At 50.6% G+C, this 70,360-nt stretch overlaps 2 protein-coding genes across 2 annotated transcripts; one reads left to right on the top strand and one right to left on the bottom strand.

Moving 5' to 3' along the window:
- The first annotated feature begins 23,527 nt into the window (after positions 1 to 23,527).
- Positions 23,528 to 55,455, top strand: IL17RA (interleukin 17 receptor A). The gene is made up of 13 exons (XM_066234732.1): positions 23,528 to 24,006; positions 33,927 to 33,951; positions 35,657 to 35,803; positions 36,656 to 36,768; positions 37,974 to 38,100; positions 39,688 to 39,735; positions 39,824 to 39,990; positions 40,669 to 40,752; positions 41,082 to 41,166; positions 41,890 to 41,901; positions 49,855 to 49,956; positions 51,910 to 51,951; positions 52,510 to 55,455. The coding sequence occupies exons 1-13, from the start codon at positions 23,869 to 23,871 to the stop codon at positions 54,033 to 54,035; spliced, it is 2,616 nt and encodes an 871-aa protein (XP_066090829.1). The 5' UTR covers positions 23,528 to 23,868; the 3' UTR covers positions 54,036 to 55,455.
- Positions 55,456 to 60,743: 5,288 nt separating this feature from the next.
- On the bottom strand, positions 60,744 to 63,648 carry TMEM121B (transmembrane protein 121B). The gene has a single exon (XM_066235392.1). The coding sequence runs from the start codon at positions 63,470 to 63,472 to the stop codon at positions 61,748 to 61,750; it is 1,725 nt and encodes a 574-aa protein (XP_066091489.1). The 5' UTR covers positions 63,473 to 63,648; the 3' UTR covers positions 60,744 to 61,747.
- Between the last annotated feature and the right edge of the window lie 6,712 nt (positions 63,649 to 70,360).

The following is a 70,360-nucleotide window of genomic DNA, read 5'->3' on the forward strand; positions in this document are numbered from 1 at the left end:
AAAACAGTCCTAAGAGGGAAATTCATAGCATTACAGGCATACCTCAAGAAAAAGCTCAAATAACTTGACCCTGTATCTAAAATAACTAGAAAAGGAACAGCAAGTAAAGCCCAGAGCTAGTAAAAGGAAGGAAATAATAAAGATCAGAGCAGAAATAAATGACATAGAGGTTAAAGAAACAATACAGAGGATCAGTGCAACCAGGAGCTGGTTCTTTGAAAAGGTAAACAAGATCAATGAACCTTTAACCAGACTCACCAAGAAAAAAAGAGAGTACTCAAGTAAAATTAGAAATGAGAGTGGAGAAATAACAACTAACACAACAGAAATACAAAATATTGTAAGAAAATACTATAAAGAACTGTACGCCAAAAAACTAGACAACCTAGATGAAATGGACAAATTCCTTGAAACATAATCTTCCAAAAATTAAGAATCAGAAAACCTAAACAGACCAATTACAACAAATGAGATTGAAACAGTTATCAAAAAACTCCCAAAAAAGAAAAATCCTGGGCCTGATGGCTTCACAAGTGAATTCTACCAAATATTGAAAGAACTAATTCCTATCCTTTTCAAGCTATTTCAAAAAACTCAAGAGGAAGGAAGACTTCCAAGCTCCTTTTATGAGGCAAGTATAATTCTGATTCCAAAACCAGGCACAGACAACACAAAGAAAGAAAATTATAGGCCAATATCCCTGGTGAACTTAGATGCTAAGATCCTCAACAAAATATTAGCAAACCAGATCCAGCAATATATGAAAAAAGTCATACACCATGATCAAGTGGGATTTATTCTTGGGAGGCAAGGCTGGTACAATATTTGCAAATCAATCAATGTGATTCATCACATAAACAAAAAGAAGGAGAAAATCCACATGATCATTTCAATAGATGCAGAAAAAGCATTTGATAAAATCCAGCACCCATTCATGATCAAAACTCTCAGCAAAGTGGGTATACAGGGAACATACCTCAACATGATAAAGGCCATCTATGACAAACCCACAGCCAACATCATACTCAATGGGCAAAAATTAAAAGCAATCCCCTTAAGATCAGAAACAAAGCAGGGGTGCCCCCTTTCAACACTCGTATTCAACATAGTTCCAGAAGTCCTAGCCACAGCAATCGGACAAGAAAAAGAAATAAAAGGCATCCAAATTGGAAAAGAAGAAGTAAGACTATCATTATTTGCAAATGATATGATATTGTATATAGAAAACCCTAAAGTCTCACTCAGAAAACTACTAGACCTGATAAATGAATTCAGCAAGGTGGCAGGATATAAAATTAATACTCAGAAATAGGAGGCATTTTTATACACTAACAATGAACTGTCAGAAAGAGAAATTAAGGAAGCAATCCCCTTTACCATTGCAACCAAAAAAATAAAGTACCTAGGAATAAATTTAACCAGGGAGATTAAAGACTTGTACTCGGAAAATTATAAAACATTGATAAAAGAAATCAGGGAAGATACAAATAAGTGGAAGCGTATACCGTGCTCATGTTTACAAAGAATAAACATCATTAAAATGTCTATATTACCCAAAGCAATTTATAAATTCAATGCAATACTGATTAAAATACCAATGACTTCCTTCAAAGGTATAGAACACATATTCCAAAAATTTATATGTAACCAAAAGAGAACATGAATAGCCTCAGCAATCTTGAAAAGGAAGAATAAAGTGGAAGGTATCACACTTCCGGATATCAAGTTATACTATAAGGCCATTGTACTCAAAACAGTCTGGTACTGGCATAAGAACAGGCATATAGATCAATGGAACAGAACTGAGAACCCAGAAATAAACCCACACTTTTATGGACAACTGACATTTGACAAAGGAGGTAAGAGCATACTTTGGAGTAAAGACAGCCTCTTCTACAAATGGTGTTGGGAAAATTGGACAGCTACCTGCAAAAAAATGAAACTAGACCACCAACTTACACCATTCACAAAAATAAACTCAAAATGGATAAAAGACTTAAATGTAAGCCATAAAACCATAAGCATCTTAGAAGAAAACATAGACAGTAAGCTTTCTGACATCTCTCGCAGCAATATATTTGCCGATTTATCTCCACAGGCAAGTGAAATAAAAGACAGGATAAACAAATGGGACTATATCAAACTAAAAAGCTTCTGCACAGCTAAAGACAATAAGAACAGAATAAAAAGACAAACTACACAGTGGGAGAATATATTTGACAATACGTCTGATAAGGGGTTAATAACCAAAATTTATAAAGAACTTGTAAAACTCAATACCAGGAAGACAAACAATCCAATCCAAAAATGAGCAAAAGAAATGAATAGACACTTCTCCAAAGAGGACATACAGATGGCCAATAGGCATATGAAAAAATGCTCAACATCACTAATCATTAGAGAAATGCAAATTAAAACCACAATGAGATATCACCTCACACCAGTCAGAATGGCGCTCATCAACAAAACAACAGAGAATAAGTGCGGGCAAGGATGTGGAGAAAAGGGAACCCTCCTGCACTGCTGGTGGGAATGCAGACTGGTGCAGCCACTGTAGAAATCTGGAGATCCTCAAAAAATTAAAAATCGAACTGCCTTTTGACCCAGCTATACCACTTTTAGGAATTATACCCCAAGAGCACCATAGCACTGTTTGAAAAGAAGAAATGCACCCCCCCATGTTTATGGCAGCATTGTTCACAATAGCGAAGATCTGGAAACAGCTCAAGTGTCTGTCAGTGGATGAGTGGATTAAAAAGCTTTGGTGCAGATATACTAAGGAATACTACTCAGCCATAAGAAATGATGACATCGGATCATTTACAAAAACATGGATGGAGCTTGATAACATTATACTGAGCGTAATAAGTAAATCAGAAAAAGGCCCTGGCCGGTTGGCTCAGCGGTAGAGCGTCGGCCTAGCGTGCGGAGGACCTGGGTTCGATTCCCGGCCAGGGCACGCAGGAGAAGCGCCCATGTGCTTCTCCACCCCTCCGCCGTGCCTTCCTCTCTGTCTCTCTCTTCCCCTCCCGCAGCCAAGGCTCCATTGGAGCAGAGATGGCCCGGGCGCTGGGGATGGCTTTGTGGCCTCTGCCTCAGGCGCTAGAGTGGCTCTGGTCGCAACATGGCAACGCCCAGGATGGGCAGAGCATCGCCCCCTGGTGGGCAGAGCATCGCCCCATGGTGGGCGTGCTGGGTGGATCCCGGTTGGGCGCATGTGGGAGTCTGTCTGACTGTCTCTCCCTGTTTCCAGCTTCAGAAAAATGCAAGTAAATAAATAAATAAATCAGAAAAAACTAAGAACTATATGATTCCATACATAGGTGGAACATAAAAATGAGACTCAGAGACATGGACAAGAGTGTGGGGGTTACGGGGTGGGGGGGAAAAGAGGGAGGGGTTTGGGGGAGGGGAGGGGCACAAAGAAAACCAGTTAGAAGGTGACAAAAGACGATTGGACTTTGGGTGATGGGAATGCAGCATAATCAAATGTCAAAATAACCTAGAGATGTTTTCTCTGAACATATGTACCCTGATTTATCAATGTCACCCCATTAAAATTAATAAAAAAAAAAGCTCAGGGTCTTCAGAATTCTATGGACAATGTCATTATTGCATTTACTACGGTAGATACAAAGAAGTGTTCCAGGAAAAGGAAGTGACTCGAGTAGGTTCACACAGTGACTCAAGGCAAATATAATATTTCCCATAATATTACATTTCCCTACACAGAACAGAAAACCCAGAATGATACAGGCACAAAGTCGGTAATTCTGTCATTGTCATAAAGGAGAGCTATGGATATGGACAATCCATAGTTAGGGTGGACGTAACTGCCCTCCTTAACAGGAGGCCATCATCTGTCTTTCCGCCCTATGTCTTATTGGAATCCATCCTCAAGACTTTGTCTTAGTGTCAGAGACTGCTGGATGAGCAGCGCTGAATCATGTCCACATTTCAGGTTATGCGGCATCACCACCTAACTGCCATAATTTTAGCAGTACATTACTTACTACATATGATTGAAAGTATTACTGGGAGGATGCTTACTTGGAGAGACTACACTTTTTCACATGCTAATTCAGGAAACCAGAGTTCTTCCACAATATGCCTTCTCCATCCCTAGGACACCAATGCCTTCTGCATCTGTCAGCAGAAGTGGATAGGCCTTGGAGAAATGTATGAGGGAGAATAGGATTTCACAGGCTGGGTCCTCAGTGGTACATACCAGTCTACTTCCTCTTGCATTGATAACTTAGGACACGATTGTGTGGCCGCAAGGGAGGCTGGGAGAGGCAGGGCAGTTGTGGGCCTTGAGAGATAAAATGTTCTCTACCTCAGTGAGTAACTCATTCAGATTCATCGTGATTTTCAAATGAATAATGAGTAATGGAGAGCTGAAGTGTGATTTGACTGAGGATAGTTGTCCTTCCTAGAAGGAAATCCACAAAATAAAGATGATGAGGCATGGTGTGGTGTGCCTGGCATCCTGGGAGAAAATGCAGAAGGGCTTTGGAAGTTCAATGAACAATTCTAGATTTGAAGGCTGCATGCAGATCACTGCAGGTGAAGCCCACATTCAAAGGGGGGGGGGAGGAAGATGACAGCAAGAATGATAGAAACAGATCACTCATGTGCAAGGTTTTAGAACACATACTATGTGGCAATGAAACATATTCTGGAGAGCTTATTAGGAATAGGATAATTGCTTACATAAAGTGAAAAATTGATGGAGAATTAGGATGGTTCCATTATTAAAACACTCAGCCCTGGCCAGATGCTTGATTGATTAGAGCAGGAGTAGTCAACCTTTTTATAGCTACCGCCCACTTTTGCATCTCTGTTAGTAGTAAAATTTTCTAACCACCCACTGGTTCCACAGTAATGGTGATTTATAAAGTAAGGAAGTAACTTTACTTTATAAAATTTATAAAGCAGAGTTATAGCAAATTAAAGCATATAATAATAATTACTTACCAAGTACTTTATGTTGGATTTTCACTGTTTGGCAGAATAAATCTTTATAAAACAACTTACTATAGTTAACTCTGTCTTTTTATTTATACTTTGGTTGCTCCACTACCATCCACCATGAAAGCTGGAATGCTCACTAGTGGGCAGTAGGGACCAAATTGCCTACCACTGGGTTAGAGCATCATCCCGATGTGCAGAGGTTGCTGGTTTGGTCCCCATTCAGGGCATATACAGGCACAGATTGATGTTCTTGTCTTTCTCTATCTCTAAAGTCAAATATTTTTTTTAATTTTTATGAATTTAGATGGCTTTATACAGATATATTGAGTTGTAATAATCAAATTAAAAAATATTTTGATACAGTCAGGAGATTTCATAAAGATTCTTTGGTTGTTTTGCCTGACTAGGCAGTGGTGCAGTGGATAGAACGTCAGACTGGGATGCGGAAGACCCAGGTTCAATACCCCAAGGTCACCAGCTTGAGCGCGGGCCCATCTGGTTTGAGTAAAGCTCACCAGCTCAGACCCAAGGTCGCTGGCTCGAGCAAGGGATTACTCGGTCTGCGGTAGCCCTACAGTCAAGGTATATATGAGAAAGCAATCAATGAACACCTAAGGTGTCACAATGATTGATGCTTCTCATCTCTGTTCCCGTCCGTCTCTGTCCCTATCTATCCCTCTCTCTGACTCTCTCTCTGTCTCTGTAAAAAAAAAAAAAAAAAAAGATTCTTTGGTTGTTTTAATATGATTCTTAAAGCAAGTACACAGATCTGTGATGTAAACAAGTTATTTCCAACACTTTTCCTCTATTTGCTGAGCTGTGACGCTGGGCTTTTACACAGGTGCCCAATATCTATTCCCTGAAATATTGCATTTGCGAACTGGCCTATGTTTTTCACAATGAGAAATGCCAAGACAGTGATTTGTATGGAATGCACCCCATAAACATTGATTCTCACAGAATGTCACTCAGTCTCCAGCAAGCCTGGGAAGATGTCTCAGTTCTGTAATGGCTTCCATAGCTGACACAACCTGAGCCCTACAGGGTTTATGCCATTTATCAGTTGGCCCCAAGGGGGCAGTGCTTGTCTGTATGGGACAGTGACTCTGCCTTCAAGGTTTCTTTTGAATTTTTTATTGAATTTATTAGGGTGCTGTTGGTTAATAAAATCTTGCAGGTTCAGGTGCACAATTCTACAGCATATCTCTGTACACCATATTTGGTGTTCATTACCCCAAATCCATCACCATTCATCCCCCTATACCCTCCTCCACCTCCCCCCAGCAATCACCACCATTGTCTATGTCCATGAGGGTTTTTTCCTTTTTCTTTTTTTTTTTTTTTTTTTGCTCAGTCCTTCCACCCCGTTTCTCAGACCCCATACCTGACAGCTGTTAACAAATTGTTTTTCAAAATCTTCCTTTCTGGCTTTAATAATTCAAAGGTAACTGCAATTAGAGGTCTGAAGTTAAAAAAAATATCAGAGGCAAGTGGTTACAATGTTAAATAATAACATTCCAATACACTAAGATTTTACTGGATTAAATGATAAATAAAGCCAATGAGTGAAAAAAAAACACATCACAACTAGCTCTGGCTGGTAGCTCCATCAGGTAGAGTGTCATCCCGATATGCCCACGTTGCAGGTTTGATCCCCAGTCGGGTCACATACAAGAATCAACCAATAAATGCATAAGTCAATGTCTTGCTCTCTCTTCCTCTCTCTAAAATCAATAAATGAAAATTTAAAAGAAGAAATACCATGTCTGCCAAAAACAAAAATTCTACTAAATATGTCAACCAAACACGCTACTTTTTGAAATGAGCAAATGCAGCTTCAATTTTCAGTTGAGCAATTATTAGGAAACGTAGAAGGTGGCACATATCCTCTTACATACAGACATCACTGTCAGAGGTGAAGACACTGTCAAGGTTCTGATTTCTTTCATTATAAAATTAGGGAACTGGGACTAATTTTACTTAAAGTTCCAATGAAATTATTTCATTTTATCCAAGGCTGAAAAGAAGTCTTTGCCTACATGCAAGCACGTAAGCATAATTCTTACAGCAATGAGATGAACCAGGTTGCATTTCGTCTTTAACTTAAAAATCGGGGGAAATTACTTGACCCGTGGGCTCAGTTTTCTCACCTATAAAATTGGATAACAATGGTAGTTATCATGGTTACCACGAAGCTGCTGTGATGAAGTAACTGTTTAAACAAGTGCATGAAAGTTAGTATGCTGTTGTGGACCGTTAATGGCAGGAAGCCATTATAGATTGGAGGCTTAGCAAAAGGCTAAATTCTCCCCCCTCCATCTCCATATTTGGCTTTGATGCTGAGTATTTGCACCCACTCCACTTGCTTCCTTGGGTTGCTCGAAGCAATATCCATGCCCTTCCTCTGACTCTTTGTTTGTTTTAGATGTTTGTAAATTTCACTAATGTATCCTGTTTTTGCCTTGGGAGAGTTCCTGTCTTAGCCTTTGATGTGCAACTTTGTATCAGGGTCCTTGATTTGCATAGGTCTATATAATAAAGCGAACTGGGGCTATGACTCACTCAGATACTGCCAGGCAGTTTGAAGAGGCCTCCCGGTCCCATTGGTTTTGTTTTGACAAAGTGTGTTTACTTAATTCCGCACCGTTATTTGGAGCAGAGCGCGCTCTGTAGCAGTATGCAAGCTACACACCAGTCTCTTTGAGAATCATTGAATGGTAGACTGTTGTACGTGGCCATAAATATTACCCAGTTGAACTCTTTCTTTACATTATAGGAGAGAAGCCTACAGAATGGAGTCTCTTGCCTCCTACCTATGTCTCTGCTCTTTCCACTACACTGAATCTTCAAAAATTAGACTGCTTTGTTTAACATTTGAAAAATTGTAGGAGCAGGAGCTTTGGGCACAGGGTAGTCACTCAACTTACTTCTGGGGGTGACATGCCCACACAACCATACCTTCTCTGTAACATCCTCATTCTGACCCCCCATCTTTGCCTCTACCACATGTGATGAAGCCTTATCTAGACAAACTGCCTTGTGCTGACAGCAAGACTGTGCAAGGACTGCAAAGCAAGGTCAGTGACCAACATGGGGGCCTGAGCTGGGCTCCTATGTATCTCAAAACAGGTCATCTGGGAGTGAGACACTGTTCTGGGCACAGTCAGATGCAGTTCACTGCCTCCACTGAACCCCACTCCCACCCTGGGCACACACAGCGTCTCCCTGGTAGGGCTCATTCAGATTTCTTCAGTCCTTACTGGAGACTCAAGCGAGATGGCAAGACTGGGCCACATCCAGTGGCTGGGAAGCCTGTCCTGCAAGTCCCACTGAGGGTTCTCCTCTGGAGAAGGGTTCCTTCTATTATAACTAATGCTGACTAAGGAGGCAGCACACAAGGCAGTTGGTCCCCTTTGACTTATTTTTTTAGAAAGAGCAAGAGGAAGTGAGAGAGATGAGAAGCATCAACTCATAGTGGGTCACTTTAGTTGTTCATTGATTGCTTCTCATTTGTGCCTTGACAGGGGTGAAGGGGGCGCTCAAGCCGAATGAGCCCTTGTTCAAGCTGGTGACCTTGAGGTTTCAAACTGGGGATCTCAGTGTCCAGGTTGATGCTCTATCCAATGCACCACCACCGGTCAGGCATCCTCTGAATCTTTACAGCTCATTGTCAGAAGACACTTGTAAGTAACTGATTTGAAGATACTGGGAGAAAGATGTAGCAGCGTCAATGTCACAGGCTTCTTGTGAGGAACAAATTGGATGGCACATGTGAAACAACAAGGAAATGTTATCAAGTGCATCCTGTCCACCGCACAGGACAACCTGAGCCTAGCTGTCGAGGGAGAAAACAAGAATAGCACATGTTTATTTTATGAAGGAGGAAAGGAGAGAAGGTTAGCAGGAGGAAGCCCCTTCCCCCAAACCCAGTATTTAGAGGAACACAACTTCAAGTGTGAAGGATGGAAGACACTCGGTAAGAACTACCAAATAGTGGTCAAGCCAAAACTTCGCACCTGCACATCCCTTCAACAGGAAATGATGGATACTGTGCAGGAAGAAACCCGAGCAGAAGAGGATGGTCATGAAGGACATGGCGATGAGGGTGTAGGTGGACATGCGCTTCTTCGTGGTCTCAGGATCAGGCAGAGGTGGGGTCCAGGGCAGCTATCAGTTCTGCAGTGGATAATGGCTTGGCTCACCCGTGGCAGGTACTGGTACATGAGAAGGGACAGATACACAGTGTGCCAGCCCGCGGAAGGAAGCAAAGGAGGTAGAAAAACAAAAGCACCTTCTGGTGGAAGTTCAGGATGGACTTCTTCGAAGAGGGGACATGCTCCTGGATTCCCCCCACAGAACCCTCCATGTCCATGTCACCTGCCACTGACTTGGCCTTGATCTGCTTAAGCTAGATTGAGCCATGAAGAATTCCACTAGGAAGATGAAGAGAAATACCAAGTTTCCTCCCTGCTAAAACTTTTCTCAGAACAATCAAGCAGGGGTAGGTATGTTGCCATGGCACTAGAAATCTTTGTGGATGGGGGACCAGAGCGTGTGGATCACCGACACCACCACTGTGTACACGACAATGAAACCAAACCCCAGCTGCCTCCCGGTGTAGTAGCCAGATGTGTTACCGGCCACAGAGCGTAACTCAGGGATCAGTCCCACCACTGCTGCTGCCATCATCTGCTCAGCTCCTCACGGGACGATGGAATTCCAGACAGGAAAACTCGGGCCTCTCCTCAGGAGAGAGTGCAGGGTTGGAACGTGAGAGCAGGTACCAGGAATCTAAGCTCATCTGAAAAGTGTGCTCGAGTCTTAGATTCGCCACCAGCACTCCGTTTCACATCTTTTTTTTTTTTTTTTTTTAATTCATTTTAGAGAGGAGAGAGAAAGGGAGAGAGAGAGACAGAGAGAAGGTGGGGAGGAGGTGGAAGCATCAACTCCCATATGTGCCTTGACCAGGCAAGCCCAGGGTTTCGAACCGGCGACCTCAGCATTTCCAGGTTGATGCTTTATCCACTGCGCCACCACAGGTCAGGCCCGTTTCACATCTTTACGCATGTGCAGCATTTGTACACCCAGGTGGTGGTTCCTTTCTCCACATCTGGACATACCCACGGCATTATAATGTGTGTATCTCATCTCTCCTACTCTAGATTACAAGCCTCTGGAGGTCAGGCACCAAACTTGACTCACAATTACAGCCCCCGTATCATCCAGCACAGACCTTGTGTGTAATAAGGACCTAATTAGACTTGATACATGAATGAAGAAAAGAAGGAACAAGTACAAATATTGATTGACTTACAACCTATGCAACTTACGACCATTTGACTTTACGACCACAATCGTTAGCCACTACTGCTCCGTGTCTGGCAGCGCAAGTGTTGCCCAGCTGGGTGTATAACAGTGCAGACCAGCTTCCGGCAGCACTACCATCTCCGCGTGCACCGTTTCAACTATTATCCCAGACTCGGTACAGCAATTTGTGTTTTGTGTCTTGGATATTTTTCATCAAACCCCTCCCAAGATGTCTACCAAGAGGAAATTGTCTTTGCAAATATTAAACCAGTTGTACTGGTATTGCAGTGTTTTACTTAAACCTGATGAATGTAAAAATAAGAAACAAAACGGTGTAGAGATGATATAAATGGCATAAAATGAACAAAGAAAATTATGATATATAACAATAATGAAAGAAAATTATGATAAAATATGACTTAAAGATTTTTATAACATCATTTCACGGTACTGTACATACAGCCTACTCAACTTACAACCAAATCATGTTACGACCAGTCTGTCGGAACCAATCATGGTCGTAAGTTGAGCACTAGCTGTAAGTGAATTTAATAATTCTGGTTGTGTCTGGCTGCTTTAGAAGCCCTATGGCAATCTCTATACTTTGTATCTTTGCTAGGAAATTTCCTAAGACTACAGAGAAAAGGGGTAAAACATTTCCTTTTCTTTCTTGCATGACTTCTCATCCAACCACAACTCTTCAGAGGGTGCTTATCACAAACTTTATTAATCATAATAAAAATACTGACCACCTGCCAACTCTCTGGCAGGTGAAATAGCAGGTGGCTAGGCCCGAAACTAACTGCTTGCTTTACTTCTTTAATGACAGCTTTGTGACCAAGTCCTAGTTAGCTCAAATTAAAGAGCCAGAGGTCCGATAATGTGTGTGGAATGGTGACTAGATGCCCAGGTTCTCTCTGAAGCCCATGTTTTCTCTCCTCTCCTTACCACCTCTGCATCAGGAATCCTCCCTTTCTCATCAGCTACTCCAACTCCTTAGAATCTTCCCACTCGCTGCCCCCTTGGCTGTGCTACCTGTCTGTCTGCACACTGTCTACGAACCATCATGACCCTTGGAAAAGCAGGTTTCCAGATCAGTCAGGTCCCCTGTGGTTTAGGAGGGAGGGTTTATGGCATCAGGAGCCTGCTCTGAAGACTGAGCCAGGGCCCTGGTGACTTCCTGTTAGTATCTATCTTTTTCCTTTTGTCTGTTCTTGGATTCAGATGCCCCAATAGTCAGAATCTGGAACCAAGCACCAGAAGATTCAACAGCAAGTATCTGGTACCTTTTCCTTGCTTTTCAAGCCTCCAACCCCTCTCTCTCTTACCCTCTCATCTCATCTAAACTGGGGAGGAGGGGGTCACCAGCCAAGAAACTTTCTCATTTTCCATGAGTCCCAGATCCCACCCTATATCTTCTCAGGGACCCTGCCCCTCTCTCCCTGAATCCTCAATTTCTCTCTTTGCAGCATTATCACCATTAGCACCCTGTTGCCCCTGCCTAGCCTCTCCACCATCCCTCAGCCATGCTCCTTGAAAGAGTTAGCTGTCTGTGTAGGCTGTCTCCCCACTCTGGCCCACTTTGATCTCTGCCCACTGAGGAGGTCAGACTCTCTCTCCATTTCCACTGGAAGAATGGTGTATGTGCTTTAAATAAGAATAACTAATAGTTTCCTTTTTGCTTGCCTGACATCTCAGAGCTACATGTTCAATTATATCTAGTAATTCTATTAGACCAGGTTAGGTTTATGGTGTATTTATTTTTCTCCCTTGATATTTTTTAGCTGTAATTTCATTTTTATTACCTGATACCATTTGTCATACCTATAAACTACCATAAAAATTCTTTAGAGGTAAAACTTATAGATAGACAAGAAAAGAAACACTTAGATCAATTTATGTGCAATTCAAAGAGCAATTTCAACAGAATCATTATATAAATGTGGTAAAAAATACAAGTCCTTTATATCTAAATCCTCCATGCCAAGCATAAAGTAGAGCTCAATAAATGCTTGTATAATGTGTGAGTGAAAGACAAAGCCAAGAGAAGAGGAAATGCAAAATTTTATGTACTTAGTAAACACAACATTGCTTTTCCCTGTGTGTTTGGTATTGACTACTAGAAAGTGTGCAGAAAAGTGAAAACAGATGAAGCATTTGAATGCTGGGCTTGTATTGAATCTATTTCTTTTTTTACTTATTTTACTATTGTCACAGTGAATAAAAACTGGAGTGGAGGATGTGCTGGATCTCTCTGTCATATACTCCAGTGCTCAATTGGGTAGATGTTGTCATTTGTGTCATCTATTGCTGTGAGTCAAACCATTTTGAAACTTGATGACTTAAAACAGCATTGGCATTTATTTCTAGTGATATAGTGGGTCAGAACTCTGAGCAGGGCCTAGTCAGCCAGTTCTTCTGTTGCAGCTGGGGTGTCTCATGAAGTTGCAGCCAGTGGCAACTAGGCTGAGCTGAAGGCTTCACTGGTATGTCCCACACTCAGCCCCTAGCATGCCCTCTGTCGCTGCATGTGTTGCTGCATTTACCTCGAGCTCCTTCATAAAAGCAGAAACTACCCCTGCCTCTTAGAGGCTAGCCTCAGAAGCCACATGATTTCACTTCTGCCATCTCAGTCCCACGGAGAGGGAAATGGACCCCACGTCCTAATGAGAGAAAAGGCAATTTCTCACTGCAAAAATCATGCCAGATTGGAGGTAGAGCTGTTGTCTTTGGAAAAGTCTGCCCGAGTGCTTAAACAATATTTCATTCCCAAAGTTGCAAAGAGACCTGTTAAGGTTCTCCTGCCCAGCGGGTGGGTAGGCTGGTGTAATAGATAGTGGTCCATAAGACCCTGAGCGTTCTTTCCAATGGTCTCAATTGCAATGAACAAAGAAATGAGCAGCAGCAGTCAGTCTTGAGCAGATGTGAGGCTGCCCGGAGGCATGTCCAAATGCGCTGAGCCTGGCCACAGTAGGACCTCACCAAGATCTTCCCACTATGGGCTCCTGAATCTTGACCACAGTTCCCAGAAAGGGGCCTGTTAGAAAGTGTGGGTTTATCCTAAAGATAATAAGAAATCATTGAAACATATCAAGTCAGGAGGTGGCGTGATCTGTTTTACATGTTACATGACCAGCCTGTCTGTGGTGTGAGAGTAGACCACACTGAGTGGAGGCAACAGACCAGAGAGGAAGCTACTGTTAGTACCTGAGCCATAAAGGGTGCAAGCTGGAACTAATAGGAAGTGGGAAGTGCACATAAGGGGCATCTGGTGGCTGACTGTAGGATGTGAGGGACAAGGTGGCATTGAGAGAAGAGAACCCTGAGTAGTTATTAAACAGCTAATTTAAGCACAAAGAGGAGTGTAGCAAAGTATTGGTAATGTAGAGTTGGGGTGTGTGGCACTGGCTTTTAGTACTTTTCCAGGATCTGGGGGATATCTTTGTCTGTCTGTTCTGATCTTTTCTTTCTTCTTCTTCTTTTTTTTTTTTTTTTTTTGGTATTTTTCTGAAGTTGGAAACGGGGAGGCAGTCAGACAGACTCCTGCATGCGCCCGACTGGGATCCACTGGGCATGCCCACCAGGGGGCGATGCTCTGCCCATCTGGGGCATTGCTCTGTTGCAACCAGAGCCATTCTAGAGCCTGAGGCAGAGGCCACAGAGCCATCCTCAGCACCTGGGCCAACTTTGCTCCAATGGAGCCTTGGCTGCAGGAAGGGAAGAGAGAGAGAAGAAGGAGAGGAGGGGGGTGGAGAAGCAGATGGGTGCTTCTCCTGTGTGCCCTGGCCAGGAATCGAACCCAGGACTCCTGCACGCCAGGCCGACGCTTTACCACTGAGCAAACCGGCCAGGGCTAATCTTCCTTTTTTTATGGCTGGATTCTTTGTTATCTGCTTGACCTTGCTATGGCCTTCATCCAAAAACCTATCATATTTAGAGCATAATCTACATTCTGCAGCTCTCAAAATAGTCTGTTATGGACTGAATGGTACCCACCAACCAACTTTATCTGATGAGATCCTGACCACCAACATGACTGTTCGTTCGTAACAGGGTAATCAAAGGTCAATGAGGTCGTAAGGGTGGGTCTTTGTCAGAGAGGCCTGGTGTCCTTAGAAGAAGAGGAAGAAACATGGGAGCTCCTGCCCTCTTCGTGCACCCACAGATGTGAGGCCAGGTGAGTGTGTGGTGAGGAGGCAGCTGTCTGCAAGCCTCCCAGAAACCAAACCTGCCAACACCTTGATCTTGAATTCTGGCCCCCAGAACTCCTAAGAAAATGAATTTCTACATGACCTGTGGTGGCGCAGTGGATAAAGCATCGACCTGGAATACTGAGGTCGCCAGTTCTAAACCCTAGGCTTGCCTGGTCAAGGCACTTATGGGAGTTGATGCTTCCTGCTCCTCCCCCCTTCTCTCTCTCTTTCTGTCCCTCTCTTCTCTAAAATGAATAGTCTTAAAAAATATTTTTTAAAAATAAAGTAGTAAAAAAACCCCAAATTAATTTCTGTTGTTTAAACACTCCCTAGTGGTATTCATGAAGGCGTCTGTGGTCCTTCGTCATCGCAGTTCAGACTAACAGTTTGAACAGTAAATACTGAGTCCCCATTTATAGAGGAGGGTGAAGCTCAGAGTCGGACTTGACTAAGGTCCCACAGGTGCCAGCAGCTCAGCCGCTGCACTCCAGCGGGGCCTTCCTTGAGTAAGCCTTTTGTTTCCACAGAGAATTGTCCTGGCTCTCTCAGGAAGTGCACATCTCTACCAGCTCTGTTTCTAAGGCCTGGCTGCTTCATCTCCCTCTCCACCTGCTGTGCAGACCCATAGAATGATGGAACTTCTAGGGCTACTCTGAAGAACTAGCCAGACTGGCTCCCAGTCTCAGGACTGAGCCCGGCTGCCCCACACTGTTCTTCCGCTGTAGCAAGGGGATGGTTAAGTCATTTATAGATGTCACTGCAGGAAAAGAGCCACTCCAGGCTGCATATGATTTCACACGAGACTCAAGCACCTCACCACTTTATGGAACTCCAGTGTTGCTAGTTTTAAAGAGGAGCCTTTCTGGTTTAATTATTTCTAGTCACCTTTGTATAAGCTATCTATGCTTCTAATACCCTTATTTTATATATATACACACACATATATGGTATACTTGCAAAAGGGCCCTATTAAAGCAACTTCTGATGTTTCAGTGTGAACCAGATGAAACTGCTGTTTTTTTGGTCACTAATGATCAAACATCAGCCATTTCATAACTCAGTTGGCCCTCATCCCTCCCTCTTCTCTCTCATTTGGTACCTTCTGGGTATCTGAGGCTCCTGCTGCCCTCTGTGGCACTGGGTCCCTCACTGCTTCCCACTACCCAGCTGGACAACGCCCAGGTCTGCACAGACACAGAGCCCACGGGCGGTCTGACCTGGTGGGTCTTCCCTCCTTGAGGCTACCATGACCACGGAATTTCTGGAGTGCCTCCAAGAGGGGCAAGGAAGGCACTGGGCACCTGAGCACCCTCACCACTGCTGTCCTGGCCTCTGCACAGCCAGGTGCAGGGCTGACAGTATAATGAAGGGAAAACAACATGTCATAATTCTCAACAAAGCCACCCAGCCTCCGTGGCTGGCAGGTCCCGTTTGGTAGATGTTGGCAGGATTTTGTCAGGAAGACCTTGTGGTTCAATACAAGAGCAAGAAAAGTTCAAGGTGAGCAAAAGCCTGCCACACCCTGTCACAGAGATGGCCTGACTAGGCCCTCAGCTGTGTAGGTCCAGTGGTATGTCCCAACTGGGCCAAACTGTCCCCCAGGGTGTAGATGAGCTGAGGTTGAAGGAGCAGGGAGGGACTGTGGTTCAAGTCAGCCTTACCACCAGTGCTGCTGGCTCATCGGAACAGACTGCCAGGGCAGGGTGCTCAGCTCAGATACCCTTTGCATTGTGAGTAGAGCTTTTCATGAGTCGGTCATGTGATCAGCATGCCTGGCCTGGGAGAACTCAATGCTAAAGATACTCAGGGTGTCTGGACAACTAACAAGCCCAGGGCTGGACACAAAAATGCAGTGTATGACCTACTTATTTAAAAGAGGTATTCCCTGAGGACTTCCAGCCCTCTCTCAATCCAGTCTTAAGCTGAACTCCACCTTTCTAGCGGTGGCTGATCTGAGGACAACTATGGAAGGAAGGGCAGGGGAGCTCACGGGGAGCTTGAGGAGGGAAATGCAAGGAATGGAGTCTCCAGCTCAGCTCCAATAGGGAAGTTCCCAAAGGGGAAATTGATCATGAGTAGGGGGAAATGGAGAGGGTGGGTCAAACCCAACACCCGCAGCCAAGGCGCCAACATTTTGCTGTGAAAACGATAAAGAGGAAGAAGGCATCTGCATCCCTGGGGTCCTCAGCAAAGACTACAAAAGCACAAGGACAGGCATTGGCACGGAGGCCCTGACCTCAGCACCAGCAGTGGCTGGAAGCCCCCTTGAGGAATTCACAAAGTGGGCTGAGGCAGGCGAGCAATGTCCTATGGGGTCTGGGGTGAGAACTTGGGTGTTCCAGGTGACCTCCATCATTTCAAGACCAATTTTTGATGAGACCAGGTGTTTCAAGGATGTTTCCTCACTCCCTCACTCCACAGAGTCAGACAGGAGCCTGAGGGGGCAGCTGCCATGGAAGCAGAGTGGCCTGGCCTGAAAGCAGCAGAGGTGGGGCAGCTGGCACAGGTGCTGCCAGTCTTCAGTGTCAGAGTGAAGGCTGCACCGTGGGGTGAGAAAGGCATCCTGGAAACCCTCAAGGTGCCCCACCCAAGTGGTCAGCACCCATCACTACCACTTTGTCACAGACACAAAAGAGCAGGGGTTTGTACCACCCATTCCCTTTAGGACTGTTTGGTCCCTGAGCATCCCAGTGCCTAAAGGAGCTGAATAAGAAAGTAGGTAAATAACAACCCACGTGGGCCAAGAAAGGTGTTTAAAATGATACATTTCACCGTACCCTGCTTGAATTAAATAAAGTCATGCCCCACAGCGCTCCAGGAATAAGCCAGGTCACCAAGACCCAGGACTTGTGACAGAAGGTGTCCTCTCACAAAGGGGACCCAGAGAGTACGTCAGGGTTTTCCAAAGCAGTAGTGAAGAGGACACCATAACCCAAGGATCTGCAGAAATTCCCAGCCCATTACCGTGGGGGTTGGGGGGGATGTCTAGGGCCCAGAAGACCCAGATGTGTATCATCAGGGGGAATTTCTTGTGGGGTACGTGCTGTGGTGCAACTCAAGAGCTAACCAATACCCCAAATTTAAGAGCCAGTCAGCACTCACCTAATAAGGACACCTTCTGAGTCACTGAAATGTTCCGAGGATCATCTTACTTTCAGTTTATAAGGAGTCAGGACATTAAGACTATGTCACCACATTGCTATGGGCATGAGATCATGTCCCAGCATCAAAAGGCAAAGTAATGACAGTGCTAAGACACATCCTGGGTGTCATCCCACCTGTCTAATACATCACACGACCAGAACCCAACGTGGCCTTTATCTGACCAATGGTAATGTTGTAGGCCGCACAGCTGCACCAGGACCGCAAGGCAATATGCAAACAGTAGGCCAGGACTGGGAAGACCATTTTCATGGCACCCCTGTCTTGTTTGAATGGATAGTGCTGCCCTAACTGTGGTGTCCTTACCAGACCAAGGGTTGGCATGTGGGAAAACTGCTCTATTTCTCGGATGGAGGAACTCATGTCCCCATCCCTGATGTGTAGGACTGGCCCTTCCTCAGGACACAGCCTGGGTTCTCTCCCCGTAATACCATCTGTAGAAGGCAGCAAAAGCAAATAAGAGACAGAACAGATGTCCAGAGAAGCCAATATACACCACCACTTCCGATCTAAGCTAGAGGCCATGCTGTCTACCAGAGCAGGAAGAGCTTCTAGGAGCCATCAACAGGAAAAGGGGGCAGCCTCAGTTCGACTTTTCCTTGGTGCTGCCCAACATGGAGGAATGAACATGGGGTTGGATGTGAGCATTACTCCATAGAGTACTTCTTTTTTAATTTCAGCAGCAGTGACTACGAGGTCCATGAGGCTGGGTCATGCTGTGTCTGAGGAAATGTGGACTCTGGACAGACCACAGTACCCTGTTACTTCAAAGTTTCCTTCCCTCGAAAATGGCTTAAGCAAACCTTGAACTCCAGTCCCACTGGGGAAGGACAGGGGGAAGAGATATATGCAGAGCATTGGGAAGAAGAGGAAGGATTGTTTCACACACACAAAGCCATGACCTATGATGTTTCTGAAAGTGCAGCCCGTAGCAGACACTGCTGTCCTGCCCTTTTCCCACAGGACGAGAACTACCGTCCAGGTGCCAAGGTGACCTGAATAAAGCCACCTTTCCCAGCCCTTCTTGTAGCCTGAACTCTTCCTGCCATGGGGATGTGAACAGAAGCTCACCAGTTTGAGCTCCCGTGAAGGCACATATGAGAAATCAATCAGTGAACAACTAAGGAACTACAACGAAGAATTGATGTTTCTCATCTCCCTCCCTTCTTGTCTGTCTGTCCCTATCTGTCTCTCTCTCTCTCTCTCTCTGCCAAAAAAAAAAAGTTTTATCTTAGCTGCTAGCAGAATTCTTTCAAAGGTATTTAACATCTATTTTTTAGAAAAATATATTAATAAGCTTGGTTGCTTGGGTTCCCTGGCATCTCAAACTATAGCTGTGAAAACAATATTCTTACTTTTTCAAGCTCATTAAACTGCTAATAAAGACAGACTTACCATACATTTCTTTCCAACAAAACCACTCCAAGCACTTATATTTCTTTCCTAGATCTTAAGGTTTTTTGTTTTGTTTTGTTTTGTTTTGTTTTGTTTACATAGAAGAAATAGCGTGTTTTTGTTATTTTATTTTATTATTATTATTTTTTACAGAGACAGAGAAAGAGTCAGAGAGAGGGATAGATAGGGATAGACAGACAGGAATGGAGAGAGATGAGAAGCATCAATCATCAGCTTTTATTATTATTATTTTTTACAGAGACAGAGAAAGAGTCAGAGAAAGGGATAGATAGGGATAGACAGACAGGAATGGAGAGAGATGAGAAGCATCAATCATCAGCTTTTCGTTGCAACACCTTAGTTGTTCATTGATTGCTTTTTCATATGTGCCTTGACCGTGGGCCTTCAGCAGACCGAGAAACCCTTTGCTCAAGTCAGCGACCTTGGGTCCAATCTGGTGAGCTTTTGCTCAAACCAGACAAGCCTGCGCTCAAGCTGGTGACCTTGGAGTCTTGAACCTGGGTCCTCCGCATCCCAGTCCGATGCTCTATCCACTGCGCCACCACCTGGTCAGGCTAGATCTTAAGTTTTAATTTAAACATTCCATAGATCAGTTTACTTTAAAAATCTTAACACTGGCCTGACCTGTGGTGGCGCAGTGGGATAGAGCGTCGACCTGGAACACTGAGGTTGCCGGTTCGAGGCCCTGCACTTGCCTGGTCAAGGCACATATGGGAGTTGATGCTTCCTGCTCCTCCCCCTTCTCTCTCTCTCTCTCTATAAAAATCAATAAATAAAATTTAAAAAAAATCTGAACACTGATCGCAAAAGTAATCAGATTCTTGAACACATTTCAAATGATTCAAAAATGTATTATCATTCAATCTTTTATATACTTCAAAATAGATTACAAGACTAATATCAAATCCTCTTGTGTTCTAAGTTAATACCAATAGTATAACATGTCAGGCTCTCTAATACAACATTCTCCTGAAAACTTCAAAAGCCTTAGAAGCAATACATGCCAATTACCATGAAGATTTCAAACTTTCTTTCTAACTCTAACACAAAGTAGTAGTGTGGATTTGCCATTCTTCTTCCCTCTGTGCCTGTTTCTACACCTCCAAAGCAAGGTGCCTATACCCACCACACAGAGCAGATGAGAACTACCATCTCTCTTTGGCTGGGACTCCTGAGTTCCAAATTTGGGACTAAAATGGAGGACAGTCTCCAGTGATAGAGATTCTGGATTATAACTGAACAGATGGAGCTCCTTCCAGGGTTCTCCTCCTTGAGCCCCATAAAAATAAGGTGAGGCTCTTCTTACAATAATGGAACATTTTAAGTCCATGCCCTTTCCTTGCAAATAATTTTTCTTTGCCACCATAAATTAGATTTAGCCTTCCATGTATCTGTCCAAGTTTATAAATTTAAATGATAAAGTATGTGCTCTTTGGTGTAAAAGTTCTTTCACCAGCATAGCATGTTTTAGATTTATTCATTCTATTGTGTCTAACAATAGTTTGAACCATTTTATAACTACACCACATTTTATTCATTCTCCTATTGATGTATGCCTGAACTGTTTCTCACTTGAGGCTATTATAAATAAAAGCTTCTCTGAACATTTTTACACAAGTCTTTTTGTAAACACGTTTTTTTATGTCTCTTGGGTAAACATCTAAGATGGAATAGCTATATTCCAAGGTAGATAGATGTATGCTTAGTTTTCTAAGAAACTGCTAGTCCTTTTTCCAAAGTAACTGTATAACTTTACATTTCCACCAACAATGTATGGAAGCTCTGGTTGTTCTGAATCCTTGTCAACACTTAGTATTGGCAGAGTTCTCAATTTTAGCCATTCTAGATATGTAGTGGTTTTTCATTGTGGTTTTAATTGACATTTTCCTAATGAATAATGATGTTATTAAGCATTTTTTCATGCACTTATCATCTATTTATATATATTAGTTTGTGAAGTGGCTATAGAAATATTTTGTGTATTTTTAAAATTGAGTTGTCTTTTTTTGAGAGAGAGAGAGACAGAGAAAAGGACAGACAGGAAGAGAGACAGATGAGAAACATCAACTCAGCTGCGACACCTTAGTTGTTCATTGATTGCTTTCTCATATGTGCCTTGATGGGGGGAGTAGAGGGGAGTTGGGGGGCCTCCAGGCCAGCCAGTGACTCTTTGCTTAACCCAGCAACCTTGGGCTCAAGCCAGCGACCTGGCACTCAAGCATGTGTGTTATAAAGTACTGTATTTTCTTTTCTTTTCTTTTCTTTTTTATTCATTTTTAGAGAGGAGAGAGAGAGAGAGAGGGAGAGAGAGAGAGAGAGAGAGAGAGAGAGAAGGGGGGAGGAGCTGGAAGCATCAACTCCCATATGTGCCTTGACCAGGCAAGCCCAGGGTTTCGAACCAGCGACCTCAGCATTTCCAGGTCGACGCTTTATCCACTGCGTCACCACAGGTCAGGCCAAAAGTACTGTATTTTAATCCGCGGGTTACATAGAGACACCAAGGCAGGATACAGAAGAAATTTTAGGGAGAGATTTATTAATAAGCCGGCTACATATGACTTACACAAGGTATAGCTAACCCAAATCGTGCAGCCCAGAATATAGCTCTGAGGCTAGTTATATAGACTTGATCACATACAAGTTGGGAGGAAAAGGAGGGGGAGCATGATACAAAAGTCATTTACTGATAATCTTACAACATTTATCTATTCTATAGGATCTATTAAAAGGAAAAACATTCCTATGCATCCAACATAGTAGCGTAAATGTTTTACATCTCAACTCAGTAGCTGTAAATGTCGTTTTACATATCAAAAACATTCCCAAATCTTCCAGGGTTTACACTTATCCTTGTTGCCACAACAGTGGGAAATGAAAAGTTTTAGCTTAGGATAAGGAGAGAAGCTAAATGATATTACCTTTGCTGAAAGTATTGAGGCTAGCTTATTAGGAAACCTTAGTTTACAAGTTTTATACATATAAAGAATTTCAAAAGGGATGATTATTAGAAAGCATATAAAATGTTACAGAACGCAGGTTTTTCAAGCAAAGGGAGTGGGCTCTTGATCCCTTTGTCGAGGTATAGTCACTCTTATGACTCCAGGAGGGGAGGAAGAGTTATAGGAATTTTTAATTAAGATATGTAAACATTGTCTCCTAAAGGCTCTTAAGGAAGAGGAAGATAAGTTCTACCTTCTTTGCTCTGTCTAGCAAGTAGTGGCCTCAGTCCTTCCAGAGAACTATAGTTAAATTATGATTAACTACTAACTAACTTTTGCCTCTTTAATCTCTTTCTCTTGTTTTTTTTTTTTCTCCTCAGAAGGGAGAGGTAAGGGGGAGTCTATTTGAAATAGAGTATCAACAGTTTTGCAGTTCCTTGACACCCTATCACATGTGAGCCCACGCTCGAACCGCAACCCCTGGAGGGGAGGGCGTGTTTCCAACCTGGGTCCTCAGCGTCTCAGGCCAATGCTCTATGCACTGCGCCACCACCTGGGCAGGTATATATCCTCTATATCATTTAAAATTAAGATGGCATTTTAAAGATGCAGGAGTAGAGGCAGTTTTCCAACATTCTTTTAGAAATAAACAAGTAGAGACGTTTGAAGACCACAGAACTTCAGGTCTAATGTAGCTGGGTCCTCTTGAGGAGGGGGTCCTGCGAGGGGGACCAAGAGAGATGGTCACCAGGAATCTGCACTCAGCGGGAAAGGGCAGTGGGTGATTTGGACAGTGAAAAAATCCACTGCCCGGATCTGGGGGCTCCAGTTCAGGTGGGTGTTAAGAACAAGGAGAAGCGAAGTGAGTCTGGATTTCTTCAGCGTCATGGTAGTGGGTTTGGGATGGAAGGGAAAAGGGGCTAAAAATGCAGTTTTCGAAACGCAAATGTGTCTGGAGTGTGTAGGTAAAAAAAGGAGGGCAAGGCTGAAGCCAGGATCCAGCAGGAGGGATGGCGGGAACCCAGGACAGGGGACCGCGCCCCACTGAGGATGGAAAGGAAATGACGGGCCGAAAACATCCTTCAGAAATGTGTGTGTGTGTGTGTGTGTGTGTGTGTGTGTGTGTGTGTGTGTGTGTGTGGCGGAGTGTGTGTGTGTGTGTGTGTGTGTGGCGGAGGGGGGTCTCCTGGGAAACACAGCACTCTGGGTGCTGTGGGGACACAGAACGGTACAAGGCCAGGGATCCCGTCTCCCCGAGTTTGCGTCACGTGCGGGAAATATATAACTGCACGACTCCTTTCCCTGGAGCAGGACGGAGGAACCCGCTGGGCCACACACCGCCTTGAGAAAGAGAAAGGAAAGCCAGGGAAGGGGAGGAGAAGGGGCAGGGGCAGAGGAAAGGAGTCTGGGTGTAAAGAGCGACAGGAAGTAAGAAGACAGTCTGCCTCTGAGCCTTGAGTTGGGAGCCTGACGTGGAAAGACAGGGAAAGGGACGGGACGGGAGGAGAGGGGAAAGGAAGGGAGGGGAAGGGGAAGGAGGGGGAGAGGCTGCAGCAAACAGTGAGAACCGAACTCTAGCGCGACCGTAAGAGCAGCACGAATGCAGGGCGAGCCGCGGAGCAAGGGACTCAGCCGCCGGGAGCGCGCAGATTGGCCGCAACACGGACAGGCCGGGACAGCGGAGGAACGCGCCCAGCTGGGAGCCCGCCCCTCGGTCCGGGGCCCTCCCCTCGGCGCCGCCCGCCCCTCCGCTGGGCTGGAAGCCGGAAGCCGGCGGAGGCTGCGGACTGGGGACTGCTGATCCGGGCGAAGGCCCGGGCGTTCCCCTGCTGCGCCCCCACCTCTGCGCCGCGCGCCCCGCAACGGTGCCGGGGGCCATGGGTGTCCCGCGCCGCCGTTCTCCCGTTCTCCTGGGGCCCCCGCTGGCACTGCTGCTCCTGCCCCTGTGCGGGCCTGCCCCAGGTCGGGCTTCCCCACGGCTCTTGGACTACCCGGCACCCGACTGCTCCCAGCAGGTAAGACCCCGCCGCGCCCCGAAGGCGCCGGAGCTGCCACAGCGCTGCGGACGGGGTCAGCGCCGGCACGGGGCAGCCGGGAAGACCCCGCTGGGTTTCCGTGGGGTACGTGGCTTCGTGAAGGACACGCGGAGCGGCGGACGTTGCGGGGTGGACCTGGCGGGACAGAGAATTTGCGAGGAAGAGATTGAGCTGCGCCTGTTGCACAACCTGACCGGCGTCCCAGGCGGGAGGCGGGAGGGAACCTCCGCCGGGCCCCGTGGTTTGGAGAAGGAGACCGGGGTTTGGGGCCGGTCCGAGAGCCAGGCGGGGCTGAATAGAAAGGGGGCGCGAACGAGGATGCTGGGGCAGCCGGGGCGACCGGAATCCCGAGCCCGGAAGGCTTCCCCTTCAGAGAAACCCAGCCAGCAGCCTGCGGCAGCCGGGTCAGAGGTGGGGGCCCCGGCGGCTATCAGACTACCGGGGGAACGGGGACCCAGCGGCTGGAGAACGGTGTGCTGAGGCCGGGGCCGCCCGCGGGGCGCAGGGGCCGGAGCCTCAGGTGAGAAGTGGCCTGTAATCTTCCGGGGACAGCTGTGCGGAGGGCAGCTGAAGGCGGCCGGCAGACTCGCGGCAGCTTGTTGCCACCTCCCCAGAAGGGCGAAGTCCTGAGTGTGGCAGGTGATTAAGGCACCGCCTCTCCAGCGCCCGGTCACTACTACCACCACCACCACCACCACCCCTAGGGCCTGCTTGCACTTATCGAGTAGTACCCACGCTATGTCCACAGGGAGGGACACGCCCCCCTTTGGATGGGGGCCCTGTTGTGGAGGACCAACTTGAGGGGAGAAAAAGAAACACCAAAATACAGTACCCACCTCTACATCTGCTTTCCTGTAAATGTTCCTCTCCTTCCTCTGCTTTCTCTCTGGTTTTCCTCAACCCCTCCCGCCACCATCACCACTGACTCTGAGGAATAATACTAGTATCTGAGTCAAGGAATGCGAAACATCCCTAGAAATATTTCTCCTTATCTAATTTTGTAGAGAATTTACCAAAAGAGGGTGGATGGTGAGTGTTGGGCAAGGAAAACATTTTTTTTTAATGTGAATGAGTTCAGAAGTGTGACTCTCCCTATTGGGCAAAACTGGGGACAGGTGCTCAGCCAACCCTTCCCATAGAAATGGTGTAGAACTCTTCTACCAGGAGGATTCATAGTTCATATTCTGATGGCCATTTGCCAGGTGCCTGCAAAGTACAGGGACTATTGCTTGGAACTGAAACAATAAAGAAACCCTAATGTCCAAGGGACATTATATGATCCAGGGGATAAAGGCTTGAAGACGGTAACTGTGGTACAAGATGGCCTGAAGCAAGCACTGTTTGTGCAGCCAGTGTGTGTGCAGAATTCTAGGGAAAAGAATAGTTACTTTCAGCTAGGGTGTTCTTTGTGGCAGACAAAGACAGTAGGACATGACCAAGTGGTGGCAATGTGGATAGAGCTTCAATGTGGGATGCTGAGGACCCAGATTCAAAACCCCAAGGTCGCCGGCTTGAGCACGGGCTCATCTGGCTTGAGTGTGGAGTCATAGACGTGACCCCATGGTCACTGATTTGAAGCCCAAGGTCACTGGGTTGAGCTCCAGATCACTGGCTTGAGCAAGGGGTCACTGGCTCAGTTGGAGCCCCTCAGGTCAAAGGCACATATGAGCAATGATAGTGGGGACAGAGGGGTAGTAAGAGCCTCCTAGACAGAGGTGTTGAGAATTCCATTGGTGACGATAGGCTGAGCCACAGCCCTTGGTGGGCAGGGCAAGGTGTGTAGCTGGCAAATGAGAGAAGAGGCTAAAGAGGGAGGTAGGGACCCCCTTGAGGCTGCCATGAGATCTGGGCTGGGGGGGGGGCTACTGCAAGTCCCGAGCAGGGGCGAGCAGGGGCGTAGGACGATTCCAGAGAGGACTGGAAAGATGCCTATTAGCCAGGCTTGCCTGTTACCTCCATGCTCTTCCTTCCCCACTTGCCTCTGCCTGTACCTGGCTCACAGGACACCTCCATGACAACCAGCACCCCTGCAGCATTGACAGGCCCTTTAAAAAAAGAAAAAAGGAAAACTACACACCTCAGAGTTCTCTCTCTCTGCTGGTATTATAGTGGATGCAATGCCCTGTAGTGAGGAGAGCTAAAGCCACAAACTTGACTTCAGAAGGACCCAGATTGGCATCCTGACTTCACCACTTACAGTTTCTGTAGCCTCAGGCAGTCTAGACTGCCTGTGCCTGGCTCTCCTCATTTCCACAGTGAAAGGGCTGGGTGAACCATCTCAAAGTGCTCATACCACTTTACAGTATATAACTGTCCACTCAGAGCCCGATTGGATTCAGCACTCAGTGACTCTCATAGAGAGGAGCCTCTCCTGTTTCTATCCACAAACACAGGATATGGGGCTTGATAAGTATCTTTGGAGTAAAAGAGCACAGGAATGAGTGAATTTTGGGTAAGTGATGAACTCTGTCCGAACAGCAATGGCGAACAAGCAGACCAGGCAGAGCCTTCTTTCTGGCTGCCTGGATTGGCGCCTCAGTGGCACAGAGTTTCCTCAGAAGTCAGTGCTGGAGAAGCACTGAGTAATTGCAGTTCCCTTGGGGCGTCTTCTGTCGGCCCCTCCCCATGCATAGGCTTTATCCAAGGTTTTCTTTGGCTACCAACCCAGAGGAAAGCACAAAAGACAGTAACTTGGGGTTGGTCAGTGACACTGTTAGCATACAATTTTTCAGACAGCATGTGTGTGGCATTCTAGATTATTTTTTGGCATGAGCACTTGCAGTTTTGGCTTGTGGCAAGACAACTATTTGGTTTAACCCTTATTTTCTGATGGCCAGAGCTGCCCTCAGTGGAGCCACTCTTCCAAAGTGTGGAAAGGTGTGTTCTGTGGCTGCTATTGCACAGTATAGCCATCCGGCCATCAGGGCTGGGTCACTGCTGGCGGTAGAGCTGGCAAAGTTAACAGGTTCCTTAGCCATCATGACTTCCCACTTCCCCTCTCAACTAGAGTTTTATCTAGAGATCAGCATCAAAGAGAGGAGAGGTGATGGGGTACAAGGGTGAGGGCACTTAGCTGAGATTCAGATTTGGGCTCCCCTCACCCGCTCTGCTGCCCTGTCTGTCCCTCCACTTTGTCTATAAAGGGAGCTGACCCTCACCTATCAGTGTTATCTAGAAAGTGAATCACTTGCTAGGTATAGGAAGGGGCCAGACCACGTGGACTGTTCCGTGGGAAGGTGCAAGGGCACTACAACTTTGTGCAGGCACTGTGCTGGTGGAGTAGCACAGATGACTTCATTCAGAGCTCACAGCAACCTGCTGAACTGACATGGTCATGTGTGTTAAACAGGCTAGGCACTGGCCCAAGGTCCTACTGCGGCTCCTGGTGAATGCTGAGCTGAGAATCAAAGCACTGTTCAGAGCGTACTTCGGTGTACCACGCACTTGATAGTAGCCATTGAATGCACCAGGTGAATGCAGTCTTTCATTTCTTCCTTTTAATCTCCACCACTGAGGACAGACAGCATTGGTCCAGCATTTTTTATTTAGAGAGGCAGTACAGCAGGGATTAAGAGCACAGGTTCTGGAGCAGTGTTACGTGGGCTTGAGTGTTAGCTCGGTGGGACCTCAAGCCACTGAGCTAACCTGCCTGTGCCTCATTTTTTTTCATCGTTGAAAATGAGATGATGGTACTTACCTCAGAGGACTGTCGTAAAGGTTAAGTGACATGTTTATAAAGTGCACTATGTCTGGCACGAAAGGATAGCTCGATAGATACTAGCTGATACCATCGTATCATCATGGCAAACGTTCTCCCTCTCAGGTTTCTGCAGGAGGCTATAGCATAATGCCATTCACAAGCTGGTAGCTCATACATAATATTCTGATCCTGCTACTTTTAAAAAATAGGGCTTTGAATTTAAGAGATTAGGGATGGCCTGACCAGGCGGTGGCACAGTGGATAGAGTGTCAGACTGGGATGCAGAGGACCCAGGTTTGAGACCCCGAGGTCACCAGCTTGAGCGTGGGCTCATCTGGCTTGAGCAAAAAGCTCACCAGCTTGGACCCAAGGTCGCTGGCTCAAGCAAGGGGTTACTCGGTCTGCCGAAGGCCCACAGTCAAGGCACATATGAGAAAGCAATCAATGAACAACTAAGGTGTCACAACAAAAAACTGATGATTGATGCTTCTCATCTCCGTTCCTGTCTGTCTGCTGTCTGTCCCTATCTATCACTCTCTCTGACTCTCTCTCTCTGTCCCTGTAAAAAAAAAAAATCCAATACCAGGGCCCCGCTGCAGGCAGAATTCACCCAGGATGCCTGAGAGTGGGATAGGCACAGAGGCATTTTTAAAAACATTTATTTAAAAAAAAAAAGATTAGAAATGATTTGTTGGAGGGGAATAAAACAAGCTGTCTTAGTGGTATCCAAAGACACTGAATGTATTTTTTACATTATTAAAACATTATGTTAAGCGTGACCAGGCGGTGGCGTAGTGGATAGAGCGTCGGTCTGGGATGCAGAGTACCCAGGTTCGAGACCCCGAGGTCACCAGCTTGAGCGCGGGCTCATATGGTTTGAGCAAAGCTCACCAGCTTGGACCCAAGGTCACTGGCTTGAGCAAGGGGTTACTCAGTCTACTGCAGCCCCACGGTCAAGGCACATATGAGAAAGCAATCAATGAACAACTAAGGTGTCGCAATGAAAAACTAATGATTGATGCTTCTCATCTCTCTCCGTTCCTGTCCCTATCTATCCCTCTCTCTGACTCTCTCTCTGTCACTGTAAAAAAAAACAAAACAAAACCAAAAAACCCATTATGTTAATATAAATTCTATATAGAACTTAAATTATAAGGAAAAAATTTTATATTTCTCCACCTAAACAAATTGTTTTCATTTGTTTGATTTCACTTTTTTAATTCTTTCATTTGTTCAGAGTAACAACATAGATAAAATTTTATCTTTTAATTTGTATCAAGGGGATCCTTTTAAAAATGGTACCAAAATATTTGAAACAAAATAGAGGGGAAGCCCTGGCCGGTTGGCACAGCGGTAGAGCGTCAGCCTGGCATGCGGAGGACCCGGGTTCGATTCCGGCCAGGGCACATAGGAGAAGCGCCCATTTGCTTCTCCACCCCCACCCCCTCCTTCCTCTCGCAGCCGAGGCTCCACTGGAGCAGAGATGGCCCGGGCGCTGGGGATGGCTCCTTGGCCTCTGCCCCAGGCGCTAGAGTGGCTCTGGTCGCGCTGCAGAGCGATGCCCCAGAGGGGCAGAGCATCGACCCCTGGTGGGCAGAGCGTTGACCCTGGTGGACGTGCCGGGTGGATCCCAGTTGGGCGCATGCGGGAGTCTGTCTGACTGTCTCTCCCCGTTTCCAGCTTCAGGGAAAAAAAAAAATAGAGGGGATCCCTTTCCCACCTCTCCATACTCCCTAAACATGTTTGTTATTAATTTTTTTTTTCTGACATCTGTCTCTGTTTCTAAATGTACTTATATTGTTATTCTTGATGTGTTTGTTTTAGATAGCATCTATTGGCTTATAATAGGTGAATATCTAAATATCTTATATTCACCTCCTTCCCTGCTTCTCTTCCCAACCTTCCCATTGTAGTTATATCACAATTTTAGTTAAATCAGTGGTCAGTGTTTATTATGATAAATAATCTTCCCTGATGAAGCAAGTATGTATGCTTTTGATTATATGTCTTTTCTCCCCTGGAGATGGTAATTGCTTTAATTGTTCACTTCTATAATTTTCCATGTGACTAGTCTTAGTTTTTTCTGTCAGATTTGTCATATTTTTTTTTCAGCAAACATCAGATACTCCATCAGTTTCATTGCCCTTTCTCTGAAGCCCTCTGTCCTCAGCTCCAGTCTGTACTGATAGCTCTCTAGACTTGTGGTACGAGTAGCATACTAGATGTCGGTCACGTTTATAGCCCCTATGTCTTGGACCCTGTGTGTTCTTTCTCAGGAGTTAACTCCCTTATTGTGTTGGAGCATATGCCCTTGCAGTTTCCTAGGAAAAGCTATGAGGTGTGAGGGCGGATATATACAGAGGTGGGCAAAAGTAGGTTTACAGTTATGAGTACATGAAACAGTTTATTCTTGTATCAGTATTTATTCATTATTTTATTTGTATTACAACTAGTAAACCTCCTTTTGCTTACCTCTGTATAATATATATATATTTTAAGTCTTTACATATCCAGTATCACAGAAAAAGAGGAAAAACTATTTTCCAAAGCTAGCAAGGCTTAATTCTAAAACTTCATAAGTCATGTACAAAGAGAGAAAACTACAGACCAGTCTCACTTATGACTATAAGTATATATAATACATGCAATTCTATATAAAATATTAGCAAATTTAGCCTGACTAGGTGGTAGCGCAGTGGATAGAGCATCAGACTGGGATGCAGAGGATCCAGGTTCGAAATTCCAAGGTTGCCGGCTTGAGCGCGGGCTCATCTGGCTTGAGCACAAGCACACCAGCTTAAGTGCAGGGTTGCGGGCTTGAATGTGGGATCATAGATAGGACCCCACAGTCACTGGTTTGAGCCCAAGAATTGCTGGCTTGAAGCCCTAGGTTGCTGAGTTGAGCAAGGGGTCACTCGCTCTGCTGTAGCCCCCGGTCAAGGCACATATGAGAAAGCAATCAATGAATAACTTAGGAACTGCCTAAGTTATTTTCTGACATCTCTCTCCCTTTCTGTCTGTCTGCCCTATGCGTCCCTCTGTCTTTCACACGCAAATTTAATAGCAGAATGTCAAAAGAATAATGCACCATAATCAAGTAGCATTTCTTCCAGGAGTTCAAAATTGGTCCATTATCAGCAAATCTATTAACATAATTCATTACATCAATAAAGGAGAATATCTACAAAGTTATGTTAATAAATGCTGGAGAGGTATTTGGTAAGATCTGGGAACTGTTTTATATAAAAACTATAGAAAAATTATAACAGAAAGAAAATATTTATATACAACAATAACTATCAAAAATTGAGACTAAAAATGGTAGTAAATACCAAGCTATTTCCATCAATCACAGGAATTAGAGGAAGAGACTCACCAGCATCATTGCTAATTAGCTGGCTGCATTTCCTTTTTTTTTTTTTTTTCTTTTCTTTTTTTTTTTTTTTACAGTGACAGAAGGAGAGTCAGAGAGAGGGATAGATAGGGACAGACAGACGGGAACGGAGAGAGATGAGAAGCATCAATCATCAGTTTTGCCTGACCAGGTAGTGGTGCAGTGGATAGAGCATTAGACTGGGATGTGGAAGACCCAGGTTCGAGACCCCGAGGTCACCAGCTTGAGCCCAAGGTCACTGGCTTGAGCAAGGGGTTACTCGGTCTGCTGAAGACCCGCAGTCAAGGCACATATGAGAAGCAATCAATGAACAACTAAGGTGTTGCAACACGCAATGAAAAACTAATGATTGATGCTTCTCATCTCTCTGTTCCTGTCTGTCTGTCCCTGTCTATCCCTCTCTCTGACACACACTCTCTCTCTGTCTCAAAAAAAAAAATGTTTTTTGTTGCAACACCTTAGTTGTTCATTGATTGCTTTCTCATATGTGCCTTGACCATGGGCCATCAGCATACCAGCGACCTTGGGTCCAAGCTGGTGAGCTCTGCTCAAACCAGATGAGCCCGCGCTCAAGCTGGCAACCTCGGGGTCTCAAACCTGGGTCTTCCGCATCCCAGTCCAATGCTCTATCCACTGGGCCACCACCCAGTCAGGTGCTGGCTGCATTTTCAAAGCCTTGCACTTCCTCTGGGTCTACATGAAGACAATATCCATCAGTCACATGTATCACCTGGCCATTGGTTTGAGTAGCTACCCGTGGAGAATAGGGAGCTACTCAAAGTGGGTATCTTCCTTTTCTGGAAGAACTCCCCAGCTTAAGGTGAAAGAACTAGTTTCATGTCCTCCACATCCCTGCCCTAGGAGTCTCAAGTGGAAGAAGAAATAGAACATCGAAGGAAGTTAATCTCCTCACCATCCAAGAAACAGAGTGACACTTGTTAGAGCTCAGGGGCAGTTAGGTGGGTCTTGTTGAACCTGTGAGGAATGCCCTGCAGGGCTATGATGGCCCTGGGACCAGCAGGTGATCATTAATCCTGAGGAGCTGGACAGGATACAGAAAGTCTAGGTATCCCCCCCCAACCCCGCCCAAAATTAATTGGTGTCCCAGAAAGGCAGTCTACAGGTGAAATGGCATGCTTACGCTTAGAACTACTTCTGGAGTGTGCCTGAGGACAGCCTCTCTTTATCCGCTTTGTGAACAAGCCCTGGTGGAACAGTGTCTCCTCCCATTCCTTAACCCTGCTTCCCTGCTCCCTCTTGAGGGAAAGGCAGGTGCCAACGTCAGTGTCTATTTACTTGCATGTACCAAACCTCTGTTGTTCTTTTTTTCTTTTTTTTTCTTTTTTTTTTTTTTTGTATTTTTCTGAAGTTAGAAACGGGGAGGCAGTCAGACAGACTCCCACATGCACCAGACCGGGATCCACCTGGCATGCCCACCAGGGGGCGATGCTCTGCCCATCTGGGGCATCACTCTGTTGTAACCAGGGCCATTCTAGGGCCTGAGGCAGAGGCCACAGAGCCATCCTCAGCGCCCGGGCAAACTTTGCTCCAATGGAGCCTTGGCTGCAGGAGGGGAAGAGAGAGACAGAGAGGAAGGAGAGGGGAGGGGTGGAGAAGCAGATGGGCGCTTCTCCTGTGTGCCCTGGCCGGGAATCGAACCTGGGACTCCCGCACGCCAGGCCGACGTTCTACCACTGAGCTAACCGGCCAGGGCCTCTGTTGTTCTTAAAATCATATGTCCGGTCCACTTAACATCAGACTTCCCACCCCACAGGAGGTGTTTGGTCCACTTGATCAGTCATGATGACTGGGAAAACACCTGAACCCAAGTTCTCCCTCCCTCCGTGGCCAAATTGGAATGTGTGGAGGTCACCCATATAGTAATAGCTTCTGTTTATTGAGCGCTAACTATACACCAGGCTGTAAAGAAGGGGGACCAATAACTAAAGAGCAGCCGTTATGTGCCACTCACTAGGTCTCATTCAGTGAGCACTGAGCTGGTCCTCTGGGCACCACAGCCAACAGGGTCTTCCTAATGATTCTTCAGGGCTTCTAGTAAGCATCCTGTGTGGGCGCACTTACTATTTTCCCTTACTAGTATGACTAGTACCACACAGACACAAACCACTACCCCTGCCAGCCACTCCTTGCCCCAGGATCTTTATTTCTGTTTGTATCGTTTAATTCTCAACAGCACTAGGATGTGGGTATTGTGATTATTCTGATTTTGACATTGATAAAAAAAAATCAAGGCTTGGCTGTGATTGGCTCAAGGGTTTCTCAAAGCTTTCTCAATTTCAGGAGCTTTATGAGGATTCGTGCATGAGACAGTATGATCTGTAACTCCGGCAGAACAGGGTCTGGTCCATCTTCCCTAGGGAATTTGTGGGACTTGGTGATAATACTTCTGTAGCAGGGACTGTAGTTTTTTGTTTTCCCCTCGTTCGACACTGTTTCCAGACTGAAGGTTGGAGGCCTTGTGAGATCAGAATGCTGTCACTAGGGTACCCAGGGGGCCCTCTCGTGTCTTTTAAAGTTGGAGGTTCCCAGCTCCTCACGGTTACTCAGAAAACACGAGTTCTATTTTGCTCTCCACTGTCCTCACATCTTATCCTGTGTCCTCAGTTGGGCAGGATGAAAAAAAACATGAGGATAATATGGTCCCTTCCCCAGACACCCCCAAAATGAGAAGGTAGGGGCTGTGTATATTTTGTTCTTGAGAAAGAGCCAGAGGAAAGTGTCCACAGCCCAGTTTGTGAATTAAAGTTATTTTCCCAGGTGTAATTTTCTCCTTTTTTTCCACAGGGGCTAATCTGCATAGTCAAAAATAGTAAGTGGCCTTTTTTGTTCTTCTTGTTGCTTTGATATGAAGTGCTCACCTCATTCTGACGGCTGACAGAGCTGTCTGGGCTGAGGGCTGTACCTTCCAGCAGGAGGCGTCCTTGAGAACCTTGGATGTGCACACCTGCACTTCCTATCAGGAGTATTCATTATGACCTGGCTGGTGGTAGTGCAGTGGATAGAACGTCGACCTGGGATGCTGAGGTCCCAGGTTCAAAACCCCAAGGTCGCTGGCTTGAATATGGGCTCACTAGCTTGAGCACAGGGTCGCTGATTTGAGCATGGGATTATAGACATGATCCCATGGTTGCTTCTTAGAGCCCAAAGGTTGCTAGTTTGAGCAAGGGGTCACTGGCTCAGCTGAAGCCCCGGAGTCAAGGCATATATGAGAAAGCAGTCAACTGAAGTGCTGCAACTATGAGTTGATGCTTCTCATCTCTCTCTCTCTCAAAAAAAAAAAAGGATATTCATTATGCCAAAGTCAAGAAGTGAGAAGCAGTCCTTTAGATTTTGCGGTTATTCTTGGGCACTGCCCTGTTGTCTGTGTAATCCTAGGTGAATTGCCAGAATTTATCACTACCAAGTGAGAGACCTCTGTGGTGCTGATTGTTTTGTGCTTTCACTCAAAAAGGAGGCCCGTATTTCAAGCGTCTGTGCTAATGAGGGACCCTGGCTTAGAAAACAGACCAACTCTTATCACTGCCCTATCCTCTCTCTGCCCCATTTCCAACCACTGCTTCCCCGCAGGGCGTGCACCTTGTGCTCTCTCCTGAGGCGCCTTCTAGACTTCAGAGCTTTGCAGTGATCCTGACAAGCATAAGAAAAGAGGGATCAGGGTGTGTTGGGAAGATAAAATATATTATGCTCACTTTATTAAAGATGGCGCTGCCCACGTGGAAGCTGTCGCCCAGGTGATATTAATGTGTGTTGGGGGCGGGCTGTGGGCAGGCAGGATCCTAGTAGCCTGGGGCTTGGTTTTAGGACTAAGCCTTTCCCACTCTTTTTGATGTGGGGTGGTGCAATGCCATCATGCCCCAGACAAGTGATATTGTATTAGAGACTTCCCTATTTTTTGTATATTGGATTAAAGGTTTTGATTTCTATACTTTAAAATGGGGCAGGACGGGAGTTTGCTCTCTCCGTTCCTGAGATTAGCATTAGAGAGGAGAGCAGAGAGAGGCCACAGGGAGGAGGCCAGGAGAAGCACCCAAAATGGCCGAGTGCTGAGTGAGAAGCCAGTTTGTGCAGGGAGAAGGAGATGGGGAATAGAGGTGAATAAGGCTGGTGAGCTAGAAACCTTTGATTCTAGGAAACTCAGATAAGTCAGTAGCTTTGTGAGCACTGAATGAGTGGGTTTTGGAGCCCAGTGTGTGTTTTTACTTGCCTGCCGGGTGCAAGCTAGGATTAAAGATGATGGCCCACCAGTTCTTGGCTCCGTTGTTTCTTTACCGACTGTCCGAATCCAATGTGAACCTGCATGGGCCAGGCGGCTCTGATAGTGGCCGTGGCTACTGGCTTTACAGGGTAAGAAGGCTGAGACCCCTGCCAGTATCCTTGCCAGGCCCTGCCTGTGTGAGGCCCAGCTCTCTGGACGCACTGCTGGGCATCTTGCTTGCATGCTTCAGTTTCCTGCAGTTTCTTCAGTTTCTTGCAGGGCGTGCAAACCTCTGGTTTCTGCTCTTCTTGGCCACCAGGTACCTGCCTGGACGAGAGCTGGATCCAACCTCGAAATTTGACCCCCTCAGCCCCCAAAGATGTCCAGATTCAGCTGCTCACTGCTCACACCCATCATGGAGATGTTGTCCCTGTGGCCCACATCAAATGGACACTGCAGACAGATGGTGAGCGGGCATGTCAGTGGAAACCAGGAGGACTCTGCCCCACCCCCAGGGAAACCCACAGACACGACTGTCTGGCTCTCCGGTCAGACTCAGAATGAGGTTCCCAGCCCTGTGCTCACATGTGCGGCCCCACATTGAATGCTGAAAGGAGCCATCATTTCCTACAGTGAATGCTTCCTTGGGGTGTTCTATGTTTGTCCATGCCGACGTGTTCCCATCACCACCCTTCATGAAAGGCCGTCCTTCTGAAATCTTTATTGCCCTGGAAAAAAAGTCGCATTGGTAATTCTGTGATTACAGTGGCAAGGATTTACTGGAAAACGGTAACCCACATACCAGCCTGCTTTTTCCCTTAATTTAGAGGTTGCCATTTTTTAAAACGACACCCATAAACCTCTTAGGCATAGAGAAATGTATTACCGAATTGAGAAGATTGAAGATTGGGATTAATGAGAGCCAGTGTGAGGTTTGTGACCAGGGCCTGGGGTCTCTGTAAGCCCCCAGCTTCTGCTGCTGTGCAGCCTCTTGAAGGACAGTGGGATGGCCACATTAGACACCCAGGCCCCGTGGCCAACACCTTAGCCACATACTTGCAAAGCCTTTGCTTCTAGCCCGAGTATAAGGGGTTGCTTGTCCTTCTCTAGCTGGGAAGTAACTTTCTGCAGGGCAGGAGGCTAATTAGGCCCAAGAGTGAGCTGGGAGGAACAGGAAGTGGATGATTGGGTAAGATAGGCAGATCTTGTAAGAGTGAGCAAGCCCAAGCAACCGGGAAGTGACGGGGTGACCCACCCAGGGGTTTGTTTCCTCTACTGCATCTGTATCTGTGTCTCCTCTCCTCCCTCTGGCCTGCAGCCAGCATCCTCTACCTCGAGGGTGCCGAGCTATCAGTTCTGCAGCTGAGTACCAATGAGCGGCTGTGCGTCAAGTTTGAGTTTCTCTCCAAACTGTGGCATCATCACAAGCGGGTAAGAACAGAGCCCCTGGATGGCTTGCACTTCCCTCACAGTCACGAGGAGCAGAACATAGGTTTTGAAAACCATCCAGATGTGCCAATCTCTGCTTTTTCCTTCTAGTCTCTAGCTAGTCACTGTAAATAGAGTTGAATGGGGAGAGGATGTTCTGGGCCCTGCTCCAGAAAGGGGCAACTTGACCCCACACCGGAGAACAGCAGGGACCCTGCGCACAGGCAGATGGTTTCTGCACAATTTCACTTCACGTTGCTGCTCACAGCCAGATAATAGAATGTTCAAATTTATTCTCACTGAGTTTGTTTAAGGCTGTTGTTCCCAAAGGATGCTCCCAGATCAGCCCCTCTGCATGACCTGGGAACCTGTTAGAAATGCATATTCAAGGGCCCCTCCCTACACCTGCTGAATCCAAAACTCCAGCCATCCTTTTTAACAAGCCTACCAGGGGATTCCAGATGCAAACTGCAGTTTGAAAACTGCTAGTTTAAATCTGCAGGAAGTGGCCATTTGCAGTTTTCCCACGAACACAGGCAGCAAAGACAGGAGTTCCTCTTCAATGTTTAATGAGCGTCCCCACGTTTGACTGCTAGGTGGGCATAGTGAGGATCAAGTGCCTAGACACTTAGACACCAAGGACCCCACCCCCGTCCACCAAGGTGATTAGGTTAAAAGTTGGAGTCGGCATCAGAAAATCTGTCCACTCCCATCCTGTCCTCTCTGCAGCAAAGGTGCCAGCAGGCTCTGGGCGCCTGGGGAGCTCTCCAGCACCCCCTCTGTACATCTGTGCTCCGGAAAATTCTCAAGCGCTCCCTCACTCTCCCATTTAAGGAGGAAGAGTCACTTAAGGAGTTTTCTCACTGCCTCTTGTGGACCAGCTCCCTGCTAGCCCCAAGGCCCGGCCTGGGTGCTGGCCTGGCTCCTTTGCAACACTGTTTTGCACTGTGACGGTGCTGCTTTTCCCAGGCCCCTTGAGGGGAACTCTGTGTGAGGCCAGGTCTGTTTTCTGAAATGGTCAGGAAAGACCAGAGGAAACAGAGCAAAGACACAGAAGCCTCTGGTTCTGGATCGTGTTGTGATGGTTATTTTTTACTTTTTTTTGACTGATCTTTTGGGAGCTGGGTAGGGTGGGGTTCTTTGGCAACAGCTGTGTGAGAGGTGTGGTGTGTAACCTGTCCAACCTCCCCTTCCTCCCTCCTCTCCAGTGGCATTTTAACTTCAGCCACTTTGTGGTAGAACCTGGCCAGAAATATGAATTGACTGTTCACCACCTGCCCAAGCCCCTCCCTGATGGGGACCCAAACCACCAGTCCAGGGACTTGGTTGTGCCAGGTAAGAGTGCCGTGCCTAGCCCCTCCCTTCACCCCGTGGCTCTGCAGAAAAAAACAAGCAAATGGCCAGCACATCGACCTCCCTGCTCAGCTGGACAAGCCTGCCGCTGTCAGCATGTGGTACCCCCAGAGCAAATGCCAGGGGTGGGGAGCCCTTAGGTATGGTCTGCAGCCTCTGCCCTCTGAATGCAAGGCCTGTTCTCTGTTGTTACAAACAGTGGCTATTGGCCCAGGACCCCAGGAGTTTTATGGGAACTGGAGTTCCTCCCGACCTCTGTCTAGAGAAGCATGCTTTGTACCCAGAAAGTATCAGGAACACAAGCCACCCCGGCAGAGTTGTCACCCTGCACCCAGCCTTGCCCCTGCTTCCACCCCCTGTTCTTCATGTTGGCCCCACATCCGGCCTGTGTTTACCTAGCGCTGCCCCATGTGTGGCATCATCTCTCCTGCCCCACTGTCCCTCCTGCCTGTGAATGCTGCCAGGTTCACCCTCTAGAGTAGCGTTCAGGGTGTGTGTGCCTTCTAGTTCTCTGTCCTCCCCAGAATCTCAGACACACACACATCGCTTTTTATTTTAAAAAGCTACATCTGAAATGCCAGCCCCCTTGAGGACAAGGTCTGGATCCTCTATGTGTTTGGGCAATCACTAGGCCCTCACAGATTGGCTCTCATGTAGTAGGTGATCAGGCAGTACTCGTTAGGATGATGGTGACCTCTATCTGCGGAGCGCGCATGCGTGCGCACACACTGCATACCATATTTCTCTGTCTTACTCTTCACTCCCTGACATTACATTGTCATATTTGTGATGTTGTAGATGCTGTTTGTTTTTATTGGTCTCATCTACGGGGATCTCATCTCTGGAAGACAGGGACTTTGTCCAGTTCACCCCGTATCTGCAACTGTTAAACTGCCTGGCACAGATTGGGAGCTCCATACACATTGTCGAAGGAGTTACTATCCACAGCCCCTCCCCTGTCCCTAAAGTAGACTGACTTAGCCCGCTGTCACTCATAGCAGTTCATACCTGTCATGTGTCTTAAACCAAAGTAAAAATGTTAACGGTTAAGGGAACTGGGGGAGGGGATCAAAAAGATACCCATGGAGCATGGTCCTTAAGGCAGTCCGCAGATCAGCAGTGTCATTGAGTCACCCGGGAACTTGTTAGAAGTGCAGATTCTCAGGACCCACCTCAGACCTGCTGAGTCAGAAACTACTGATGGTGACGCACATGAAAGTTCAAGAAACACTGCCGTGGAGGGACTGTAAGAAGCAGAGGCAGCCCTGAAGAGGCTGTGGTGGGGGGATGGGACTGAGAGGCCCAGCACTCTGGTCATCTGAAGGAAGCTCAGCAGGAACCTACTTAAATCTAGAGGGCTCCCTGAGAGAGGAGGGCGGGACACCCAAGGGAGCCCCAGTGCTTGAGGACCTCTGGCCAGTGGTCACAGTCCTGTCCTGGAGCTTCTGAAGGGGCCACCCTTGAACAGGCTCCTGGGAGGGAGAAGCTGCTTACCTGTGGTGTCAGTGGTCTGAGAGAAGAACCAACTCTATAAGGCAAAGGCTTCCTGGTTTCTTTCTGCGTCTGCAGACTGCGAGGACCCCAGGATGCAGATAACCAGGCCGTGTGTGAGCTCAGGTGAGGATGGCTGGCAGCCTAGGGGGGAGCTCTCCCTGCGCACACGCACACCCTCGCCTCACTCAGTCTGCGTCTCTGCCCTGAGCAGGCAGCCTGTGGGTCCCCAACATCACTGCAGAGTCCCTGGACGCATGCCAGCGGCTGCAGGTGAGCTTCACCCTGTGGAACGAGTCTGCGTCTTACCAGATCCTGGTGAACAGTTTTTCCTGCATGGAGAACCGGAGCTGTTTCAGAAGCCTACTGAACGTGCCTGCGGTAACTCTCTCCACCCTTGTTCCCTCAGACACAGCTCAGCCACCCTGCAGGCCTCCAGCTCCCTCGCTGGTCCTGACGGGCGGTCGCCAGAGGCCTGGACTCAGTGGCACCAGCCTGGCAGCTCTGTTCCGCACCCCCCTCTTGTTGGCACGAAGCTCGCACGTGGTGGTGCTGTGGCTGAGGTTTCCCTGTGCTCTCTCTGCACTTGACAGAATTCAGGTGGTCTCTGCCCTGCTCACCACCTCTGTCCTTTGTCCTTTGCTCCCACACAGTGTCCCCTGTTCTCTTTTTGTCCTTTGTTTATTTCATTTCTTTCAAAAAGGATGTGGAGATTTTTAAAATATGGAAGTGCAGACAAAGGGGAAGTAAGGATGAGGCGATATGATGAAACCTGGGTGCAATGTGTACAGAAAACGTGCCCCACTGTGTGGGTTTGGGGGGGTGGTGAGCGCAGGTCTGTCCCTGCGGCCGGAGCACAGAGGGAGACGCCTATCACCAGCTGTGCTAGTCAATTAATAGCAGGCCCAGTGCATGAGGGAAATGGCCTTCTTCTGGAAGAGACCCGGAAGGCCTTCCTGAGGAACCCTGACAACAATGGGGACCATGGTCACCGATTCCCGCAGCACTGCAGCCAGCTTGCATCCAGCTAGCCTGACCCTGCCTCTCCCCTCTCTTCAGCCCACACAAGAGGACTTCCACCAGCGGGTCAACGTCACGCTCACCCTGACGAAATACAGTTGGTGCTGCCGCCACCAAGTGCAGGTGGGTGGGTGTGGCAGAGACAGGGAGAGCGTGTGCAGGTGGGCATTACTTGTACAGAGACAAGGGGTGGAGAGGCGTAGTTTGTGCTGGCGCTCTCTCTGAGGACCCAACGCCACTACCATCTGGGAGTCACTACCAATGCCCCACTCTCCTGGCTCACCCAGGCAGGGCTCCTTTAGGCCCGTCAGTGATGGGCCGTCTACCTCACAGCCACGTGGAGACGGATCCTGAAGCAGTCAGCCCGGGCCCTCATTCTGCATCAGGAAAGCGTCAGTGGGCCTGTCCCCAGCCTCCTGACACCCTCTGCTCCCACCCTCTCGGCTCCCCAGGTCCAGCCCTTCTTCCGCAGCTGTCTGAACGACTGCCGCCGATACTCCATGATGCTCTCCTGCCCCCACATCCCAGACCCTCCAGGTAGGAAGCTGTCCTGGGACACGTAGGGTGAGGATGTACAAAGGCCAACAGCTTGCGCTAAACCCTAACCTGGTCCTGAGGGTGGGGTCAGAGTTTAAATTGGAGTTATGCAGGTCTGGGCTGTGGGGCCTCAGAGAAACCCCTGGGATGGGCCCTGACCACCTATAGGAACTCCGTGGCCTTGGGCAAAGTTCTGACCCTTTTTCCTCCTCAACTTTTGTGACTGGGAAAACAGGCATTGCTCTTGTCAGAGTCGCAGGTCTATGCTGCATGCAGAACAAAGGGCTTTTAGCACCGCATCCATGTTTAACCCTCACAACTTGTGAACCACAGTACTAAGAAGTAGAGACTCCCTTCCCCGGGTTCACGGATGGAGAAACTGAGGCACAGGGAGGTTGCGTGACTTGTCCAAGGTCACATGCCAGCAAGTGGCAGAGCCCATCCAGAAGCCGTCTGCAGCCTAACTGGTGGCTACCATCAAACTGAGAAGAAAACAGTAGACGGTGCACTGGCCGGGTGTAAGCCCTGCTCCTGGCTGGGAGGTGAGGCATTGTAATCAGTCAGAAACTTGGGCTTCATGCCGATGGTTTCATGGTGTTTAGCCCATATCTGAAGTGCTCGGTGTACTGCCAGGGGCATTAGCGGACCCACGGTGGACGTCAGTGATGGTTGTGTGGTTACTGTTCACAATTAACCTCCTATTTCTCTTTGTTCTCATTGTAGATGCGGTTACAGGTAAGGCCAATTCAGCGCTCCATTTCCCACAGTATATTGCAGGGGCCCGAGGGGACATTCCTTGGGCCCACGTGGGGAGTCCCTGACTGAATCTGGTGCAGAGCCAGGCTCACAAGGCTGAACTGAGAGGCCTGCCCAGGGGACAGTGAGAACACCAGCGTGTCATGGTGCAAGTGGGGGGGGGGGAGGGCAGCTGAGGGTCTGGGCGTCAGGGCTGGGGAACCTCAGGGCTGAGAGTCAGGGCTGGGGGACCTCAGGGCTGAGAGTCAGGGCTGGGGGACCTCAGGGCTGAGAGTCAGGGCTGGGGGACCTCAGGGCTGAGAGTCAGGGCTGGGGGACCTCAGGTCTGAGAGTCAGGGCTGGGGGACCTCAGAGCTGGGAGTCAGGGCTGGGGGACCTCAGGGCTGAGAGTCAGGGCTGGGGGAACTCAGAGCTGGGATTCAGGGTTGAGAGTCAGGGCTGGGTGACCTCAGAGCTGGGAGTCAGGGCTGGGGGACCTCAGGGCTGAGAGTCAGGGCTGGGGGACCTCAGAGCTGGGAGTCAGGGCTGGGGGACCTCAGGGCTGAGAGTCAGGGCTGGGGGACCTCAGGGCTGAGAGTCAGGGCTGAGAGTCAGAGCTGGGAGTCAGGGCTGGGGGACCTCAGAGCTGAGAGTCAGGGCTGGGGACCTCAGGGCTGAGAGTCAGGGCTGCGGGACCTCAGAGCTGGGAGTCAGGGCTGGGGGACCTCAGGGCTGAGAGCCAGGGCTGGGGGACCTCAGAGCTGGGAGTCAGGGCTGAGAGTCAGGGCTGGGGGACTTCAGAGCTTGGAGTCAGGGCTGGGGGACCTCAGAGCTGGGAGTCAGGGCTGGGGGACCTCAGGGCTGGGGGACCTCAGAGCTGGGAGTCAGGGCTGGGAGTCAGGGCTGAGAGTCAGGGCTGGGAGTCAGGGCTGAGAGTCAGGGCTGAGAGTCAGGGCTGGGAGTCAGGGCTGGGGGACCTCAGGGCTGAGAGTCAGGGCTGAGAGTCAGGGCTGGGGGACCTCAAGGCTGAGAGTCAGGGCTGGGGGACCTCAGGGCTGAGAGTCAGGGCTGGGGGACCTCAGGGCTGAGAGTCAGGGCTGGGGGACCTCAGGGCTGAGAGTCAGGGCTGGGGGACCTCAGGTCTGAGAGTCAGGGCTGGGGGACCTCAGAGCTGGGAGTCAGGGCTGGGGGACCTCAGGGCTGAGAGTCAGGGCTGGGGGAACTCAGAGCTGGGATTCAGGGTTGAGAGTCAGGGCTGGGTGACCTCAGAGCTGGGAGTCAGGGCTGGGGGACCTCAGGGCTGAGAGTCAGGGCTGGGGGACCTCAGAGCTGGGAGTCAGGGCTGGGGGACCTCAGGGCTGAGAGTCAGGGCTGGGGGACCTCAGGGCTGAGAGTCAGGGCTGAGAGTCAGAGCTGGGAGTCAGGGCTGGGGGACCTCAGAGCTGAGAGTCAGGGCTGGGGACCTCAGGGCTGAGAGTCAGGGCTGCGGGACCTCAGAGCTGGGAGTCAGGGCTGGGGGACCTCAGAGCTGGGAGTCAGGGCTGGGGGACCTCAGAGCTGGGAGTCAGGGCTGGGGGACCTCAGGGCTGAGAGCCAGGGCTGGGGGACCTCAGAGCTGGGAGTCAGGGCTGAGAGTCAGGGCTGGGGGACTTCAGAGCTTGGAGTCAGGGCTGGGGGACCTCAGAGCTGGGAGTCAGGGCTGGGGGACCTCAGGGCTGGGGGACCTCAGAGCTGGGAGTCAGGGCTGGGAGTCAGGGCTGAGAGTCAGGGCTGGGAGTCAGGGCTGAGAGTCAGGGCTGAGAGTCAGGGCTGGGAGTCAGGGCTGGGGGACCTCAGGGCTGAGAGTCAGGGCTGAGAGTCAGGGCTGGGGGACCTCAAGGCTGAGAGTCAGGGCTGGGGGACCTCAGAGCTGGGAGTCAGGGCTGGGGGACCTCAGAGCTGGGAGTCAGGGCTGGGGGACGTCAGGGCTGAGAGTCAGGGCTGGGATCAGGGCTGGGAGTCAGGGCTGAGAGTCAGGGCTGGTGGACCTTAGGGCTGGGAGTCAGGGCTGGGGGACCTCAAGGCTGGGAGTCAGTGCTGAGAGTCAGGGCTGGGGGACCTCAGAGCTGGGAGTCAGGGCTGGGGGACCTCAGGGCTGGGAGTCAGGGCTGGGGGACCTCAGGGCTGAGAGTCAGGGCTTGGGGACCTCAGAGCTGGGAGTCAGGGCTGGGGGACCTCAGGGCTGAGAGTCAGGGCTGAGAGTCAGAGCTGGGGGACCTCAGAGCTGGGAGTCAGGGTTGAGAGTCAGGGCTGGGGGACCTCAGAGCTGGGAGTCAGGGCTGGGGGACCTCAGGGCTGAGAGTCAGGGCTGGGGGACCTCAGGGCTGAGAGTCAGGGCTGGGGGACCTCAGAGCTGGGAGTCAGGGCTGGGGGACGTCAGAGCTGAGAGTCAGGGCTGAGAGTCAGGGCTGGGGGACCTCAGTGCTGGGAGTCAGGGCTGAGAGTCAGGGCTGGGGGACCTCAGGGCTGAGAGTCAGGGCTGGGGGACCTCAGAGCTGGGAGTCAGGGCTGGGGGACCTCAGGGCTGAGAGTCAGGGCTGAGAGTCAAGCTGGGGGACCTCAGAGCTGGGAGTCAGGGCTGGGGGACCTCAGAGCTGGGAGTCAGGGCTGGGGGACCTCAGAGCTGGGAGTCAGGGCTGGGGGACTTCAGGGCTGAGAGTCAGGGCTGAGAGTCAGGGCTGGGGGACCTCAGGGCTGAGAGTCAGGGCTGGGGGACCTCAGGGCTGAGAGGGTTGGGGGACCTCAGGGCTGGGCATCAGGGCTGGGGGACCTCAGGGCTGAGAGTCAGGGCTGGGCATCAGGGCTGGGGGACCTCAGGGCTGGAGGTCCTCAGGGCTGAGAGTCAGGGCTGAGAGTCAGGGCTGGGGGACCTCAGGGCTGAGAGTCAGCGCTGGGGGACCTCAGAGCTGGGAGTCAGGGTTGAGAGTCAGGGCTGGGGGACCTCAGAGCTGGGAGTCAGGGCTGGGGGACCTTAGGGCTGAGAGTCAGGGCTGGGGGACCTCAGAGCTGGGAGTCAGGGCTGGGGGACGTCAGGGCTGAGAGTCAGGGCTGAGAGTCAATGCTGGGGGACCTCAGGGCTGGGGGACCTCAGAGCTGGGAGTCAGGGCTGGGAGTCAGGGCTGAGAGTCAGGGCTGAGAGTCAGGGCTGGGAGTCAGGGCCGGGGGACCTCAGGGCTGAGAGTCAGGGCCGGGGGACCTCAAGGCTGAGAGTCAGGGCCGGGGGACCTCAGAGCTGGGAGTCAGGGCCAGGGGACCTCAGAGCTGGGAGTCAGGGCTGGGGGACTTCAGGGCTGGGAGTCAGGGCTGGGGGACCTCAGAGCTGGGAGTCAGGGTTGAGAGTCAGGGCTGGGGGACCTCAGAGCTGGGAGTCAGGGCTGGGGGACCTCAGAGCTGGGAGTCAGGGCTGGGGGACCTCAGGGCTGAGAGTCAGGGCTGGGGGACATCAGAGCTGGGAGTCAGGGCTGGGAGTCAGGGCTGGGAGTCAGGGCTGGGGGACCTCAGGGCTGAGAGTCAGGGCTGGGGGACCTCAGGGTTTGGGAGTCAGGGCTGGGGGACGTCAGGGCTGAGAGTCAGGGCTGAGAGTCAGGGCTGGGGGACCTCAGGGCTGAGAGTCAGGGCTGGGGGACCTCAGAGCTGGGTGTCAGGGCTGGGGGACGTCAGGGCTGAGAGTCAGGGCTGGGAGTCAGGGCTGAGAGTCAGGGCTGGGGGACCTCAGGGCTGAGAGTCAGGGCTGGGGGACCTCAGAGCTGGGAGTCAGGGCTGGGGGACGTCAGGGCTGAGAGTCAGGGCTGAGAGTCAGGGCTGAGAGTCAGGGCTGGGGGACCTCAGAGCTGGGAGTCAGGGCTGGGGGACCTCAGGGCTGGGAGTCAGGGCTGAGAGTCAGGGCTGAGAGTCAGGGCTGGGAGTCAGGGCTGAGAGTCAGGGCTGGGGGACCTCAGGGCTGAGTATCAGGGCTGGGGGACCTCAGAGCTGGGAGTCAGGGCTGGGGGACCTCAGGGCTGAGAGTCAGGGCTGGGGGACCTCAGGGCTGAGAGTCAGGGCTGGGGGACCTCAGGTCTGAGAGTCAGGGCTGGGGGACCTCAGAGCTGGGAGTCAGGGCTGGGGGACATCAGGGCTGAGAGTCAGGGCTGGGGGACCTCAGAGCTGGGATTCAGGGTTGAGAGTCAGGGCTGGGGGACCTCAGAGCTGGGAGTCAGGGCTGGGGGACCTCAGGGCTGAGAGTCAGGGCTGGGGGACCTCAGAGCTGGGAGTCAGGGCTGGGGGACCTCAGGGCTGAGAGTCAGGGCTGGGGGACCTCAGGGCTGAGAGTCAGGGCTGAGAGTCAGAGCTGGGAGTCAGGGCTGGGGGACCTCAGAGCTGGGAGTCAGGGCTGGGGGACGTCAGGGCTGAGGGTCAGGGCTGGGAGTCAGGGCTGAGAGTCAGGGCTGAGAGTCAAGGCTGGGAGTCAGGGCTGAGAGTCAATGCTGGGGGACCTCAGGGCTGGGGGACCTCAGAGCTGGGAGTCAGGGCTGGGAGTCAGGGCTGAGAGTCAGGGCTGGGAGTCAGGGCTGAGAGTCAGGGCTGAGAGTCAGGGCTGAGAGTCAGGGCTGGGGGACCTCAGGGCTGCGAGTCAGGGCTGGGGGACCTCAGAGCTGGGTGTCAGGGCTGGGGGACCTCAGGGCTGAGAGTCAGGGCTGAGAGTCAGAGCTGGGGGACCTCAGAGCTGGGAGTCAGGGCTGGGGGACCTCAGGGCTGAGAGTCAGGGCTGGGGGACCTCAGGGTTGAGAGTCAGGGCTGGGGGACCTCAGAGCTGGGAGTCAGGGCTGGGGGACCTCAGGGCTGAGAGTCAGGGCTGGGGGACCTCAGGGTTGAGAGTCAGGGCTGGGGGACCTCAGAGCTGGGAGTCAGGGCTGGGGGACCTCAGGGCTGGGAGTCAGGGCTGAGAGACAGGGCTGGGAGTCAGGGCTGAGAGTCAGGGCTGAGAGTCAGGGCTGGGAGTCAGGGCTGAGAGTCAGGGCTGGGGGACCTCAGGGCTGAGAGTCAGGGCTGGGAGTCAGGGCTGAGAGTCAGGGCTGAGAGTCAGGGCTGGGAGTCAGGGCCGGGGGACCTCAGGGCTGAGAGTCAGGGCCGGGGGACCTCAAGGCTGAGAGTCAGGGCCGGGGGACCTCAGAGCTGGGAGTCAGGGCCAGGGGACCTCAGAGCTGGGAGTCAGGGCTGGGGGACTTCAGGGCTGAGAGTCAGGGCTGGGGGACCTCAGAGCTGGGAGTCAGGGTTGAGAGTCAGGGCTGGGGGACCTCAGAGCTGGGAGTCAGGGCTGGGGGACCTCAGAGCTGGGAGTCAGGGCTGGGGGACCTCAGGGCTGAGAGTCAGGGCTGGGGGACATCAGAGCTGGGAGTCAGGGCTGGGAGTCAGGGCTGGGGGACCTCAGGGCTGAGAGTCAGGGCTGGGGGACCTCAGGGCTGGGAGTCAGGGCTGGGGGACGTCAGGGCTGAGAGTCAGGGCTGAGAGTCAGGGCTGGGGGACCTCAGGGCTGAGAGTCAGGGCTGGGGGACCTCAGAGCTGGGTGTCAGGGCTGGGGGACGTCAGGGCTGAGAGTCAGGGCTGGGAGTCAGGGCTGAGAGTCAGGGCTGGGGGACCTCAGGGCTGAGAGTCAGGGCTGGGGGACCTCAGAGCTGGGAGTCAGGGCTGGGGGACCTCAGAGCTGGGAGTCAGGGCTGGGGGACGTCAGGGCTGAGAGTCAGGGCTGAGAGTCAGGGCTGAGAGTCAGGGCTGGGGGACCTCAGAGCTGGGAGTCAGGGCTGGGGGACCTCAGGGCTGGGAGTCAGGGCTGAGAGTCAGGGCTGAGAGTCATGGCTGAGAGTCAGGGCTGGGGGACCTCAGGGCTGAGAGTCAGGGCTGGGGGACCTCAGAGCTGGGAGTCAGGGCTGGGGGACCTCAGGGCTGAGAGTCAGGGCTGAGAGTCAAGCTGGGGGACCTCAGAGCTGGGAGTCAGGGCTGGGGGACCTCAGAGCTGGGAGTCAGGGCTGGGGGACCTCAGAGCTGGGAGTCAGGGCTGGGGGACTTCAGGGCTGAGAGTCAGGGCTGAGAGTCAGGGCTGGGGGACCTCAGAGCTGGGAGTCAGGGTTGAGAGTCAGGGCTGGGGGACCTCAGAGCTGGGAGTCAGGGCTGGGGGACCTCAGGGCTGAGAGTCAGGGCTGGGGGACCTCAGAGCTGGGAGTCAGGGCTGGGGGACCTCAGAGCTGGGAGTCAGGGCTGGGGGACCTCAGGGCTGAGAGTCAGGGCTGGGGGACCTCAGGGCTGAGAGTCAGGGCTGGGGGACCTCAGGTCTGAGAGTCAGGGCTGGGGGACCTCAGAGCTGGGAGTCAGGGCTGGGGGACCTCAGGGCTGAGAGTCAGGGCTGGGGGACCTCAGAGCTGGGATTCAGGGTTGAGAGTCAGGGCTGGGGGACCTCAGAGCTGGAAGTCAGGGCTGGGGGACCTCAGGGCTGAGAGTCAGGGCTGGGGGACCTCAGAGCTGGGAGTCAGGGCTGGGGGACCTCAGGGCTGAGAGTCAGGGCTGGGGGACCTCAGGGCTGAGAGTCAGGGCTGAGAGTCAGAGCTGGGAGTCAGGGCTGGGGGACCTCAGAGCTGGGAGTCAGGGCTGGGGACGTCAGGGCTGAGGGTCAGGGCTGGGAGTCAGGGCTGAGAGTCAAGGCTGGGAGTCAGGGCTGAGAGTCAATGCTGGGGGACCTCAGGGCTGGGGGACCTCAGAGCTGGGAGTCAGGGCTGGGAGTCAGGGCTGAGAGTCAGGGCTGGGAGTCAGGGCTGAGAGTCAGGGCTGAGAGTCAGGGCTGGGGGACCTCAGGGCTGAGAGTCAGGGCTGGGGGACCTCAGAGCTGGGTGTCAGGGCTGGGGGACCTCAGGGCTGAGAGTCAGGGCTGAGAGTCAGAGCTGGGGGACCTCAGAGCTGGGAGTCAGGGTTGAGAGTCAGGGCTGGGGGACCTCAGAGCTGGGAGTCAGGGCTGGGGGACCTCAGGGCTGAGAGTCAGGGCTGGGGGACCTCAGGGTTGAGAGTCAGGGCTGGGGGACCTCAGAGCTGGGAGTCAGGGCTGGGGGACCTCAGGGCTGGGAGTCAGGGCTGAGAGACAGGGCTGGGAGTCAGGGCTGAGAGTCAGGGCTGAGAGTCAGGGCTGGGGGACCTCAGGGCTGAGAGTCAGGGCTGGGAGTCAGGGCTGAGAGTCAGGGCTGGGCGACCTCAGGGCTGAGAGTCAGGGCTGGGGGACCTCAGAGCTGGGAGTCAGGGCTGGGGGACCTCAGGGCTGAGAGTCAGGGCTGAGAGTCAGAGCTGGGGGACCTCAGAGCTGGGAGTCAGGGCTTGGGGACCTCAGAGCTGGGAGTCAGGGCTGGGGGACCTCAGAGCTGGGAGTCAGGGTTGAGAGTCAGGGCTGGGGGACCTCAGGGCTGGGAGTCAGGGCTGAGAGTCAGGGCTGGGAGTCAGGGCTGAGAGTCAGGGCTGGGGGACCTCAGAGCTGGGAGTCAGGGCTGGGGGACCTCAGAGCTGGGAGTCAGGGTTGAGAGTCAGGGCTGGGGGACCTCAGAGCTGGGAGTCAGTTCTGGGGGACCTCAGGGCTGAGAGTCAGGGCTGGGGGACCTCAGAGCTGCGAGTCAGGGCTGAGAGTCAGGGCTGGGGGACTTCAGAGCTGGGAGTCAGGGCTGGGGGACCTCAGAGCTGGGAGTCAGGGCTGGGGGACCTCAGGGCTGGGGGACCTCAGGGCTGGGGGACCTCAGAGCTGGGAGTCAGGGCTGGGGGACCTCAGAGCTGGGAGTCAGGGCTGGGGGACCTCAGGGCTGAGAGTCAGGGCTTGGGGACCTCAGAGCTGGGAGTCAGGGCTGGGGGACCTCAGGGCTGGATCACAGGCCGCCTGCCACATCACTCACGTTCTCCTGCTTGCCACAGACATCATGCCCCTGTGGGTGCATGTGTTCATCACGGGTGTTGCCATCCTGCTGGTGGGTTCCATCATTCTGCTGATCCTCTGCATGACCTGGAGGCTGTCTGGTAAGAGGCTGATGGTGTGCCACGTGGGTCGTGGTGTTTCCCCTCGCTCCTCTCTTCCATCTCATGTCCCCCTTCCCACTCCAGCATATAAGGCCAGTCTCAGAGTGCACCTTTCAGTTTTAAATGTAGTGCAGACGTCACCTCTGTTACCAAGAGCTCAGTGGGGCAGCACAACTGACCTGGGCTCAAAGACCAGCTCCGTCACTTGCCACCTGGTCAGATTACTTAATTCTTGAGCCTCAGTTCCTCTTTTGTACAAATGGAAATTATAATGATACCTACGTCATAAAACAATTGCAAAGATTTTGTGAAATAATGCATACAGACCGGCACATGTTTGCTCATTATACATTAGCCACAATCATATTTCTTGCTATTACAACTATTATTAAAATCAGCTGGTTGGGAAGGAAACAGAGTGGTTTCCCTGCCTCAGACAGGACCAGCCAGGCAGGTAGAGTAGCCTGAACAGCCCCACCCTACAGCCCCTAGACTTGTACCCTGAGGTCAGGGACAGGAGTAGCATGACAAGGGACAGCATAGTATGACAGGGAGAGCTTCAGGGACCCAGAGCACAGGGCTGTGCCCCCCAGCTCTGCCTCACGGGTTTGTTGTCCAAAGCAAGTTGCCTAATAAATAGTTCATTTGGTTATCTTTCCTGGAAAAGTCATGATACCCACCTCTCGGCTGTGGTGAGGGTTACACGATGTAGCGGAAGGTGCTTGTCGGTGGGCACTAATCAATACCAGTTCTCCCTCCTCACTGCTGTAGCCCTCTGGGCAGGCCTAAGCAGGAGAGGGCATGGGTCACCAGCTTAGGGGGCTCGGCCTTGCCCTGCCCCTCAGGACCCTGGGCTTCTTCCCTGATCTGGAGGCAATTTCTGTACTTATGAGGCTCATCAGGTTTAGGTATTTAATTAGTATTAATTATTACTGTGTGGTGGGAAGAACACCAGACTAGGCACCAGAAGACCTGTGGAGAGGGTTCTTCTCCAGAGGATTATTGGCAGGGTCTCATGAGCTAGTGTCTCTACAAGTGCTGTACAAACTGTCCAGCTCTCTGTAGACATCGGGGATGCTTCTTGTTTCGTTTCTGCTGGTGTGCTCTGACCGTTCCTGAAGCGCCCCCCACAAGCTGAAGGGAAGGACAGGAAAGAAACCTCCTTGGTTATCCGACTGTCTTGACAGTTCTGGGAAGAGGCCCGGGGGTGGGGATGGAAATGAGGTGCTCGGAGTCTTCCTTGGCCATCTGGGGGTTCCCTTCCTCCCGTCCATGTCACCAAGGAGCTGACCCCTGTACCCAGCTTCCTTCACTCCTCTCTGAGGAGAGCAATTGCTCAGTCCTGTAGCTTTCCCTTCCTCCCCTCGCAGCTGCCTGGAGAAAACACGAACACGCCTCATGGAGGCTACTTGTGGAGCTATGTTGTAAGATCCATGCCTCCTGCAAGGACACCTCTTGGGGAAGGGCTTTTTCTTCGGTGGGGAGTCTCCCTGGTGGTGACCAAACTGTGGCAAGGGGGCAACCAGTACTGTAATGAGGTCCTAGAGGGGAACCTTCAGTCAACATTGCAGGGGTTCCAGTGGGGTCAGTGCCCCAGAATGCCTGTGACCCCAGCGTACTGAACATGTCCGATGTGCCAGGCTCTCCACATCCTCAGCCTCACTCACTTCCGTGCCACAGACCCATTTCACAGAGGAAGAAACTGAGTTTCTGAGGTGTAGTGATTTTCCCAGATCTCACAGCTTGTGTTGGCTGACCGGGATTCACCTGAGTGGCTCCTCACAGTGCGATCTCCCTGCAGAGGCCCAGAGCGTCTAACAACCCCTGCCCTGGCTGCCTGCTCACCCTCCTCAGTTGCCCTCCATCAGGTGGGGCAGCACACCTGTCACACTCCTCTGCAAACTAGTCCCCATTTCTCTTCCAAAAGAGCCACTCCGGTGTTTTGCTTTTCAGGATCTCATGGTGGAAAACATAGCAACAACAGCAAAGACACAGGTCAGTATCTCCTGGTGTGGGTATGCTGGGTGTGGTGTGTGTTTTTAAAGGTACAATGGAGGGTTCTCCTGAGACCTGGGGGTGGGTCACCTTCTAGTTTCACTCCTGAGTGCCTTCAGGAGGCCTTACCTGTAGAGGACCCACATTCCACCCTCCTCTGAGGCCCCTTCTATGGCAAGGCTGGGGTAGTGTGTTCTAAATCACTTAGACAAGGAAAGGAAGGTAAGGTACCAACCCTATTTTGGAAAAGAGGCTGCCCTGTAACATTTCTGTTCCTAGTGGGCCTATGTACCTTTGTTCTTGTTATTGAAGTACAGGCTAGAGGCCAGGTAGACATATGAGAGAGTCTCTTTCCCAGAAGACACCAGACTGGTTTTTTTCATGCAGCCAACACAGGTCAAACAGCAACATTTAGCTAACTCCAAGGCCTCAGTTGTACTTCTCAGGCTAGGGAGCCATGCTCTGCCTGGTCTGGGTCCCTCCTGTTGGCTTGTGGTGTGAGGGTCAGTACAGATGTGCCCCTGAACCTGTGGGTGTGGCTTGCCTTGTTTCTCTCAGGTGTCCTGCCCACCACTGGCCTGACACCCCCTCCCCTGAAGCCCAGGAAGGTCTGGATTGTCTACTCCGCTGACCACCCCCTCTACATGGACGTGGTCCTAAAGTTCACTCAGTTCCTGCTCACTGTCTGCGGCACGGAAGTGGCCCTAGACCTGCTGGAGGAACACACCATCTCAGAGATGGGAGTCATGACCTGGGTGGGCCGCCAGAAGCAGGAGATGGTAGAGAGCAACTCCAAGATCCTCATCTTGTGCTCCCAAGGCACCCGGGCCAAGTGGCAGGCCATCCTTGGCCGGGAGGAGCCTGCCGTCCAGCTTCGATGTGACCACCAGAAGCTCACTGGGGACCTCTTCACAGCGGCCATGAACATGATCCTCCCCGATTTCAAGAAGCCAGCCAGCTTCGGCACCTACATTGTCTGCTACTTCAGTGACATCAGCAGTGAGAATGATATCCCCGACATCTTCAACATCACTTCCAGGTACCCGCTCATGGACAAATTTGAGGAGGTTTACTTCCGAATCCAGGACCTGGAGATGTTTGAGCCCGGCCGGATGCACCGCATCGGGGAGCTCACCGGGGAGAACTACCTGCAGAGCCCCAGTGGCTGGCAGCTCAAGGAAGCCGTGGAGAGGTTCCGGGCGTGGCAGGCTCAGCACCCTGACTGGTTTGAGCATGAGAACCTCTGCTCAGCAGGTCACCCGGACCTCCGGTCCCTGGATGAAGAGGTGTTTGAGGAGCTGCAGCTGTGGCCAGGAGGAATCATGAAGCAGGAGCCCCTGGTGCGGGAGCCCGCCGCCAAGAGCCACCTGGTGGTGGAGCTGCTCGCTGCTGAGGAAGGCAGAGGAGTCTCCAGGCTGCAGCCTCCCCCTCAGCCCCAAGGGCCCCTGGCAGCCCGAGCGATTCACACTGCGGTGCTGCCCCTGGAGGCAGTCCCTCCTGCTCGGGCTGTGGAACCGGTGGAACCCGTCCCTTCTGCCCTCGGAAGCAGCACAGCCAGTCAGGTAGCAGTTGTAGAGGGAGTTGAGGCCTGCCCACTACTGTACTGCCCTGACCCTCAGCGTGACCCTCAGCGGCACAATGTCCTCTTCCTCCCTGTGGACTCAGAGGACTCACCGCTCTGCAGCAACCCGCTGGCATCACCAGACCCCATTCCAGAGAGCATAAGGGAGCAGCTTGAAGGCGTGATGCTCTCCCTCTTCCAGCAGAGTCTTAGCCGCCAGGCCCCAGACAAGTGGGAGAGAGGAGCAGTGGCCCTCAAAGACCCAGGCATACCCTCTGGGGAGGGCCAGCGGGAGTCAGTGCAGTCTGACCAGGGGTATATCTCCAGGAGCTCTCCACAGCTCCCCGATGGACAGGTGGAACTGGAGGAAGAGGAAGTACAGCAGGCCCTGGGGCAATCTGCCAAGCACCTCTCCCCTAGGGCTCTGGAGAGCCTGAGAAGCCTCCAGCAACAGCTTTTCTTCCAAGAGCTTCAGAAGAACTCTAGCTGGGACAGTATGGAGCCAGAGCCACCGGCCACATAGGACCTCCCCGACCCAGAGCATTGAGAGAAGAGGGAATGTGTGTGTACATGCTGTACATGTATGGCTCTCTGTTTGTGTATAAAGTCTGTGAAATAGTACCTTTAAAATGTAGACATCTTGAGTTTAATGCCTAGATATCCCTCCCCTTAATTTTTCTTTCTGAGACCATCTGGTCCTCTTCCATTCCCACAAAAATCTGCAGCCTGCTCTCAGGAGTTGGTGGCAGTGTCCTTGAGTCTCCTTCATTCATTCATTTATTCAACATTTACTTGTACCTACTATGTGCCAGGTGTCTGAGCTACAAAGAGAAATTGCACCTGTCATCAGTCCTGACTGCTAAGGGGCTTAAATTAACATCTAGTGAGAGCACCAGCTTAGCAAAGAGAAGCTGGTCATGCAATGTATAAAGGCTGCACAGAGGCCTGCCCAGGAATATGCAGACACAGAGAAGGGGCATCTGCCCAGGGAGAAGTCCTGGAGTGGGTAATTATGAGCTGAAGGAGAAGCTAGTTTCCCGGGCCAAGAGGTGGTGGTTGGAGAAAGCACCCGTCTCAGGGAAGGGAAGGGTTGGAAGGTGAGTGGGAGCCGGGCCCATCAGCAAACTGCGAGTTGAGCCTCGAAAGGAAGGAGGGAGGCCTGAGAGATGTGGTGGAGCCCGAGCTGGGAGCCGGAACATCAACCTGAAGGCCTGAGGCTCTTTGGATATGATAATCTGTTGCCCTGCAAAGGAGGAGGCTGAGGGTTATTGAATATACTTGGAAGCCACCTCAAATCATTTTGGAAAAAGAGACAACTGTGATGTGAAACATAGCACTCATCAGGGAGACGTCTGAAGCCCTGAGCTCCCAGCAGCGGTGGGAGCCACAGCAAGGGATGCTTCAGGGGCTGCTGGCTAGAAGTCCACAGCCCCACACTGCAGCCCAACAGCACAGTGAACCGAGTATGAGCTACAGAGGGTCTGTGACAGGGTGTGAGTGGGGGAGCAGTGATGTTCTGGGCAGTCCTCTTGAGAGGAAAGTGTGCCACTCTGTTCTTCAAGGTCAGGTTCACACAGTGTTTGAGGAGAGATGCTCAGGCCCAGTGTTTGAAGATTTCCCAGAAGAGCACACAGGGATGCTGTCTTCCCCTGGAGCTGAGGGTTCTCCATCGCCTCTAGTTGAGTCCTTAGCTATGGCTCCTTGTCTCAGGGAGGAGGGGAGGGCTCTGAAGTGTGGTGGGAAACCCAGGGCAGGTGTGTGTGTGCACATGCACTCGTGTAAGTGTGGTGGGAAACCCAGGGCAGGTGTGTGTGTGCACATGCACTCGTGTAAGTGTGATGGGAAACCCAGGGCAGGTGTGTGTGTGCACATGCACTCGTGTAAGTGTGCGGAAGAGATGGCCGATAAAAGGATGAATAAATAAGTTTGTTGACTTTGGTAAGAATCCCTGCTGGTTATTTTGAGTCACATGTTACCATAGGTTAAGAAGTTCCTAGTTTTTGAGCTCTTGTAGTAAGATTTTGACAAGTAGCAGCAGGACCATCCAGACTTACGTCCCAGACTGTCAAGTCCAGATCCAGGGACAAAAGACGAGGTGAGGGAGTGCTGTAGAAGGGATGTCTGTCCCCTCAAAACACTTGTTGAAATCCTAACCCCCAAAGTGGTGGAAGTAAGGGTGGGGCCTCATGAATGGAATTAGTACCCTTTTAAAAGAGACCCCAGAGGGCTCCCTCTGCTTTTCTGCTGTTTGAAGACAGCAAGGAGGTCAACTGTGAACCAGAAAGTGGGCTCTCACTAGATACCAAGTCTGCTCATGCACTAACCTTGGACTTCCTGTCCTCCAGAACAATGAGAAATCAATGTCTGCTGTGTATAAATGACTCGGTCTACAGTACTGTGTCACAGCAGTCTGAGCAGACTAAGACAGGGAGAACAGGCACGGAGCCCTCCCAGCCACCCCTCTTGGGGTCCATCTCTTCAGTCACCCTGGAGGTGGGTATCAGTGTCCAGCTGCCTACCAAGCTCTGTGAAGAAGTGCTTGTTAAGTGTCCAGAGTGTGGAATATCATGGTGGACTTCCTCGCTGGGGCCAGGGCTCTACCTAGCAGCGGAATGGCCCAACCAGTGTTGTCCTGGCGCCTGGAAGCACACTTCCATTTGGATCACGTTCCCCACAAACCTTGAATTCTAGCTTTGCTGGCCTTTGGGGCCAGGTGTCTTCAATCAACATTGTCCACTATGTCCCTTTTATGTCCAGGACTGCTGCTTTTTTTCCCTAACAGCTTAATTTTTGAGCTATAATTCACATGCCATACTACTCACGATTGACCCTGCACAGTTCAATGGCTTTGAGGTGTTCAGAGTTCAGCAATCATCAGCATAATCAATTTTAGAACGTTTTCTTACCCCGCAAAAGAAAGTGGCACCCTTTAATCATCACCCCCAAACCCTCTAACCCCGCCCCATCCCTATTAATCATCACCCCCAAACCCTCTAACCCCGCCCCATCCCTATTAATCATCACCCCCAAACCCTCTAACCCCGCCCCTATCCCTAGGCAACCACTAAGCTTTTTGTCTATGGATTTGCCAGCTGTGGACATGTCATATATAAATGGAATCAGGGTTCCCAGGCTCCTTGACCCTCCCTTTAATGTTATTTCTTAGTTGCTTCTACATTCCCTGTTCCTTCCCTCTGTACCCTGGTACCTAGATTCCTTTCCTAGATGGAATAGCCCCTTAGGTAGTGAACACTTTAGCATGAATTAGTTTACTGGCTCCTTTCTGAATAGAAAGAAGATACAATAGTGCTCTGAGAGGACACAAGGGAGCAGAAAAGAGAAGGGGAGGCAAGGCTGGGCAGCCCCCACTTTTGCCTGCACACTGACAGCATGTCTTACCAGCTGACTTCTGCTCAAAACTGTTCCATGGTGCTCACACAATAGGAAAACCAGCCCCGCTTTTTAGCCGGAACTATCCAGCTTTAATAAAGGACAAGCTGTTAACAGCTGAAGTCCATGCCTGGGTAGTTTTGGACCAGACAAACCTGGGTTCAGACCTGGATTCCCTGTCCTAGATGTGGCACTCAGCACGCTTCTCCGTCCTTCTGGACCACAGAAAAATGGAAACAAAGTCGTCTTGAGGTGGCTGTGAGAATGGAACGAGCCAGGGAGCGCCAAGGGCCCAACAGTCAAACAGCGTCCAGCTCCGGACTCCCACTCAGGGCCAGAGCTGCAGCGCCAGGTGCCACCCACAGGCGAGGCCCGAGTGCAGTCCCACTGCTTGCTCATATGTGCCTTGACCAGGAGGCGCCAGCTGAGCCAGTGACCCCTTGCTCAAGCCAGCAACCCCACGTTCAAGCTGGTGAGCCTGTGCTCAAACCAGCGACCTCAGGGTTTTGAACCTGAGTCCTCACTTTCCCAGGTCGATGCTCTATCCGCTGTGCCACTGCCTGCTCAGGCAGTAAGCATCTTGTTTTACATCTAGATGTAGGAAGAAATGAAGTCATGGTCTTGGTTCTGTAATTAGTTCCTGTGTAAATTTTGTCTCTTTATTATGATTATAAAAATGTCTTAAGGGGAGAGATCTATTTTTGCATATACTGTATCACCTCATTTAATTCTTGCCACAGCTTTGTGAGGTAGGTAACATTTCTCCTGTTTTATAAGTGATGAAAATGTTCTAAGATGTCAGATGAGGAGGGCCCAAAGCCACATCTCACTGGAGGCAAGCAAGCATGTGCCAGGATCTGCCATGCTCTAACTTTGGAATGGCTGGAAGCCTGTAGGGCAACAACATAGAGTGGTCTGAATAGTGCTGGCTGTCTCTGTGCTACAGAAAACAAAAACTATGACTTTGTTTTTGTGCAGACTCAATGATATAGCTTAGATTTCACAACTCTCTTTGTACTAAAAAAAAAAAATCAAAACCAGCCTGACCAGGTAGAGGTAGGTGTAGTGGATAGAGCATCAACCTGGAACCCTCAGGACCCAGGTTTAAAACCATGAGGTAACCAGCTTGAGCATGGGCTCATCCGGCTTGAACACAGGTCACTGACTTGAGCATGGGATCGTGGACATGACCCCATGGTCGCTGGCTGCAGCCTAAGGTAGCTGGCTGGCTGGCTTGAGCAAGAGGTCACCAGCTCAGCAGCAGCCCCCGGTCAAGGCACGTATGAGAAAGCAGTCAGTGAACAACTAAGGAGCCGCAAGTAGAGCTTATGCTTCTCATCACTCTCCCTCCTTGTCTGTCCCTGTCTGTCTGTCTGTTTTTGTAAAAAAACAAAACAAAAAAACCCATGGCCTTGTTCTCAATCTTTCCTCCTTGGTAAGTTATTTTTAGAGAGAAATGGGAGAGAAAGCTCCTGGTGGCTGGGCAAGTTATTCTCAAACTGCATCTGAGTTAACTCTGCCTGCAGAAGCCTGGCTAGATACCCCCGTCAAGGCCAAAGCCACACTGCCTCCCTGAATAGCATGCCACTGTCTAGAAGGAAATAGCCAAGGTATGCTCATGATGTTAACACAAATGTAGAAAATGGTGACAAATGTCACAGTGACATTTAAGAATTTAGTAAGAAAAACAGGACAGGAAATATCTTAAAACAGACCACACATAAGCTTGTCACAAGTCTCAAGTATTTTTAATTTTCAGAACAGAAGCTGGTTTTATTTTTAAAAGGAGAAGGTGGAAAAAAACATGATGACTGCCAGTGAGGTGCCGCTTCCCATCTTCCCGACTAACTGCACGCTAGCTGTCTATGGAAACACGGAATGAGAGTCAGAATGTGTGATCGCAAAGCGGCCTTCAGAAGGTCTAGCCCAAGCCCTTTCCAAAACAGATGAGAAGTCAGCCACTCAGAGCGAGGACACGCCTCTGGGCCTGGATTCTGAACGCTGCTCCTGCCTGTGGACAGTGCTTCCAGCACCAGCCTCAGCAGACCGTGCACTCCTGTTTATCTGATCCCATGGGGGACATCTCCAGTTTGACCCCCACACTACAGATGCCCCTACAAGGCAAAAAAAAAAAAAAAAAAAAAGAAGCTTTAGGGGTCATTTCTTCTTGTGAATGGGGCAAGGGAAGTAAGTAAAAGGATTCAAGGAAAACACACCAGAAGGAAGGAAGGAAGGGACTGACTCCTGAGCACAAGGCGCCTGCACCAAATGTTTGGAAGAGGAGGGAGGTTGGGAGGAGCAGACAGACAAATCTACCAGAATTGGCCTGGTTGCCATCAGTTCCTCAATGTATTAACCTAGGGAAGGGGCAGCTCGAGAGCCTATCACAGCCTCCCATGAGAAGCCCAACAGCACTCAGAGACTGTGCACTCGGCCAGGAGACCACCCCAAAAGGGGAGGCACAGGGGGCCAGCGAGGAACAGGCTCACGGCTCCCTTCACTGTCACCAAGACTACGTAGCCCAGGAGGAGCAAAGCTGGAGGGAGGATGTGGAAACAGGGAAGCAGCTATGGGGGCCACCCGGATCCCAGAACTCTGAGTGCTAGGAACTCAAAGAGAAAGAAGAGGTGTGTCAGTACAGGAAGGAGAAAAGGCGGGGGAAAAAAACAACCCCAATGAGCTGCAAAATCCAATCAGCTCATGTTAGACCTGGTAGGGGGAGAGGCTGGAAGCATAGACAGTGAGTGCACTGAGTGTAAACGTTTTTTTTCCCCCCGAGTCCCCACTGTGAGAGTAGGGGGTGCTCAGGAGACCTCTGGTTAAACCATCAGCCCCTTGTGTTTCTGTCTACATGGATGTCTTCTGTCAACAAGCCCCAAGAAGTTGGGGTAGAGGAGCCCCAAGCAAAAAACAGAGGCCCAGGAAGCAAAAGTGAATGACAGTCAAAACTATAATCCATGTCTTTTTCTGGTCTCTTTTTCAGGTTTTTGTTTGTTTTGTTTTTGTGTTTATTTTTCTGTGTGAGAGAGAGGCAGAGAGAGGAACGGATAGGGACAAACAGACAGGAAGGGAGAGAGATGAGAAGCATCAATTCTTCATTGCGGCACCTTAGTTGTTCATTAATTGCTTTTTCATATGTGCCTTGACCAGGGGGCTACAACAGAGTGGGTGACCCCTTGCTCAAGCCAGAGGCCTTGAGCTCAAGCTGGTGAGCCTTGCTCAAACCAGATGAGCCCCTGCTCAAGCTGGTGACCTCGGGGTTTCACACCTGGGTCTTCCGCATCCCAGTCCAATGCTCTATCCACTGCGCCACCGCCTGGTCAGGCTCTTTTTCAGGGTTTATTACACCACACAAAACTTCCTTTCACAGGAAGAGTGAAACAAGAGATCTTACAATTTCACCCCCATCCCTATCCTATTGTGGGGTGGAAGAGAGTATCTCCTGGACTTGCTCCCAGCTGCACTCTTACCTCCCCTAAAAATACTATACTTCTCCAGCCTCCAAGATTCGAAGAGTGACGAGCACATCAAGACCATTAGTGGGAAACCCCTGCATGTCCCTCTTCATCAACCTCAGCAAGAGGAACATCAGGGAAGAAGGCTGGGCAGGGAAGAAGGCTGGGCAGTGGTGGGTTTGCTCCCAGTTGCATGAAACCTGCCTTCTCCCTGGAGATGCTCTTAACCAGACCAAAAACAAAGGTCACCAACACCATTTCTGATCTACACCAAACTTCCTTGAGGGAAGACAGAGGAGGGCCTATGGGAGGCCCAGCTTCATTCTAGGAACCCCATCAAAGCTGTTTTTCTGAGCCAAGATCTAACCCAGCCAGCAACAAGCCTCAGGAAGGATAAAAGACCTGGGTGCAGAGGGAGGAGGGAGGAGGGCACACTAATGGCTGATACTCCACAGACCCTGTAACAACCTTGACTCCAAACCCCAGCTGGATTCAGTGGCCACTTTGAATGCAACTTCTGAGTATTTTGTCTTTATTTTTTTGCAAGCAGCATCAGTGTATGATGCACCAAAAGTCAAAAGCATGGAGGTAGAAATGCTCACTCACCCAAGAAAGGGTGTAGTTTGGTCCTTAAGAGTATGAACCCTCCCTCCTCTCCCTAAGCTGAGAAGAGAGGAGTAGGATTGAGGAAGATCCTGGGTGAGCTTCTCTCCTGAATGAGAACTGGGAAGCTCCCAGGAGCCCAGCTCTTTCTGGGAATTCATGGCCACAGATTCAGTGAGGATCGAGGAGGGTGGTGATATATATGGTGGGGAGGGCAGGGCAAGGGGCCACAGGGTGGACACAAAGAATATAACAATACACATACATAGAGCCATAGACTGCATCTACCATTTGGAAGAAATCCAACAGACACATCAGGGGACAGTGGATTCTGAGGCAATGTCAAGGCATGGAACAACAGTCACTAAACACAGCTTAAAAGAAGCTGGCACTTCCAAGCAAGATGGAGGGCCCAAGGCCTGGGCCTGGGTACCTTATTTCCTCCATTCCCCTCCTCCACACAGTAGTAGGAATTAGGGAGGAGGTTGGCAAAGAAGCAGAAATATTCAGACCCTTGAAGGCTAGGATTAGGGTCAGGCTTGGAGAAGGGAAACTGTAGTGAGTGGACCTTCCTCCCTCACCACTAGCTGCTGATCTTCCTTCAAGCAGTCTTGAACCGGGAGTGCAAAAGGACACAGTGGCCCTTAGTCTCATTAACAGTTGCCTCTTCCAAACAGAGCTTCAGATAATCCGGGTGAGAGAAGGTTGGAGGACAAGGGAGTTGAGGTCTCTCAAACAGAAAAGCAAGCCGCCCTCCCTCATTCCCCTCAATTCTGGGAGGCCACGGCTAGGGTGTTGACATAGCCATGGGCCCCCCCTCATTCTCTGAGACACAGTGACTCAGCTGGGAGCCTCCCTGAGGTGGTGGCGGCAGTGGCATAGGAGGCGGGGCAGAGGGTGGAGCACCATAGCCCCCTCTGGCCCGACTGGAGGAGGCCCGACTCCCTGTGTCCCAACAGCCCTCCAGGGCCTCCAGGCCTCGGCATCCGAGGAAGAAGAGGTTCTTGAACATGAAAATGGAGAGGGGCTGCTGGTAGCTCACCACCAGGAGGCAGCGCAGAGCCAGCAAGGGTACGTCCACCAGGCAGCCGCCCAGCAGGCGCAGAAGGCTGCTGCAGCTGCCGTGCGCTGCGGACTGGCCCCAGGGCAGAGCTGCAGCCGCGGCTGCCGCGTTGAGCTCGTACAGCCAAAGCACCGGCGAGGAGAGGGTGAGGAAGTAGACTGCAATGAGCAGGTAGCGCAGGTGTGCGGGGAGCGGCACGCGGCCTTCCAGCATCAGCTCCACCAGGGTGAAGCTGTCGAGTAGGTCCAGACACGTGCCCAGGAAGCAGCCGGCGGCACGGTGCTGCTGAGGCTGCAGGACCAAAGGGCCCGTCGAGCCCGGGGGGGCGCCTGCCTCGTTGATGGCCCTCACCAAACTGTACAGCAGAGGCACCGACAGAGCCATGGTGAGGCGGAAGCCGGTGGTGCCGAAAGGCGCGCGCAGCTCGATGAGATCCAGGATGGATGTGCCCAGGATGAGCACCACCTTGGGCGTGAAGGCGATGGAGTAGATGAGCCAGGCCAAGTAGGCAAAAGCGAACTCGCCCACCGCTGCGGCCGCCCCCGGGCCGCCCCCAGAACCCCCGGCGCACCCGCGGCCGCCGCGCGCCTTGGCCCCGGCCGCAGCCCCAGCGGAGGCAGCCGGCAGGTGCAGGGGCGGTGGGGCGTGGTGGTGGTGCTGGTGGGGGGTGTGCGCCCCGCTCGCCGCGTGGCCCTGATGACCTCGGCTGTTCTTGGCGAAGAAGATGGCCCAGCCCACCACCACCACTAGGTCGGTGGCGATCCAGGAGCACCAGTACAGGTCGGTAACGGCGATGAGGTACAGGTCTAGCAGCCCTCCCTGTGTCAGCAGCAGCACCACGGACAGCGCCTGGTAGCCCCAGTGGCACCCTGGGCTGGGCACGCAGCCGTGGCGCCGGCCTCTACGGTCCCGCGGGGTCGGGCGGGCGCAGCAGCAGCAACAGCACAAACAGCAGGAGGCGCCGCTACCAGTACCTGTGCCGCCCGCAACTCCGGCTGAGCGGCCCGCGAGGCCCCCGACGCCCCCGGCCGCGGTGCCCCCGCCGAAGTCCGCGGCTGTCATGCTGCAGGAGGAGGTGGGCGTGGAGGTGGAGGAGGAGAGCGCGGCGAGCGTGGCGTCGGTGTCCGGGACGCCCCCCTGTGCCAGGGGCCCCGGGATCCCCACGGCAGCAGCGGCGGCGGGCACCAGCGGCTTGCTGATGCTGACGCTCTCGTCGTCGTCCTCGCGCTCCGCGCCGGTGCTGCTGCTGGGGGAGCCACCCACTCCACGTCTGCCGCCGCTGCCCCCCCGGCTCGTGCTGGCGCTGCTGCTGCTGTCGCCCGAGCCTCTCCCGCCACGCGGGGAACCCCCCCGGAGGAAGAGGGGCTGCGCCCGGGCGGCGGCTGGGGGCGGCAGGAAGGAGCCGGGCGTGGACGAGACCGAGCGGGGGTGGCCGAAGGCTGGTTGCATTGTCTTCCCGGGCACTGCCAGCCGTTCCCTGTCCGCCAACCCCGGGCTGGCAAGGCGGTCGGGGAAGCCGGGCCAGCCGCCGCCTCCTCCCAGGCGGCGGGAGTCCGACCGGAGTCGGGCAGCAGTGAGATCCGGACTGGACCCACCGGACCGGGCGAGCCAAGTCCCAGGTGGCTAGGAGCTCGGGTTGGCGACGAGCTAAACCCGAGAGGAGACGGCGGGCGCAGCGGGGCGGGGCGAGCCCGCGCGGAGGGGAAGGAAGTTGGCTGCGGGGAAACCTGGACTGGATTCAAGGGGGAGAGGAGGCGGAGATCAGAGGAGGGTAAGCGCGGCTTTCTGGATCAGCCTGGAGAAGAGAGGAGTGACAGAGACAGGGGTGGGAAGCGCTGTGGGCCCGTGGGCCCGGAAGTGAAGAGGGGAGGAGGAGGTAGCTGCCACGAAGAGGATGGACAGGAGGTGGTGGTGGTGGTGGTGGTGGTGGGTGGGGGTCAGCGCTGGAAGAGCCAAAGGGAGCACAGTATTTCTAGAGAAGTCGCTTGGGTGTCCTATCAGCAGAGCTCCTGGAGCATTAGTGCTTAGGGACCACATGGACTTGATCTCAGTAGAGACCATGCTTCCCGGGGCCATGCTGAGACCACAGGTGCAGGCCTTTGCTCCTGGTTAGCACAGTTTCTTTTGCAGGCGTCTGGGCAGCTTTGGCCTCTACGGTATGCTGTCTGCCCTTCCTGTGCCATCCTGCCTCTCTTTAAGGCACTTACGAAACTAGTGGAGGAGTCAGGCTTTTCTGACTGAAAGGGCCAGGAACAGCAGCCGCAGACAGATATTTCTATATATTCATGTGCCCTGCACTGGGTGCGGTGAGGCAGCCTTAGGGTGGTCTTATTTCCAGAGAATGGAGCAATTTCCCTCTAAATATAACTGCTTAAGAAGAAAGGGCAGGTAAAATAATGATTGAATTGGAAGCAATAGGAGGATGTATCTAGTAGAGAGAAAAACAAAGGGACATTTTAGAGGTGGGTACCCTGATAAAAAAAAAAACAACAACAAAGGCTTAAAGTGGGTAATGGTGAATATTACAGCCTGAGAGGTAGACAGAAGGCAGTGTGGCCCTGCATCTACGTGCACAGATCTCATACTGACTCAACCTCATGGACTTGGTCCATGACTGGGGCTGGACGTCTGGCCACAACTCAGGAGGGCAGCAGGTAGCATTATTATGTCTTTAAGGGTTTCAGGGGGGAAAGAAATGACTAGAGCAGTTGGGGCTGAAAAACAAAAAAAGATGAGGCTCATTCACGTATGATGCAAATATGCCAGTCACATTAAAGCAAAGCAGAAAGCTTGCTTGTCCCTTCATCCTTCTCCACATGCTCCAGACTGCCTGTTTCCCAACTTCCTTAAACCTGCTGCTCCTGAGCTCACCTTCCTAGAAGACACCATGTAACCAAAGGGAGGGGATCAGTGGAACAATTGTGGTTGGTTGCCAGGGCTTGCCACTAAACCTGCCTCTTGAATAAGGGTCAGTTTGAGCCAAACCTTCTTTCTCCAGTCTCTTGGAAGTCAGTCTGTATAAAATAATCCATGGGAATGTGGAATTTAGAGCTCACAACCTGCATTATTTCCACCTGTCCCTGGCACACACAACCTTTGAAAAGCTCTAAGTCCAGTCGTCCTGCAAGGCAGAGCAGATGTTGTGGGTGGTAAGAGTTTGAGCTCTGGAGCCAGTGGTCTTTGCTTTGCCACTGAGCATGGGTGAACTTGAACTGGTTGTTTCACTTCTGTGCGCCTTCAGTTATCCAACTGTAAAAAGGGACCAACATCTATCTATCTTAATAGGCTGTTGTATAAAGAGAGGTCATGAGTTCAAAGGGTTTTTTTTAGCCTAGTGCCCAGAGCATAGTATGTACTCAGTTAAAGGTAGCTGGATGTGATGATGCTATCATCATAATTCAGTTAGCTCATGCCTTAGCTTCCCAGAAAGCATTTACTCATAGCACAGGCCACTAATGACTGTTTTCCAGGCTGGATCCCGTCCTGAGGCCATATTCAGAGTCCTGCACTCCCATAGCTTTGCACTTTGGTAAGTGCCAGCGAGCAAAGCTGCTCTTGTGAGGAGCAAGGATACTTGAGGCTGGTCTTCACAGGCTTCACAGTGTGAGATCTTCAGCTACGCCAGCTGCTACCAGAGCCCCTGCATGGGGCAAGGCTACAACCTGCACTTGTGTGTGAGCACTGCAGCAGGCCCAGATGTCAGGGCTGAGCTAGTCCAAGTTAGGAAACGGATTGGGGAGCTGCCAACAGCTAATGGGCGTGATTACAGGCTGTCTCCTAGCTCTCCACCAGGGAAAACACCAGCCAGCAGCTACCCTGGATGTTGGCCCAAGACTTCCACTCAAGTGAATAAAGCAGTTGAAGAAGCAGATGACGGCCCTGAGCAGGGCCCCTGAGAGAACACTGACAGATCTGTCCCCCGGGACCCCGCGCTCCCTGCCCTGGCCCACTACACACTCTGCTCCTGCTCTCATCTGTCAGGACAGGTCTCCACCCTGCTGACCTGTAACAGCCTTTGGGAGTAGTCCTTCGTATTTCTGGGAAACGTACTGTCCACCGGTCAGATTAACTTTCTGTAAGAGATTCTTTAGCCCAACTTTTTCCAGGTCTGAGGCCACAAACAAAAAGACCACAGATAAAAAGGGTGAGGTAAAAAAAAAAAGGGTGAGGTACATAATAGAATAAGTGGGTAGTCTGAGTATTACAGAGATTTCCTGTTCGCACTGTTTTTTTTCTAATCTTCTATGTATACATGCACACAAACACACACACACACAGTTTGCTTCAGCCTGGAGAGGTCTTGACAAAGATGACTAGGTGAGAAGGAATACAAAAGACTTCCTCTTATATAAATAGTGCAAACATCCCAGGAGGACCTAGAAAAGGGAGGACACCATCACTGAGCACCTCATAAGCACCTTGGGCCCTGCTAGGTATCTTACATACAGAACTGGAAACAGAGAGATAGGGAGGTAAAGCAACTTACTCCAAGTCACACAGCTAGTTAAGGGCAGAGTCGGGGCTATATCTGGGCTTGTCATACTCAGCCCAGCATCCTGTCCACATGCTGCTCCTTCTCACAAGCCTAAGATGGCAGCAACTCACGAGCATCCTGACTTACAGCAGCAAATCAAGCAGAGTTCAACCCCCCGGAAATATTTCCCTAAGCACTGGTTAAGTGCCGGGCACTGGGACAGGCTCATTTGGAGATCTAATATTCTTATCCCCCTGGAACAGAGACACCAATGGCTCACTGCCTCCCTGGAACAGCAGTGGATAGACAAAGGGGAAGGAAGGGATGTCCCTAGCCCCTCAGCAGCAAAGGAGAGCTCACTGAGGCGAAGCCAGACCTATTGCTGAACCGTGGCCCCACGTCTTCCTGGGCCGCTCTCTCCATTATCACTGCCGTCTTTCACCATCACAGCACGAATAAAGAGCAGCCCAAAAGGAACTGTCAGAGGGTGTGCGGAGCCTCAGAGGTACATCCTGTGAACAGGACACAAGCACGGCCCTCTGTGCTCCATCACAGTCGCCACGATGACTCAGAAAATGGAAGGGAAGCTGGCAGGCAACGGCGCCTGCGGCACCATGAGCCTTCAGTGCTTTGGATTATTAGGCACTCGGGCCTCTGAACTACTTTGAGAGCTCTCTGGAAACAGGCACGACACCTGCCCCAATTCAAGAGCTCCTTTACACCTGGGGCCAGGCTGTGCCCAGAGTTTCTCTGCAGATACTCATGGTGATACCCCCACCCTCCTGAATGAAGCAGAAGTCCCAGCATCAGTGTGCCCCCAACTCAGTCCTGGACCAGGTGTTGGGGTTCCAGAGACTAAAAAACAACAAGTCCTGTCTTTGAAGCCCAGACTGGAAGGGAAACAGACATGTAAACAATGAGTTATTACAAAATTTATGGCCAACTATCTGACACTATTTGAATATGAAGTGCAAGGAGAAGACGCATGAAAGATGAGGTTGAGGGAACAGGCAGGGGCCGGTTCCAGGGGTCTCAGATACCAGGTTGAACATGGGCTGTGTTCTGAGAGAACGCAGAACTCCTGAAAGTAGAAATATGACACAGATGTGCATTTTTGATAAATTGCTTTGGAGTAGAGATGATGTGTTGGAGGAGAGAGAAAATGGAAAGAGAGACTGTTGTACTTCTGGCCATATTGTAAACTAAATAGCATAAAATCTCCCTGGCTTACAAAAAACACTAAATAAAATTTAACATTTAAAAAAAAATTTATTTAGACAATTAATTTTAATGGGGTGACCTTGATCAATTAGAGTATATAGATTCAGAGAAAACATCTCCAGGTTATTTTGACATTAGATTATGTTGTATACCCATCACCCAAAGTCAAATTGCCCTCTGTCACCTTTTATTTGGTTTTCTTTATGACCTCCCCTTTCCTACCCCCTTTCTCTCCTCCTTTCCCTCCCCCTGGTAACCACTGCACTCTCATCCATGTCTATGAGTCTCAATTTTGTGTCCCACCTACGTATGAAATCATACAGTTCTTAGTTTTTTCTGATTTACTTATTTCACTCAGTATAATGTTATCAAGATCCATCCATGTTATCGTAAATGATCCAATGTCATCATTTCTTATGGCTGAGTAGTATTCCATAGAATATACATACTACATCTTTTGTGTGTGTGTGTGTGTGTGTGTGTGTGTGTGTGTGTGTGGCAGAAACAGAGAGAGGGACAGATAGGGACAGACAGACAGGAAGGAAGATGGGAAACATCAATTCTTCGTTGTGGCTCCTTAGTTGTTTACTGATTGATTTCTCATATGTGCCTTGGCCAGGGGGCTACAGCAGACCAAGTGACCCCTTGCTCAAGCAGCAACCTTCGGCTCAAGCCGGTGAGCGTTGCTCAAACAAGATGAGCCCACGCTCAAGCTGGCGACCTCAGGGTCTCGAACCTGGGTCCTCCACATCCCAGTCCAATGCTCTATCCACTGCACCACCGCCTGGTCAGGCTCCAATCATCTATTGAAAGGCTTTTTGGTTGTTTCCATGTCTTGGCTACCGTGAACAATGCTGCAATGAACATGGGGCTGCATGTGTCTTTACATGCCAATGATATTGAGTTTTGGGGTATATACCCAGTAGAGAAATTGCTGGGTCATATGGTAGTTCTGTTCTTTTTTTTTTTTTTTTTTTTACAGAGACAGAGAGTCAGAGAGAGGGATAGACAGGGACAGACAGACAGGAACGGAGAGAGATGAGAAGCATCAATCATCAGTTTTTAGTTGCGACACCTTAGTTGTTCATTGATTGCTTTCTCATATGTGCCTTGACCGCGGGCCTTCAGCAGACCGAGTAACCCCTTGCTCAAGCCAGCGACCTTGGGTCCAAGCTGGTGAGCTTTTGCTCAAGCCAGATGAGCCCATGCTCAAGTAGCCTTGGGGTCTCGAACCTGGGTCCTCGGCATCCCAGTCTGACGCTCTATCCACTGCGCCACCGCCTGGTCAGGTGGTAGTTCTATTCTTAATTTTTTGAGGAACCACCATACTTTCTTCCATAATGGTTGTACTACTTTACATTCCCACCAACAGTGAATGAGGGTTCCTTTTTCTCCACAGCCTCTCCAACACTTGTTGTTACCTGTCTTGTTGATAATAGCTAATCTAACAGGTGTGAGGTGGTATCTCATTATAGTTTTGATTTGCATTTCTCTAGTAGCTAGTGAAGATGAGCATCTTTTCATATATCTATGAAAAGATATTGGCCATTTGTATTTCTTCCTGGGAGAAGTGTCTGTTCATATCCTCTTCCCATTTTTTTTATTGGATTGTTGTTGAGTTTTGTGAGTTCTTTGTATATTTTGGATATTAGGCCCTTCTCTGAGCTGTTGTTTGAAAATATCATCTCCCATTTAGTTGGCTGTCTGTTTGTTTTGTTGTCAATTTCTTTTGCTGTGCAGAAGCTTCTTAGTCTGATGTAGTCCCATTCATTTATCTTTGCCTTCACTCCCTTGCCTTTGGAGTCAAATTCATAAAATGTTCTTTATGGCCAAGGACCATGAGTATAGTACATATGTTTTCTTCTATGTAATTTATTGTTTCAGATCTTATATTTGGGTCTTTGATCCATTTTGAATAATTTTTTTTAGATTTCTTTTTTTTAATTTTTTAATTCATTTTAGAGAGGAGAGAGAAAGGGAGAGAGAGAGAGACAGAGAGGAGAGAGAGAAGGTGGGGAGGAGCTGGAAGCATCAACTCCCATATGTGCCTTGACCAGGCAAGCCCAAGGTTTCGAACCAGCGACCTCAGCATTTCCAGGTCGACGCTTTATCCACTGCGCCACCACAGGTCAGGCCATTTTGAATTAATTTTAGTACAAGGGGACAAACTGTAGTCGATTTCATTCTTTTGTACGTGGCTCTCCAGTTTTCCCAGCACCATTTATTGAAGTGGCTTTCTTTTCTCCATTGTGTGTTTTTGGCTCCTTTATCAAAGATGATTTGACCATATATATGTGGTTTTATTTCTGGGCTCTCTATTCTTTTCCATTGGTCTGAGTGTCTATTTTTCTGCCAATACCATGCTGTTTTGATTATCATGGCTCTATAATATAATCTGAAGTCAGGTATTGTAATGCCCCCAGCTTCGTTCTTTTTTCTTAAGATTGCTCTGGCTATTCGAGGTTTTTAGAGTTTCATATAAACCTGATGATTTTTTTGTTCCATTTCTTTTTAAAAATGACATTGGAATTTTGATGGGAATTGCATTAAATTTGTATATTGCTTTGGGTAATATGGTCATTTTGACTATATTTATTCTTCCTATCCAAGAACAAGAAATACTTTTCCATTTCATTGTATCT

Source organism: Saccopteryx bilineata, chromosome 6 (genome assembly GCF_036850765.1).
Source record: "Saccopteryx bilineata isolate mSacBil1 chromosome 6, mSacBil1_pri_phased_curated, whole genome shotgun sequence".
Classification (NCBI taxonomy): Eukaryota; Metazoa; Chordata; class Mammalia; order Chiroptera; family Emballonuridae; genus Saccopteryx; species Saccopteryx bilineata.

Excerpts from the sequence above, each read along its gene's own strand:
- TMEM121B (XM_066235392.1), bottom strand. The coding sequence starts at position 63,472 with ATGCAACCAGCCTTCGGCCACCCCCGCTCGGTCTCGTCCACGCCCGGC.
- IL17RA (XM_066234732.1), top strand. The coding sequence starts at position 23,869 with ATGGGTGTCCCGCGCCGCCGTTCTCCCGTTCTCCTGGGGCCCCCGCTG. Across the intron at positions 35,804-36,655 it reads ATGGACACTGCAGACAGATG|CCAGCATCCTCTACCTCGAG; the intron begins GTGAGCGGGCAT and ends TCTGGCCTGCAG. Across the intron at positions 49,957-51,909 it reads CATGACCTGGAGGCTGTCTG|GATCTCATGGTGGAAAACAT; the intron begins GTAAGAGGCTGA and ends TTTGCTTTTCAG.